Genomic DNA, 72,089 nt, shown 5'->3' on the forward strand with positions numbered 1-72,089 from the left:
AACCAAGAAAGTGTTTTAACCTTTTTTTGAAGTTGATTAGTTAAATAAATTATCCAGTAAATATTCATTCCGAAAATCCAGTTCTTATATCCAACATATGTCTTTGAAAACAGAGACTAGTTTGCTTTTGTATCCAGCAAAGCAAAATGCTTCTGCAACACTATTGCATATAGCATAAGGTCAGCAGGGGAGGGGGAGCAAGGTTTATCTTTGTAGTTGGGCACTGTGGATCTCAAGGTTCATAGGCAATAGCTATTACTGTTGACTGACTGAATGCCATCAAAGCTGAATTCATCTCAACTCATCCTTCCTTACAAATCTGTTGCTCTGTTCCGTGTTTTAACCCCAGCCCTGTCTACCCAGCTGCTCAATCCCCAAACTAGAAGTTGTAAGGGACTTATTTCTCCCTTACCCATCTCATCCAGTCATTAATTCTACTTCTTTACTCTCTCTCTCTCTACACACACACACACACACACACACACACATACACATATATATACACACATATATATACACACACACATATATATACACTTTTTTTTTTTTTTGAAACGGAGTCTTGCTCTGTCACCCAGGCTGGAGTGCAGTGGCACGATCTCAGCTCACTGCAAGCTCCGCCTCTTGGGTTCATGCCATTCTCCTGCCTCAGCCTCCCACATAGCTGGGACTACAAGCGCCTGCCACCATGCTTGGCTAATTTTTTTTTCTTTTTTTTCTTTTTTTTGTATTTTTAGTGAAGTCGGGGTTTCATCGTGTTAGCCAGGATGGTGTCGATCTCCTGATCTCGTGATCCACCTGCCTCGGCCTCCCAAAGTGCTGGGATTACAGGCGTGAGCCACTGCGCCCGCCTCTTTACTATATTTTTAAATGGTTTTTCCTATCGTGATTCCAGCTGCCTCCAGAAAATGGAATTTTCGGGTATCTCATCATTCTTTTATTTTTTAATTTTTTTTTTCTTTTTTTTTTTCTTTGAGATGGAGTCTCACTCTGTCACTCAGAGGGCTGGAGTGCAGTGGCGTGATCTCGGCCTACAGCAACCTCTGCCTCCTGGGTTCAAGCGATTCTGCTGCCTCAATCTCCTGAATAGCTGGGATTACAGGCATCTGCCACCACGCCTGGCTAATTTTTGTATTTTTAGTAGAGATGCGGTTTCACCATGTTGGCCAGGCTGGTCTTGAACTGCTGACCTCAAGTGATCCTCCCATCTCAGCCTCCCAAAGTGCTGAGATTACAGGCGTGAGCCACTCACCTGGCCCATTATTTATTTTAAGCCTCCTAACTTAAGCTTTATCTTTACCTCACCTTATCTTTGTCCAATCTGTCTTATCTGGGCTCTTTATCTAACAACTTCTACCAGAAAATTCTTAATTATCTCTTCTTGTTTTTCTATCTTCTTCCTCTCCCTTTCCATTAGCTTCATCCCCAGCCCACAAACATACTTAATTCTCCTCAACCCTAAAACAAAGTCCTTCCCTCTCTACCTATCACCACATTTCTCACTTCCCTTCACATCCAGTTTGCTTAATATATTGTATTCATTTGATTTCTACACTTTCTAACTTCGCAATCATTCTTTACCAGATTTTCTGCAATGAGGCTTTTAATCCTATTGCTTAATTTAACTAAAGGTATCCTCTGAGAGGTCCTGGTGAATTTCATGTCAGGCATAGGTAGGCAATGCCAGATCAGTTGCCCCTAGTTTCTTTCCCCCCAACAAAGGAATTCAGATCTGAGAAAAAAACAACAACAACAAAAAACTTGTGGTATCAAGGTCACCACATTGCACTGCACTTAACTGCCATTTAACCTATATCAATAGCACCTTACCCACTGAAGCCTGCACAACTATATACAATGGCCTTGAGCGGTAGGACTAAACTCTTGGGTTCATGTGGTTTATCCAAATGCAGGCTGAAAAGGAATCCCCATTATTTGACTCTAGACTGATAAATTACCTAGCTTTGATTATGGCCTTAGATTTTAGAGATTCAGACTTTGGTTTTGCCCATAGACACGTGGTAGATTTTATCTAATACACAAATTAAAAGGAATGGGGCTCCATAACTTATAGAGAGTACGCCATCTTTTGTAGTTGTGACAGATAAACAGTTCAGTGAAGTTACTGCTAACCCATAGCATTCATTACTGCTGTGAAGTACTGAGACCTCCAACTCCAGGCAACATGGAGTAGTATGTATCAAACTAAACCTCCACTTCAGGGGGAAAGTGGGATAAAATATATATAAATATTTACATATTTGTATATATGTATATGTGTGTGTGTGTATATGTATATAGTCATGCACTTCATAACAAAGTTTTGATCAACGACAGACTGCATATGCAACTGGTGGTCCCATAAGATTATAATATCATATTTTTGCTATACCTTTTCCATGTTTAGATGTACAAATACCTACCATGGGGTTAAAATTGCCTGCAATATTTGGTACAGTACCATGCGGTACAGGTTTGCAGCCAAGGAGCAATAGGCTAGGAGTGTAGTAGGCTATACCATCTAGGTTTGTGTAAATATATTCTGAATGTTCATACAACAATAAAATTGTCTAATGATGCATTTCTCAGAATGTACCCCTGTCATTAAGTAATGCATTTATACATATACAGATGGTCCCCAACTTACAATAGTTTGACTTAAATTTTTTTGACTTTACAATGGTGTGAAAGTGATAAACATTCAGTAGGAACTGTACTTTGAATACCCATACAACCACTCTATTTTTCATTTTCAGTACAGTATTCAACAAATTACATAATCAATACTTTATTATAAAATAGGCTTTGCATTAGAAATTTTTGCCCAACTGTAGGCTGACATAAGTGTTCTGAGCACATTTAAGGTAGGGTAAGTTAAGCTATGATGTTTGGTAGGTTAGATGTATTTAGTGCATTTTCGACTTACAGTATTTTCAACTTCCTTTTATTGGGATATAACCCCATCATAAGCATAGGAGTATCTGTATATCTATGTCTATAATTCTTTGGAGGCATTGAAGAGTAACTAAAGCAGGCAGAGCTTAAAGCTATGATCCTGGAGAAAAGGCACATGAGGTGAACTCAGTGTTTACTCTGGAATATTTCTCTTGAGGGAATGCTCAAAACTAAATGCAAGATAATAAAAGCCCAAAAAAACCAAAGCAGAACAAACACACACACACGCACACGCGCACACACACACACACACACACACACAGCAGTTTTTCTGGGCTGAGGAATAAAAGGCTATATTAATATTAGTCTGTTCTCACACTGCCATAAAGAACTACCTGAGATTGGATACTTTAGGAAGAAAAGAGATTTAATTGACTCACAGTTCTTCAGGTTTAACAGGAAGCATGACTGGGAGGCCTCAGGAAACTTACATGCATGGTGGAAGGTGAACAGGAAGCAAGCATGTTTTACTATGGTGGAGCAGGAAAGAGAGAGGGGGGAACTGCCACATACTTTTAAGCCATCAGGTCTCATGAGAACTCAGTCTCACAACCATGAGAACAGCCTGGGGAAATCTGCCCCCATGATCCAATCACCTAATACCAGGTCTCTCCCCCAGCAGTGGGAATTACAGTTCAGCATGAGATTTGGGTGGGAACACAGAGCCAAATCATATCAAAGGCCAAAGTTGAGGGTTACCAAAGTGCCTCTGATTGAGGGCAAACTCTGAGAGGGGAGAATTGCAGAGGAGCTCAACAATCTGTGCAAATTGCCATCATGATAGTGATCTAAGTTCCTACACTCAGCATGCACAAAGAAAGACGCCAAAAAAAAAAAAAAAAAAAAAAAAAAAAAAAAAAAAAAAAAAAAATCAGAAAACAGCAGTTTAGGGTCTAATGAGGTAAGTGAAGATTTCAGCATCCAACAGAAGTTGGGACTTCAAGCCTTGATAAAGTACCTAGATACCCAGGGTTTTCAGTTGAGATCTCAGCACATCCTTGGAGTAAGAGCAATATAATACTGAAGTAAAATAGATCTAACAAAGCTTAAAACCAAGCCTTTTCAGGATCAAAGTTATCTGCCACTATTCTTTCTTCTTTCCAGGAGTAGAAAGTAGAAACTCCTTAGAGGTAGATAATATTATCCAGAGTCTATAATTTTTTCTTATACAGTATCTGGGATCCAATATAAAATAATTATGAGCTATGCAAAAGATCAAATCCAAATGACTAAACACTAAGAGAAAAATGTTAATAGAAACAGAACTAGATATTAGAATTGGCCAGGACTTTAAATTAATAGTTTTAAGAAAATAGAAGAAAAGATGGACAAAGATGAAAGATGGGTAATTTACTTCAGTATAGAATTGGAATCTGTAAAAAAAATCATTGAACAAATATTCTAAAACTAAAAATTACAGGCTGGGCACAGTGGCTCACACCTGTAATCCCAGCACTTTGAGAGGCCAAGGCAGGCGGATCACGAGGTCAGGAGTTCGAGACCAGCCTGACCAACATGGTGAAACCCCATCTCTACTAAAAATACAAAAATTAGCTGGGCATGGTAGCAAGTGCTTGTAATCCCAGCTACTCAGGAGGCTAAAGCAGGAGAATTGCTTGAATCTGGGAGGCAGAGGTTGCAGTGAGCCGAGATCACACCACTGCATTCCAGCCTCTCAAAAAAAAAAAAAAAAAAAAAAAAAATTACAATAACTGGAAATAAGAACTCTTTGGGTGTGCTTAACATACTTTTAAACCATCAGGTGTCTGAGTACAGCAGAAGTCAGGATGCATGAACTGGAAGACAGGCCTATAGAAAATATCCAAACTGAAGGACAGAGAAAAAGGAAAAGAACATAACAGACCTCAAAAACACAGTAAAAATGTCTAATAAATGATTAATTGCAGTCCCTGAAAGAGAGAGGAAAGAGAGGAGCAGTATTTATTTGAGGAGACAAAGCTCAAGAATTTTCTAAAACTGATAAAAGGCATTGACCTCTCAGATGCCAGAAGTTCAGCCAACCCCAAGAAGAACAAAAGACTATTGTCGCTCAGAAACATTAGAAGCAGTTTCAATTTAGATATTTGCTGAAGACAATTCTTAAGTTGAAACAAAGGAAGAAATCTTGACTGACAGGCAGGTTTGATAGGCCTAAGCAGTTTCACAGCACTAGACAGTGGCATGAGTCACGGTGGTATGGGCTTGAAACGTCCACATAGAAGACAGTGTGAAAATTATATAATAAACAGAACCCACACTCAAATCAGCCCTTTAGTGCCAGAAAAAAAAGAGGGATTCAAAAGAGAAATGGAAATTAACAGATTTTGATTATCCTGGTGGGAAATCAAAACCAGTAAGTTCACTAAATCATAGTAACTGGAAACTGAACCTGCCAACCTGTAACTTTCTAAATTTAGTAATGAAGTACCAAGATTTCAAGTGTCGCTCTCTGAGAGGGGAGACTTGTATAGGTGATTTCCAACACCTATCTGCCACATGTTAAACACAGTATAATTAACCTCTTCACAATAACATTTATCTCAATTAACATTATGGTAACAGGTCACAGGTTCAGATAATTGGCATACAATGGTTGTCAAACCAGAGAGGCTAACACTAAAAGGTTCCCTCTTCTTTGTCTACCTGTGACACTGAGTTTCTGCTGTGAGTTTGGAAGCAACTATGAATCTGAATTGTTCCAAATATTGCACTGGGTTCTGATAATATTTTGTTTGGTTAGCTCTAAGACCTTGAAATTGACATTTTAAAAAGTAGACTTTATTTTTTAAAGCAGTTTTAGGTTCAGGACAAAATTGAACAGATGATAGAGGTTTCCTACATACGTCTTGCCCCCAAGACACATTATAGCCTCCCCAGCGATCAAAATCCAGGGTGTACATTTACACAATCAATGAACCTACATTGACATACATTGTCATCCAAGGTCCATAGTTTACATTCGGGTTCACTGTTGGTGTTGTGCATTCTATGGATTTTGACAAATATAAAATGGTATGTATCCACAATTATAGTAACCAACAGAGTAGCTTCCTGGCCATGTAAATCCTCCATGCTCCACATATTCATCCCTCTTTCCAACCCCTGACCACCACTGATCCTTTTACTGTTTCCACTGTTTTGCCTGTTCCATAGTGTCGTATAGACAGAATCATACCATATGTAGCCTTTTCAGATGGGCTTCTTTCACTTAATAATATGCATTTAAGGTACCTCCATGTTTTTGCATGGCTTGATAGCTCATTTCTTATTAGCACTTTATAATATTCTATTGTGTAAATGTGTCACAGTTTGTTTTTCCATTTACCTACTGAAAGACATTTTGGTTGCTTCCAAATTTTGGTCATCATGAAAAAAGCTTGCATAAGCATTCATGTGTAGGGTTTTGTGTGAATGTGAAATTTCAACTCTGGGAAAATACCAAGAAGCCCAATTGCTGCATGGTAAAGTAAGAATATGTTTAGTTTTGTAAGAAATAACCTGTCTTCCAATGTGGCTACCATTTTTGCATTCCCACCAATAATGAGTAAGAGTTTCAACTGCTCTGCATTCTTGCCAGCATTTGGTGTTGGTGTTGGCCTAATAGGTATGTGGTAGTACCTCGTTATCATTTTTATTTGCAATTCCCCAATTATGTAAGATGTTGAGTATTTCTTCATATGTTTATTTGCCATTTGTATATATATATATATATTTTTTTTTTTTGCAAAATGTCTTTTGGCTATATTTATGTGGGTCTCTTTCTGCACTCTCTACTCTGTTCCATTGATCTGTATTTCTATTACTTTGCCAATATCATGCTGTCTTGTTTACTCACATAGTGTTAGTCCTCCAACTTTGTTCTTCTACTTCAATATTGTGTTGGCTATTCTATTTGCTTCTCCATATAAACTTTAGAATCAGTTTATAAAAATCCACAAAATAATTTGCTGGGATTTTTATTAGAATTGCATTGAATATATGGGTCAAGTTGGGAAGAACTGACATCTTGACAATACTGTCTTCTTATCCATGAATATGGAATAGCTCTCCATTTATTTTATTTGTTTATGTATTTATTTATTTTGAGGCAGGGTCTCACTCTGTTGCCCAGGGTGGAGTGCAGTGGCACGATCTCGGCTCATTGCAAACCTCCACTCCCAGGTTCAAGCGATTCTCGTGCCTCAGCTTCCTGAGTAGCTTGGATTATAGGCACCCGCTACCACCCCCAGCTAAATTTTGTATTTTTAGTAAGAACAGAGTTTCATCATGTTGGCCAGGCTGGTCTCAAACTCCTGACCTCACGTGATCTGCCTACCTTGGCCTCCCAAAATGCTGGGATTACAGGTGTGAGTCACCGCACCCGGCCAGTTCTCCAAGTATTTAGCTTGTTTTTTATTTTTTCATCTGTTTTTTTTTTTTTAGTATAGTCACAGAATTGTGCAATCATTATCACTCTCTAATTTCAGAACATTTTTATCACCCTCAAAACAAACTCCATACTCATTATCAGCCACTTACCCTTTCCATTTCTGCCACCTGCTGTTCCTCTCCCCAGTCCCTGGCAACCACTAATCTTCTTTTTATATTTATAAATTTACCTATTCTGGATACTTCATATAGATGGAATCATCTAACTGTAGCACATTATGTCTGGCTTCTTTCAATTAGTATAGTGTTTTGAGGTTCGTCCACTTTACAGCGAATGCCAATATTTCACTTATTTTTTTATTGATGAAAATATATTGTAAGGAAATATCACATTTAATGTACCTATTTGTCAGTCGATAGACATTTAGGTGGTTTTTGTTTGTTTGTTTTTTGCTATAGTGAATAATGCTGCTGTGAACGCTCATGTACATGTTTTCCTTTGGACATACAGTTTCAATTACTTTGGGTACATACCTAGGAGTGGAGTTGCTGGGTTTTGTGGCAACTCTGTTTAACTTTTTGTAAACTGCCAAAGTGTTTTTACAAATGGCCTCATAATGTTTACATTCCCACCAGCAACTCAATGTTTTTCTACATTGTAACCATTTGTTAGTATGTGTCTTCTTTATTATAGCCATACTAGTGGGTGTGAAGTGACATTTCATTGTGGTTTTGGCTTGTATTTCCCTAGCTAATAATGTTGAGCACCTTGTCATATATTTAGTATTTATTTGTACATCTTCATTGGAGAAACATCTTTTCAAATTCATTGCCTGTTTTTCAATTGGATTGTTTGTTCTTATTTTATTACTGAGTTGTAAGGGTGTGTGTGTGTGTGTGTGTGTGTGTGTGTGTGTTCTGAAAGGAATTCCTTTACCTGATACGATTTGCAAGTATTTTGTTCCATTTTGAGTGTTGTCTTCTTTCTTGTGTTTTTTAAAAAAAATAAGTTTTAAATTTTGACGAAGTCTTTTCATCTATTTTTTTCTTTTGCAGTTTGTGCTTTTGGTGTCATAGCCAAGAAACTATGCTGGATCAAAGGTCACAAAGATTTATTCCTGTGTTTCATTCAAAGAGATACATAGTTTTAGCTCATAGGTTGACGATCCATTTTGAGATGATTTTTATATATAGTGTGATATAAGAGCCCATCATTATTTTGCATGTGAATATCCAGTTGTCACACATCATTTGTTGAAAATGCTCTCTTTTCCTTATTTTTTTTTAATTAGACCATATATGCATGTGTTTATTTCTGGGGCTCTAAGTTATATTCCATTGACCTGTATGTCTATTCTGATTTCAATACCACACTGTCTTAATTATGTTGCTTGTTATTAAGTTTTGAAATCAGAAGTATGAGTCCTTCTCATACCTTTTTCCTTCTTTTAAAGATGGTGTTAATTATTCTGGGTCCTTTGCATTTCTATCTGAATTTTAAGAGCAGCTTGTCAATTTCTGCTGAGAGAGAGAGGGAGAGAGAGAGAGAGAGAGCGCACTAGCTGGGATTTTGATAAAGACTGCAACAAATCTGTAGAACAATTTGGGATTATTGCCATCTTAACTCTCTTAAGTCTTCCAGTCCATGAACATGAACATGAACATGAACATGGAATTCCTTTCTATTTATTTAGGTCTTTTAATATTTCCTTCAACAATGTTTTGTGGGTTTTAGTGTACACTTTTTTGTTAGATTTATTCCTAAATATTTTATTTGTTTACTTATTTTAAATTTCAACTTTTAGATACAGAGGTACATGTACAGCTTTGTTACATACTCATGGAAGTTTTTCTACCCATGCCCCCTCCCTCTGTCGCCTCTCTAGTAGTGCACAATGTCTATTGTTCCTGTGTTTATGTTCATGTGTGCTCAGTGGTTAGCTCCCACTTACAAATGAGAACATGTGGTATTTGGTTTTCTGTTTCTGCATTAATTTGCTAAGGATTTTGGCCTCCAACTCTGTCCATGTTGCTAAAAGGACATTATTTCACTTTTTATGGCTGTATAGTATTCTACAGCATATATGAACCACATTTTCTTTATCCAATCCACCCTTGATGTGCACCTAGGTTGATTGCTATTGTAAATTGCACAGTGATGAACATATAAATACATGTGTTTTTTGGTATAATGATTTATTTTCCTTTGGGTATATACCCAGTCATGGGATTGCTGCATCAAATGGTTGCTTTAAGTTATTTGAGAAATCTCCAAACTACTTTTTACAGTGGCTGAACAAATTTACATTCCCAACAACAGTGTGTAAGTGTTCCCTATTCCCTGCAGCCACACCAGCATCTGTTGTTTTTTGACTTTTTAATGATAGCCATTTTTGACTTTTTAATAATAGCCATTCTAACTGGTGTGGGGTGGTACCTCATTGTGGTTTTGATTTGTATTTCTCCGATAACTAGTGATGTGGAGCATTTTTTCATATGTTGGTTGGTCACTTGTATGTCTTCTTTTGAAAAGTGTCTGTACATACCCCTTGACCATTTTTAAGGGGATTATTTGTTTTTGTTTATTGATTGAAGTTCCTTATAAATTCTAGATATTAGATCTTTGTTGGATGCATAGTTAGTGAATATTTTCTTCCGTCCTGTAGGTTATCTATTTACCCTGTTGATTGTTTATTTTGTTGTGCAGAAGGTCTTTAGTTTAATTAGGTCCCATTTGTCAATTTTTGGTTTTGTTGCAATTGCTTTTGGGCACTTATCCAAAATCTTTTTGCCAAGGCTGACGTTGATAGAAGTATTTCCTAGATTTTCTTCTAATATTTTTATATTTTGAGATCTTACATTTAAATTTTACTTATCTTGAGTTAATTTTCTATACAGTAAATGTAAGGGTCTAGTTTCATTCTTCTGCATATGGCTAGCCAGTTATCCCAGCACAATTTATTGAATAGGGAGTCCCTTCCCCATTGCTTGTTTTTGTCAGCTTTGTTGAAGATCAGATGGTGTAGATGTGCAGCTTTATTTTGATGCCTTGTAAATGGAATTGTGCTCTCAGTTTCATTTTTGGATTGTTCATTTCTGGTGCATAGAAATGCAAATGTTTTTGTATATTGATCTTGTATCCTACAATTTGGTGAGTTCATTTATTAATTCTTAAATTTCTGTGTGGATTCCTTGGAATTTTCTAAGTACAAGATAAAGTTATCTACAAATAGAAATGGTGTTACTTATTCCTTTCCAGCTGGGGTGGCTTTATTTCTTTTTCTTGCCTAATCGCCCTCATTAGAATATCAAGTACTATGTTGACTAGAAGTGGTGAGAGTGGACATATTTGTTTTATTCCTGATCTTACAGGAAATGTTTTCAAGTCTTTCCTCTTTAAGTATGGAGTTAGCTGTGGGTTTTTTCATAGATACCCTTTATCAGGTTGAAGAAGTTCTCTTCTTTCCTAGTTTGTTCATTGTTTTTAACAAGATAAGATGCTAGATTTTCTCAAATGCTTTTTCTGCATTTATTGAGATGATCACATGGAGTTTGTCCTTTATCCTATTAATATGGTGCATTACATTTATTGTTTCATATGTTGAATCAACCTTGCATTCCTAGGATAAATTTCACTTTGTCATGATGTATAGTCTTTTCCATATGTTGCCAAATAAAGTTTGTTGAGAACTTTTACATCTCTATTTATAAAGGTATACTGGCTTGTCATTTTCCTTTCTTGAAGTCTTGGTTTTGGTGCCAAGGTAATACTGGCCTCATAGAATGAGATGGGAAGTGTTCTTCTTCTCCTTTCTTTTGAGGGGGTGAAGAATTTGTGTCCTATAAACGTATTTGGCAGAAGTCACAGAATAAGCTATCCGAACCTGGGCTCCTCTTTGTGGAACATTAAAAAAAAATATTATGTGGCCGGGCGCGGTGGCTCAAGCCTGTAATCCCAGCACTTTGGGAGGCCGAGACGGGCGGATCACGAGGTCAGGAGATGGAGACCATCCTGGCTAACACAGTGAAACCCCGTCTCTACTAAAAATACAAAAAACTAGCCGGGCGAGGTGGCGGCGCCTGTAGTCCCAGCTACCCGGGAGGCTGAGACAGGAGAATGGCGTGAACCCGGGAGGCGGAGCTTGCAGTGACCTGAGATCTGGCCACAGCACTCCAGCCTGGGTGACAGAGCGAGACTCCATCTCAAAAAAAAAAAAAAAAAAAAAAAAAAAAAAAAAAAATTATCACTACTAATTGAATTGCTTTACTTGTTACAGGGTATTCAGATTTTCTATTTTTCTTGAATCAGTTTGGGTAGCTTGTTTCTTTCTTGAAATTTGTTCATTTCATCTAGTTTATCTAATTTGTTGGCATATAACTTCTCATAATATTCCTCTATAATACTTTGTATTCCACAGGTTGGTAATAATGTCCCCTCTTTCATTTGTGATTTGATCCATGTGTTTCAAGGAAAAGTTTGTGTCCCCAGGAGTATTCCTCCATAAAAACAACACCTCCAGAAAATTCCATCTGAGACAAATTTCAACAGTTACAACGTTACAACAGTTACAAAGACAAATTTAAAGCCAAAATGTCTCTGGTGTAATTTGTGGTAAATGATAGCTTGTATTCAGACTAGACTTGATCATCACTGCTCAAAAAATGTCCTTTAAAAATTATGCAAATTTTGATACATCACCCATCATCCATTATACCTGTCCTCCAAAGTCTTAAAGTATTTTAGAAGTTCAATTAAGGCTTATCTTTTATTAGTATTTTCAAGTTTTCTCAGCAGCAGTTCATAGAGCGTACTAAACAAAATTAAGCAGCCACACAAAACTTGTCCAAAATCCAAACACAAATGCAGTAATTTTAGATAAGGTTTTGTCATTTGTGGCAAATAAAATGATAAATACCAATAAAATGCACATCCTATCCCATAAGTAACATAAAATCTAGTATTTCTTTTGGTGTGGCAACTGCAATAAACTGGAATACAAACACAGAATAAGGAAATTCATAAGAAAGGCACTGTGTCACATGAAATTCACATAAGTGAAGTCCTCCACAAAAAGCGTATTACAGAGACAAACCCTTTTCCCAGCTAAAGGTTGGGAGAGAGAGAACAGCTGGGAGTCTCTGAGATCACCACCGCCACTGGAGCTAGCAAAGGGAGACAAAGGTACTAAGATGATTTCTGCTCTCTGGTAGGAGAGCAGAAGGTCCTCCTCTGTGTTGGGCTGCACTCTGCTTCCTTCTGCCTTGAGAATCTGAGAAGTCTTCTGGGATAGCCGAGCATTTAAGATGCCAGCCTCAGAGTAGGTCATTCTGGTTTGCCCTATGCCATGTGGTAAGGAGCCAGTCAGCCTGCCCATTTGAGAAAGGCCTGCTGTTTCTGGAGTGAAGTCTGCCTAATTCTGGAGTGAAATATTAGCAGGACCTTTGCAGCACCACAGATCTAAATTCACGTTCTCCACTTGGATCAGTAATAAAAGTACTATAGTATTATTAATTCTCTGTTTGACTCCTCTATTTCCCAATTTGATCTGAACTTAAAAGAAGAAGAAAGGATTGTTATGTCTTGAGCTCCTAAAACTCCAACTCAAAGCTTTCATTGCAGTATTCTCAAGAAGTGACAGGCTGCATAAATAGCAGATTTTTAAAAGGAAATTCCTTCTAGAACTTTCAAATTTTGGTTATTATCTGCCTGAGAGCTTGGAGGTAGACCTCCCTAGAGAAATGGCACACAGAGTTTGGGGCCTGACTTCAGATTTCCAGAACCAGATGATCATGCTCCCTAATAAAAAAAAAAAAAAAAAAAGAAAAAGGTCCCATGTCAGGTAGTGATGGACTGAGAGGATGGGCCGGGGATTAGGGGAGGAACCAAGAGGGACTGATTAACAAAAATTACATCTTTGGAAGCTGGAGAATTCACCACAAGCAAGCACTAACAGCAAGTTAGACTTTGACCCACTGTGTCGCCTTTAATGTCGTATTAGATTTAATTCTTCGGCAGGTGTAGCTGAATGAATTTGCTTAATACTTTCTTCCCAGGAAGGATAGCAAAGACTAGTAATAACTGAAAGATCTGGCCAGATATGGTGGGTCATGCCTGTAATCCCAGCAATTTGGGAGGCCAAGGTGGGTGGATCACTTAATCTCAGGAGTTCAAGATCAGCCTGGGCAACACGGTGAGACCTCATCTCTACAAAAAAAAAAAAAAAAAAAAATACAAAAATTAGCCAGATGTGGTGATGTGTGCCTGTATTGCCAGCTACTGGGGCGACTGAGGTGGGAGGATTGCTTGAGCCCAGGAAGTCGAGGCTGCAGTGGGCCCAAGATTGTGCCACTGTACTCCAGCCTGGGTGACAGGGAGACCCCATCATAAAAAATTGAAAATAAAATAAAATACTACTACTATTAATAATAATAATACCTGAAAGATCCAAACCTTAAGATTGTAAAGAAAAGTCAGTCTGAGAGGGAAATTTTCTCTAATTTCTGAAACACTGAACCACCACTATGAGTAGAGGACAGATGGTCCAATAAAAGGAGCAGGAGCTGGAGGACTATTAGAGGAGGCAGCCAAGCTACAGCAAAGCTGTTGAGACAGCAGGTAAGATGAGGAAACTGTAATGGCCACTAGGAACAAAACAAATCCATTTAGACTCCACAGAAAGATAATAAAGCTGCAGGTCTGAAGGACAATCCGGTTGTATATTCAGAGTTAAAAAAATCACCATCCAGGCCAGGCGCGGTGGCTCACACTTGTAATCCCAGCACTTTGGGAGGCCGAGGAAGGCAGATCACGAGGTCAGGAGATCGAGACCATCCTGGCTAACACGGTGAAACCCCGTCTCTACTAAAAATACAAAAAATTAGCCAGGTATGGTGGCGGTTGCCTGTCGTCCCAGCTACTTGGGAGGCTGAGGCAGGAGAATGGCGTGAACCTGGGAGGCAGAGCTTGCAGTGAGTGGAGATCTCGCCACTGCACTCCACCTGGGGCAACAGAGCAAGACTCCATCTCAAAAAAAAAAAAAAAAAAATCACCATCCAAAGCTTTTATTGTTGCAGACCGAGAGGTGGGAACACCATGCAGGTAGAGGTGGGTTGAGGATAATGGAAGAGAAACAGAGCCAGCTAGAATGTAACTGTCAGAGGCATTCAAATCAGAATGACTCCATCTTGAATAGGGGCTGGGTAAAATGAGGCTGAGACCTATGGGGCTATATTCCCAGGAGGTTAGGCATTCTCAGTCACAGGATGAGATGAGAGGTTGGCAGGACTGGTATCACAAGCTATAGGTCATAAAGACCCTGCTGAATGTGGTAAAGAAGCCGGCCAAAACCAATATGGTGATGAATATGACCTCAGGCTGTCCTCACTGCTCACTATATGCTAATTACAATACATTAGCATGCTAAAAGACACTCCCACCAGCACCATGACAGTTTACAAATGCCATGGCAATGTCAGGAAGTTACCCTGTATGGTCTAAAAGAGGGAAATCCCTGCCTCTTTCCCAGAAAACTCATGAATAATCCACTGCTTATTTGGTATATAATCAAGAAATAATCATAAAAATAGCCAACCATCAACCCTTGGTGCTGCTTTGTGTATGGAGTAGGCATTCTTTTGTTCCTTTACTTCTTTAATAAAGTTGCTTTCACTTTACTCTACGGACTTGCCCCCAGTTCTTTCTTGCAGATCCAAGAACCCTCTCTTGGGGTCTGGATAGGGACCCATTTCTGCTAACATATATCATGTTCCTTTTGTTAACCTCTGTATAATTCAGTGCCTGATATTCCTAGCCCATAGTAGTTAAACAATAAATATTTGTTGAATAACTAATTGGAAGAATGAAACACATGGGGGTTGGATATGTTTTCACTTAGTACAATACCAACTGTGAATCGTGCTGTATACAACCAATGAGTATCATCTCAACCCATGAGACATGCCATTCATTCAGTCATTTAGTCCATAAACAGTAACTGAGCATTTGCTAGGTTCCAGGTACAGGATACTAGACCCTTGGGAAAAAGTGACTAGTTTTTCTGTCCTGAAAGAGTTTGGAGACTAGTAGTAGAAGAAATATATATATATATATATTTCTTTTTTTTTTTTTTGAGACGGAGTCTGGCTCTGTCGCCCAGGCTGGAGTGCAGTGGCCGGATCTCAGCTCACTGCAAGCTCCACCTCCCAGGTTTACGCCATTCTCCTGCCTCAGCCTCCGGAGTAGCTGGGACTACAGGCACCCGCCACCTTGCCCGGCTAGTTTTTTGTATTTTTTAGTAGAGATGGGGTTTCACCGTGTTAGCCAGGATGGTCTCAATCTCCTGACCTCATGATCCACCCATCTCGGCCTCCCAAAGTGCTGGGACTACAGGCTTGAGCCACCGTGCCCGGCCAGAAATATGTTTTTTTAAAAAAATTAAGTTTCATACAATATTTTAGGTGCTATCAGAACTACACCAATTTTATATGTAAAATGTTTATTTACAAACAGAATGCTTGTTCCTCACTACCACAAGGAAAAATTAGCATTCAGACAAAAAATTTTCTCAGCAAGGTAATTTTACTTTCTGCAGAAAGGGTGCTCCTTGCAGATGGAACAATGGTGAGAGCACACCTGAACAATGGAGGGAAGCAATTTTTATCCCTTACGCAGCTTGTTCTTGCTACTGTGTCCTGTCTCTGTTGGCTGGAGCCAGACAGCACAGTCTAAAGTAAAACCTGACTGGCTAATAATTTAAAACTTTTCTAAATAGGTAAAAGCAATGGAAAGACAAAGGAAAAGAGGAAGTTGCTTCCAAAAGGACTTAGAAAAGTAATAATATTCCTAAATAAGAAAGGGGCATAGGCTGTGAGCTGAGACATGTCTGTGAGCATGTCCAGCACAAATATTTTGGTTAAAGTACAAGGACATATAATGTACTTATTCCTTTATGTCTAATAACTACATAGGATAGGGCTTAACAGAGAGTTAATAGCACAAAGCAAGGAGAATTGAAGGACGTTAGTCTTTAAAAGAAACTATTATTTCTAACACTTATGATTTATTCTTTAACCAGAAGGGAAACTCTGAAGAAGAAACTTTCTACTTTCTACACCCAGTTATCCTACTCACCCCACACATCCCAAGCTCCAAGGTGTGAACCAGCTGGGCCTGCTCTCTGCTAGGCTTTCCTGACAAAGTAGGGAAACCAGACAGACATGATGGAAGAAGTATTACAGTTTCATGAAATAGCTTCTTCTAGAAGGCAAGAGACAGCTTTGCTGTGGCCCCATGTTTGAAATAGGCTATATAAAGTTATATATATATATATATATGTTTTTTTTTTTTTTTAGACTGAGTCTTGCTCTGTCACCCAGGTTAGGGTGCAGTGGCCCACGATCTTAGCTCACTGCAACCTCCACCTCCTGGGTTCCAGCAATTCTACTGCCTCAGCCTCCCTAGTATCTGGGATTACAGGCGCCCGCCACCACACCCGGTTAATTTTTGTATTTTTAGTAGAGACGGGGTTTTGTCATTTTGGCCAGGCTAGTCTTGAACTCCTGACCTCAAGTGATCCGCCTGCCTCGGCCTCCCAAAGTGCAGGGATTACAGGCATGATCCACTGCGCCCTGCCAAAGTCATAATTATTTTAAACAGAGGCTTTCACGGGATTTATAAAGCGCACCTTGTTCTTTTTGGCTCATTCCCCCTTCCCCCTAACCCTTCACTTTCACTTCACTGACTGGATGAACTGTGAGGAGGACACAGTTAAGGGCTTTGAAAATTCAAGAATAAAGAAAAGTCCTGCCTTCACGCAGCTCGCACTGTAAGGAGGTTTAATCAGGGATGATAATTCAAAATAACTCGCTTTTAATCACCAGTACAGATAGTGTCAGTAAGCCCGCCTGGGGCGCTGCTCTCCAATCCCCGCCGGGGCCTGCGCCCAGCAGCCTACCGGAGGCGTGGCCGGAGGGCAGGCGCCAGGGCGGAAGGCGGGGCCGTTCTAATTCCCTGGGGGTAGCTAATGGCCATGCCTGGAGGCGAAGCTTTTCAAAATGACTAACATGGAAAACCGCCAATGACAATGGAATCTGGCTGAACTGTGGGGAGCAGGAGTCTTAAGCGTTCGCGTGTTGTCGGGGCAGAAGGGGCTCAAGAAGGGGATGCTCAGGGCAATAGCTTTTTAACGAATCTGTAAGAAAATGTTCCAATATTTTAATAGCTAGTACAGCCATACCGGTGCATACAGTCCAGATCGATAGATACTGGTTCAGATACAGTGGCTATCTGTTCTTTTGCCTGCCAGGAGCAGTTTCTCTGAAGAAATGTTTTTTCCATGTATATAATCATGTAATTCAAACAGGAGCTGCCGTTTACTTGCAGACCTCTTAAGTGACAGTGTTTGGTCTGGCCAGGGTAGGTACGGGTCACAAGTTGCTGGGACTATTCTTTATTCGTCCTCATTACTAAGCTCAGTGTCTGGAATAGAATTAGGCACTCGATAGAATTGTTTAAGAATGAACGGACACAAACCTTTAACTACTGCTTCTTTTGATCTCACTTGTAAAATTTCTGCAACTGTGTGACTGCTGTGATGGAAAGTCTTATCCTATTTAGGCAGCTTAATATAAGTTGATTTAGATATGTGCATTTCACGATTTCTTTGATAAGTTTCAAGAATTTGCTGGCAGCTGTAACGATGACATTCAACGCTTATGTTTACCTTTTTTTTTTCCTAGTACAGCGTTTACAAACTCCAAGAATTTTATCCATTTCACAGGTGGTTGTCAGATTTAGGGCAAAGGACATACGAGGGCTTTATACATTTTAAAGTTCGGTACAAATGTTTGCCGATACTCTTGTTTAATTAAATGTAAAATAATTGAGAACCTTCCATGTACTTACCGATCACAGTGTTAGCCATTATTACACAGTACTATATTGCTCCAAGAATCAAAGGGCAGCAGCTTAAAGGCAACACTTGGATGTGAATGAGATGAAGCTGATCAAGTCAGAAGGAAAAGGAGCTCAGATGCCAGAGTTCCCAAGGTCTGAATAGTGGGCAGTTTCAGAGACAACTCTAGTTTTCTCCTGATGGCTGAAATTATTAGCGGCCTAAGATCACTATCCTTTTCCTGGAATCAATTGTGTTTGAAGGGTGCCAGAGTCATCTAGTGTGTTTAGAAAGGATCAAAGTAAGAGGTGTGAGTATGAATGTTGTTGTTCCAAGAAATAATTGCTCCAGGGTGACTCCATGCTTTTATTAGTTTTTTTTTTTTTTGGGTGTGTGTGTGTTTTGGTTGTAAGTAACAAACTAACTCAAAAGTAGCCTAAGCAGGAAAAAGAGGGAATTTGTTATAAGGAAGCAATAATGTTTGAATGGCAAGAATGTATATGGGCCTTGGGAAAAGCCTAGAGTCAGAAACTGAAAAAAGATTTGGATTCTTACTCCGAATTTGCTTCTCGGCACACACCTACTACATTCTTCTCTCTCTGCTTCTCTAATCAACATGGCAGTCTGTATCTTTAGTTAAAATATTTGTATCATTAATTCTTCATTACTCAAATGACCATGATTTGAGGCTGTGAAGAAGGCATGTCCTTGTTGAGTGGGAGAAAGGGAAATTAGAACAACTTATATCTATGGGCTATTTTAAATGTAAGGTACTATGATTCTACTAACTTAAACTCCCATATACACAAGGATTCACTTCCATTCCACTTTCTGTCTCTGTTAATAGCACAATTGTATTTTTTTTGTCTTATTTATTCTAGTCCTTCATCTTTAATGTGGAGTCAATCACTAGGTCTTACTGGGTTTTGGTCTCAAAAGTCTATCGTTAAATAATATTAGTTTTCTTAGTAGCATAATTCACAATTGCAAAGATGTGGAACCAACCTAAGTGCCCGTCAACTAATGAATGGATAAAGGAAATGTGATACAGACACACACACACACACACACACCATGGAATACTACCCAGCCATAAAAAGGAATGAAATAATGTCTTTGCAGTAACTTGGATGGAGCTGGAGGCCATTACTCTAAGTGAAGTAACTCAGGAGTGGAAAACCAAAAATCGTATGTTCTCACTTAAGTGAGAGCTAAGCTTTGAGTACACAAAGGTATACAGAGTGATATAATGGACTTTAGAGACTTAGAAGGTGGAGGATGTGAAGGGACCTAGGGATAAAAAACTACTTTTTAAGTATAATGTACGCAACTTGGGTGATGGGTGCACTAAAATCTCAGCATTCAACACTATATAATTCATCCATGTAACAAAAACCCACTTGTAACCCAAAAGCTCTTGAAATAAAAATCTTTTTAATAAAGAAAATGCCACACAAAAAGAATATTAATTTTCTTCTAATGCTGAAGGCCAATATAAGAGGTAACAAAAGCCTGAGCTCTTTAGTTAATGGGTACAAGTTAAGACAGAATCACATCAGGATTTGAAGTTGAATCTGAGCTCAAATCCTGTTCCCATCACTGTGAGCTCTCTGAGGCTTTCCTCTCAACTACAAACTGGAGATACAATACTAAACAGGCTTACTGGGTTGCTTAACTAATATCTAGAATATACTTAACAGTGTTTCCATTAATGCGAGAACTAACTGTAAGCACTTAGTAAAGAGTAGTCATTATTAAGTAATGATAAATAAAAGCATTTGTATGATTCTTTTTTTAGCATATGAAACCCTTGCACCTAGATTTTCTCGTCTAATATTCATTAAAACCCTGAAAGGCCGATAATATCCCCACTTTAGAGATGGGGACACCAAAGAACAAAGAGATGGGAACACCTAGATATATCAGAGATCCTAGCTTTTTTTTGCTCTGTCTCCCCGGCTGGAGTGCAGTGGGGCAACCTCGGCTCACTGCAAGCTCCGCTTCCCGGATTTACGCCATTCAACTGCCTCAGCCTCCCGAGTAGCTGGGACCACAGGCGCCCGCCACCGCGCCCGGCTAATTTTTTGTATTTTTAGTAGAGACGGGGTTTCACCCTGTTAGCCAGGATGGTCTCGATCTCCTGACCTCGTGATCTGCCCGCCTCGGCCTCCCAAAGTGCTGGGATTACAGGCATGAGCCACCGCGCCCGGCCTGATCCTAGCTTTTTGTAGGCTGACTGACCTAGGTGGTAAAAGATGTCCTGTACTTGTTCATTTATTCACACATACAACAAATATTTATTGACTTCTCACCATAAACTATTTAAGGAGCCTGGTGGGGATGCCGCATAAACAAACAAGCAAAAATAGACAAAAATCTTTGTTCAGAAATATATAAATATAGAAAATTTTATAGAATATATAACATAGAAAATAGAAAAAAATATGAAAATAGCCTACTTTTCAGGGTTTTCCTTTTTTTACATACCCTTCATGGTTAACGGTTAATGGTCAATGGGTAGTACCCATTAACTCCCACCCTCCTTCCCAGCTATCTCCCAAGACTTAGTTTCAGGAACTAGAAAATTCTGATTCAGCTTGGGTGCAATGCCCCTAAAAGGGCGAGGCTTATTCGAAGCCCCAAATTCAGAAAAGCCAGCCAGACCTTGGAAGTTTAAGAAGGTGGAGGGCAGATCGCGGAACCAGTGTTCTGATAGTTGTGGTTCTCTGAGGGAAGCCAATTCTAGGGACCGGTAGTGGAAAGCTCTTGCGCTGTTTCCGGCCACCTCAGCGGGAAGCGGAGACGCAAGCAGCTGGATCTCCGGTAACTGAGACATAGGGAATAACTGTTGTCGCGGCGGAAGAAGTGAGGACGACGCCAACGGCCTTCCGGGCCAGTGTTGGATCCCTGTAATTTGTGAAGATGGTGTTGCTAACAATGATCGCCCGAGTGGCGGACGGGCTCCCGCTGGCCGCCTCGATGCAGGAGGACGAACAGGTGAGCTGCTTACTAGATCCCCGCGACCCCAAGGCTGTGCCAGCGCGCTTTGCCCTCAGCATCGGATTCCTTCCTAGGGCCGAGAGACCTTTGTGACTTCCCGGGCACTCCCGACCTCTCTGAAGTGCTGTTTTATCTTTTGGTGTGGGAGAGACTACCGGTGAGAGGAATCTTTCCTGAAGGAGGAGTTCAGATTTTTGTGTTACCTGTTTCTCTTTAGAAAAACGCTCTGGAGAAGTGATAGCTTTGGTTGATTGTGATCACCCAGTGTTCTTTGACTCTTTAGGGACTTTGTTAAAAATCAGGATTTCTAATTTTCTGCTGCTAATAGGACTGCTGACGGATAAATCCTGGGACAAATCAGCCAAGTTCTTCAACTCTATAACGTGGCACCTGATCCTTGACCTAGCTTGCTGACATCTTTTGAAAGTGGGTGAGGTAATACTGCCACATAAAAGCACTTGTTAAAAGTTCAGTACAGCACATTCTTTCAGGATTATTCCCAGTTCCCACCTTCTCCAATACGCCGTACCACATTCCTGCAATACATTGTAACTTATTTTTTTGTCTTTCAATAACTTGAGTTTCCTAGCGGGCAAACGACGGATCTGAATCATCTCTGTGTTATTCATACCTTTTACAATGGCTGCTTTATGCTAGTAGGTGCTCAAAAATATATTGAATTGATTGAAAACAGCAATAACTCCAGGTGTCTTAAAAAAAGCTGTTTTGTGTTTTAGAATCACAGTGGAAATTTCTGAAGACAAGTTTCTGGAGCAAGCTTGGGAGGTTCTGAAGACAAAACTGACAATGGAATTTATATAATTTGTTTAAAGTGATCAATTTTATTTTACTTTTTCATACAGTCTAAGTAGTGTTTTAAAACCTTGAGCCTTAAAAAAAGATGAGATATAGAAAAAAATAGGTTGCACATTTCTTCTATTGGACTTTTCATTCATATATTAATGCAAAAAAATTTTTATTGAGCACATCAAATGTGCCAGGCATAGTGTTAATGCAGGGGGTTAGAGTACACAGTCTCTACCTTTGTGGAGCTTACAGTCTAGTGGAAAAATCAGATAACCAACATACTATTAAAATGTAGTTTAACTGCTAAGGAGAAGGAAGAAGGTTTTGTCGAACATGGAAAATGTATCTAAGTTGGTTTTAGGAAATCAGGAAAGTCTACCCAGAAGGTATGACATTAAGGTAACAGTAGGATCCAGTAGTAAGGAACTATTCTCTTTAGTTATATGCCTTTTTAGGTTTGATTTGGAAATACATTTACTTTCACTTTTAGGAGAGTGGTGATACAGATAATAAAGTGGCAGGTCATGCTAAGTGAAATAAATTCTATTCATTACATAAAAACAAAGTCTAATCTTTGAAATAAACTGTGAACAATTTAACATACCCTGATTTGCTAATGTGAAATGTTTTTCAGGAATGTTCTAGGACCATCCTGCAGAAGGAATGTAATTGTTCCAGTGAACCTAGGAATATGATTTGAACAAAGTAGATAGTGTAGGGAAATATCCTTGAAGGATGTGTAGTTTGACTAAAAAATAGTTTTCCTATAGTGTGGGTGGGTGTGTGTTGGGGGTAGCAGGGATGGAATCTGGTCAATTTTTAAACTATGGCATTGAATTCCAGTGTGGGCAAAGAATACAAAGTGAACTCGAAAGTCTACTTCATATTAGTGGCCCTTACTCTCTGACGTGATACTTTTTGAAAAATTAATTGATTTACTGTTAATTCTAAATTTGGTATTGATTTCATATTGGTTTATCAAGATGGATTGCTTTGTTTAATTGACAAGGAAAGAAATTTTACACACAAATATTTTTGTGATTGTAGTGCCATAATATTTTCCCTTAGGAGTTTTGACTTTGAATAATAAAGTTTGCCTAAACTTTTAATGTCTGTAAAAATCTGAATCTTAGACTTAATTTACTATTTTAATAGTATACATAACATTTATAGAAGTGCCTACTACATACCAAACACTGTGCTAAGCCTATAAAGTACATTTTTAAATTTAATCCTCATACTACCATATTAGAATAGGTACTATTAAAATCTCCAATTATAGATAAGGAAGCTCTGAGGTTTAGAGAATATAGATCGCTTGCCTAAATTCACTCAGCTAATAAGTGGCATAATGAAATTTTTCATCAGGGTTTGTCACCTTGGCACTGTTGACATTTGGGGATGGATAATTCTTTGTTCTTGGGAACTGTCCTGTATATTGTGTGGGAGGTCCAGCAATAATCCCTGGCCTCTACCCTCTAGATGCCAGTAGTACCACCACCCTTCCCCACTTCGTTTGTTTGTGTGGCAACAAAAATATTTCTAGACATTGCTAAATGTCCCATGGGGGCAAAATCATCCCGACTGAGTCCCAGTGATTTTTATTAAGTATTGTCTGAGTCGACTAGAGCTTTAGTGCCTAACCACTGTACTTTACTGCCTTGTTCTAAGGCCTTTTCATGATGCCTTAACCTCTTAGGAGTCCAGGAATAACTTTTTAATAAACAGGTATCTCAACCTAACAGTTTTATATTTAAGCACCTTAATTGTCCAGACCAAATAATTCAATGTATCTTCATTTTTGTTTGTTTTTGTTTTCTTATCAGTGTACTTTCAATATTTATACTGATAATAGATATCATATTTTAGGTATTTACTGGGTGCCTGTACAACCTGCCGTATTACCGAAGATGGATATTCAGATAATACAATAGAGAGTAAAATTCACAAAATAATGTAGACAGAGTATTTTATACAGGGTGTTTCCTCTGGGTTTAACTGAAAATTTAGACTTAGGGCAGGAAGAGAGATGAGCTTTTCTTCTCAAATGTGGACTCCCTAACTGATATCCTGTTTATCTTTTTTCTTCATTCCTTTTATGGTACGTTTCTCCTTTTAGGATTTTTGCAATTTCTTTATCTACCTTTCTGTTCTGCCTCAAAATTATTGTATTTTCTTTCATTTTCCTCTGGCATCGTGAAGGGCAGTCCAGACTTGAAGAAAGTATTAGATCTAACCAAATAGGCAGCAAGAAGCTCCAGGAAAGCAGATAACATGTTGTACAGTTAAATAGTCTCACGCTCCCAATCACTGAGGGTTGATTAATCCACTTAACTGTAATTGCTTTTAGAGGAAAGTAGTTGATTCTTGGTGCTGCTGGTCTTTGACCAGCTGAGTTCAGTGGGTATTTAAAAATGGTAAGAGCTATGAAGGCAAAAGTTATTATTTGATACAACTAGTTGTTCAGCAGTCCCAGGTGACAGCACCAAAAAGTATTGTGGTTGTGTGTCAAGTTACTACCTTCTACCTTTTGTAATATATAGATCCATATCCTAAATTTGCTATTGGATAACCTCAAATTTGTTTCACAGTTTTTCCAATTATTCCAATCCGCTGCATTATTGGATTACTAATAGATATCTTATAATTATATCATATACAAATTTCATTAATCTTTTCTAGATGAAGTAGAAAACAGAATGAGGACATCTAAATATTTTTAGGTGGACTGGCTAACTGTTGGCCCTTTGTGACTTTGATCTTGAAAGCAAACTAAAGGTCAGTATGTAAAACAGTGGTTATGTTGTTTTGTGAGATCCAGAGCAGAGCTGCCCCATGGTTTCTTGAGCATTTCCAATGAATTAGAATTACATAGTAAGACTTCACCTAAAAGTTGGATCTACTATTGAAACAATTTCAATTATAGAGTTCGGATAGCATAATGCTTAGGAGTAGGGGGTCCAGGGCCAGATTGCCTGCTTTCAGATCCTAGTTCCTCCCTTTTTAGCTTAGAGTCTAAAAAGTTTGACTTCTCAAGTAAAAAATTGGCCTAATAATTCTAATCACCTCATGAAGTTTAAACGAGTTAAATAATGTAAAATGTTCAGAACAGTGCCTGGCAGAAAGTGAACACTTAATAATTTCATATGGTCATTTCTGAAGAATCTTTTCTAATTCCATCTTGCCTTTCTTTTTTTTTTTTTTTTTTTGAGATGGAGTCTCACTCTGTTTCCCAGGCTGGAGTACAGTGGTGTAATATCGGCTTACTGCAACCTCTGCTCCCCAGGTTTAAATGATTCTCCTGCCTCAGCATCCTGAGTAGCTGGGATTATAGGCGCCTGCCACTACACCTGGCTAATTTTTGTATTTTTGGTTGAGATGGCATTTCAGCATCTTGGCCAGGCTGGTATTGAACTCCTGACCTCGTGATCCACCTGCCTTGGCCTCCCAAAGTACTGGGATTACAGGCGTGATCCCCCATGTCCAGCCTCATCTTGCCTTTCTTAAAAGTTCACAGATCAGAATTGCATCTAATCAATACACTGGATGCAAATACATAATGAATGAATGATTTTTCACATTACAAAATTAATTTGTGCATATTAGAGAAAGGTCAGTAAATACATAAAAGCAAAATGACCAAAATGTTAACAGTGTGTATTAGCTATAATCTGTACTCGAATTATATCCATTTTGGTGGATGACCTTAAACATATGTATGTGTGTATAACATTAAATAATAGGTAATATCGTAAGACTGTTTCACCTAATTCTTTCCACTTAACAGTATTTAATGAATATTTTCTCATATCATTAAACTCTATACAGCATTGTTTTAATGGCTGCATAGTATTCCATTATATGAATATGCCAGAAAGAGTATTGCTTAACCAAGAAGATTGTGCTAGCATTGTGTTCTAATGCTAACTGAACCAGCATGGTAAGATGTTGGTTGGCATACCATAATCCCTATAAGTACATCCCCAGTGTTGTATATTGGCAGTCTTTACATTGCTGTTTGCAAATTCCTGAAATTGCAGAATGCTTTTGGCCAGTTTCTCATTAGGTGATACAGTTGTTAGTCTTTCTCTCAGGTTACAGTAATGTTTACAGTGCCTCTTGTAAAGTCAAAGGATTTGTACCAATCTGAGTGACAATTTTTTCCATGTTTCTTCAACTAGTCCTTTTAAGCAAAAAACTTATATTTAACACTGGTGGTTGCAGTTATGTAAAAAATACTGATGTCACAGCCCCACCTCCAAGATGCTGACTTAGTTGGTTTGGTGGTGGAGACTGGGCATAAATAGTTTTATTTTTGAGATTCCCCAAGTGATTCTATTGTGAAGCCAAGGTTGAAAATCACAGATCTATGTTGATATTCTTTCTTGGCACTTTAGTAGCATTCCCAACATTATTTGCATCCCTTTTATCTACTCTTGTGGGTTCAGATCTCTTCAGAATGGCTTTGGGGAAACAAAAAGATTGGTAAGTACCATTCAAATTTAGGAAAATAGAATATTGTGCACTAGTTCTTATTGGCTAAAAGTATATGACAGTATTCACTGTTATTGGCTGACCATATAAGTAGTACTGTTTAATATGATAATTTCAATATAATTATTATAAAGTACTGTTTAATATATAAAACTGTACATATATACGTACAGACATACATATGTTAATATAGAACTATTTCTCAAATATGTAACAAATATATGTCAATAAAACAAATTATTGCCATAACAGTGGTATTAAACAAGATAAATCTACAAACTAGTACCTCAGCTGGACTCTGCCTATCTCCCCTGGTTCACCTCATGCTTATTCACCTTCTTACTCATATTGAAATTTCCGGCTGGGTGCGGTGGCTCACGCCTGTAATCCCAGCACTCTGGGAGGCCAAGGCGGGCGGATCACGAGGTCAGGAGATCGAGACCATCCTGGCTAGCACAGTGAAACCCTGTCTCTACTAAAAAATACAAAAAATTAGCTGGGCATGGTGGCGGGCACCTGTAGTCCCAGCTAATCAGGAGGCTGAGGCAGGAGAATGGCGTGAATCCAGGAGGCAGAGGTTGCAGTGAGCCGAGATCACGCCGCTGCACTCCAGCCTGGGCGACAGAGTGAGACTCCACCTCAAAAAAAAAAAAATTTCCAGTTCACCATTTTTATATATAGCTTAGAATCTTATTATCCTGTAATTGTACGTTTGCTGATCTGCCACTTTATCATTTTATTATTGCTTCCTTGTTTTTACTATCAACTTAGCAGTACAATATCTACAATTTTAAGATATCACTTTGTACTTTATCAAAGTTAGACCTCAGATCCTGGGAGACCCTAGCATAAATACTTTTCTACTTAAATATTTAGTTATTAAATATCTGCCAAAGGGAGGCTATTCTTTCTATGTAAAATAAATAATTCCAAAATAGAATTATGTCTTTGCATCATATGGCAGTGTCTTAGTCTGGGTTACTATAACAAAATACCATAAACTGGGTGGCTTGTAAACAACAGAAATTGATTTTTCTAGTTCTGCAAGGTGAAGATCAAGCACCAGCAGATTACTGAGGGCCTATTCCTGGTTCATAGATGTCACCTTCTGGCTGTTTCCTCACATGGTAGATGGAGCAAGCTAGCCCTCTGGGGTCTCTTTTATAAAGGTACTAATCGCATTCTGGAGGGCTCTATCTTCCTGACTTAATCACCTCCCAAAGGTCCCACTTCTTCATACCATCACTTTGGGGGGTTAGGATTTCAACATGAATTTTGTGGGGGATACCAGCAAACATTCAGACTATAACTGGATAGCTGGCAGAAAGCTCCCCTTCCCCACATGTGGATGGATAAACAATGTCTATTTGCTTCCCATTCTTTAGGCACTTCCTTTCCCTGTTGGATCTAGTAGATTGGTGATGCATGGTTGTCTTCTTTTGAAATGACACTGCTATTTTTCCAATAGATTTGCCCCCTCTTTTTTAAAAGAATAATTGTAAAATCAGTTAGAAATTGTTCAGGAAAATATTGCCAGTAATTATAACATCTGAATGCTGTTATTTTCATTTTTGTCTGCATATATCCCTCGATATTCAAACTTTTGCTGTCCAAACTTGGGAACCAAATAGATTTATTCAGTAAAGGGTATCTGACATCCTAATCTTTGTGTCTACTCTTGGTCATTTTTGCCTAATTGCAGTCAAAGTGTTCATAATAATTTGCAGTTATGAGTACACACATTTAGTTTTGTTTAAATGCTCAAAACTGTAACACTTGTGGAAGGTTCTCCTGAATATCCAACATAAAAATGAAATTCATCAATCTTGTTTCTAGGATTTTCCCTGAGTATAGCATATGCTGTATAGTTCTGTGCCAGTAACTGCAAATGAAATGGGTTAGGAGGAGAGTACTGTCCTAACAGTGGAAAGAACACTGGATTGAAAGTTAAGAGTGCTCTAAGTGTATTTGAGGTATATGCTTTTGCTTCTTAGCAAATAACAAATGCAGTCATCTTGAAGAAGTAGGGGTTAGGTCTTCCTCTGTACTCTGAAAGTAGGTTGTCTTTCTTTCATTAAAATGAATCTTACTTACCTGTAAATGAAGGACCTCATTCAGAGTGTCCTCATAATATGATGCTTCTCACTAATTGATACAGCTTTTTGTGGAAAATTCTTAAATGAAGATGTCTTCTTTCAGTCTGGCCGGGACCTTCAACAGTATCAGAGTCAGGCTAAGCAACTCTTTCGGAAGTTGAATGAACAGTCCCCTACCAGATGTACCTTGGAAGCAGGAGCCATGACTTTTCAGTGAGTATAATCTTGATTTCTTTATGATCATTTAAGTGTGAAATACAGTAACAGAATGCCTGATAAAAATAATAATTTTTTAAAAGTAAAGATTACTTAAAAATGTAGTCTTTTGGGAGAAGCAACTTCTCTGGCTCTAATTCTACAAAACGGACATCTTGTTTGTTTTTTTCAACATGTTTACAGTAATTTAACCTGTTAACATGTGTCTAATGAATGCTGTGCCCATCATGCAATAATAGATAACTTCTTGCTTCAGGACTGTCTTGGAGCTAGATATGTGTAGGTTAGTCCCCTTGCTCAAACATTTCCTAACAGTGTAACTTTGAGCAGCTCACATAACTTCTCTAAGCCTCAGTTTCCTCTGTAAAGTAGTGAAAATAAACATAGGAGGTTTGAGAGGATTGTGGGGGAATCCACGTGTATTATTTAGCATCTTGTCTGACAGACATGGGAAGAGTCAATAAATATTAGTTACTATTATTTTGAAAAAAGAAAATTATAGAAGAGAAGAGCATTTTAATCAGTGGTTAGACAATGATATAGCTGATAGAGGACTCAAAGGAACATTATTGGATTTTAAATTATCTACAAATAATTGGTATTTAATGTTTAATACATGCCAAGTTTGAAGCTGACAAAATAAGAAGGATTAAAAAGGAACAGAGTACAAGAGCATCAGAGGAAAATAAAAACGGATTAGCTAAATAATCTTTGCTATTTTAGGGACTTAGATAGTAAGGTAACTTGGGCCAGGGAGGAGGCTGCTGTTTACTTTTAAAAAACAAAACAAAATTCTCTACCTACAAAAGACAAGTAAAAGTACATCAAAACAAAATAAAACCCTAGGCAATTGGCTAAGAAAATGTTGGACATTATGTTTTATAAAGTATTAATTTTATATCTGAAATATTTTCTAGAACTCTAGAATTTTTAACACCAAAAATATAGTCACTTAATATCTAGTATCCTCATTTTCACCATGGTTTAGGGAACAAAGACCTAAGAAAGTTCTCATGGAATTGAGAAGAGATTTTCTTCTGCCTGATTCCTTTAGACATTCATAATCTCATAACATCCTTTATTTCCATGCAAGAGCTATTAGGGGTTTATTCTTTGTCAGACCTTATATTGAGTCCTGCATTTAATGTCCCTACCTTTTTGTTTGTTTGTTTGTTTGTTTGTTTGAGACGGAGTCTCGCTCTGTCGCCCAGGCTGGAGTGCAGTAGTGCGATCTCGGCTCACTGCAAGCTCCGCCTCCCGGGTTCACGCCCTTCTCCTGCCTCAGCCTCCCGAGTAGCTGGGACTACAGGCGCCCACCCCTGCGCCCACCTGGTTTTTTGTATTTTTAATAGAGACGGGGTTTCACCGTGGTCTTGATCTCCTGACCTCGTGATGCGCCCGCCTCGGCCTCCCAAAGTGCTGGGATTACAGGCGTGAGGCACCGCGCCCGGCATGTCACTATCTTTTAAAGCTGTTCTCTTAGTACAGAGAGAGACATATACTCAAACAAGTATACTATAATATCTTAAATGAAAAGGTGCTGTAAATTAGATTTAAATGAAATGTTTTGGGAACAGAGAGAAGGAAGGAACAAATTCCCATTTGTCGGGGGTAAGTTTGAAGAAACGGGACAGAGGAGGGGAGTATATATAAAGAAGTTTCACAGAAAAAATAATGGTAGAATTGAACATATAAAAATGAACAGGATTTCTCCAGGTACATAAAAGAGCATTAATGGTTAGAAAAAACAATATAAGCACAAGTCCACAAATATCTAAAGAACCTAGCATGTTGGAAAACAATCCGCCATTTGGATTACTAAAATATATAATAGAATGTTGCTTACACTTGTTTTGAAAGGCTGTAAATATAATACCATGGAGTATGATTTTATTTTGTAGGTATTAGGGAGCCCTTAGATTTTGTAAGCAGGGTAATATGGTCATCTGTAGTCTCTGGGAATAAAACTGATGGTATAGAAGATGGTGTAGACTAAAAGCAAAGAGACCAGTTACTTCAGGTGCCCAAGCAAGGAATAAGACAGCTGTATTATTAACATTATTTTAAGGGGCCTGATGGATCATATAATAGTCTTTATACTTTATGGAGCCCTAGGATGCTTCAGGAGCCACATAGAAAGGGCAAGGATGGGAGTATATATAATGCTTTGGGCCCCTAAACTCCTCCTTATGTTTTAAAATTTTTCCTTTTTCAGTGGACATGTAATAATTACACATATTTATAGGATATGGAGTGTATTTCAATACACATATACAATGTGTAATCAAATCAGAGTAATTAGCATATTCATCACCTCAAACATTTATTATTTCTTTGTGTTGTGAACATTCAAAATCCCCTCTTGTAGCTTTTTGAAAATATGCAGTAAGATATAGCTAGCCATATTCACCCTACAGTTCTGCAGAACACCAGAACTCATTCTTCCTATCCAGTTGTGTTTTTTATCCATTAACTTGCCTCTGCCCATCCTCCCCTTCTCTCTACCTTTCCCCACTTCTAATACCCACAGTTCTACTCTCTACTTCCATGAGCTCAAAAGTTTTTTTTGGCTCCTACATATGAATGAGAACATGCCATATTTATCTTTCCGTGCATGACTGATTTTACTTAGCGTATTGTCCTCTAGATTTATCCATGTTGCTGCTAATGATAGAAATTCGTTCTGTTTTATGGCTGAATAGTATTCCATGGTGTGTGTGTGTGTATGTGTGTAAAAAACACTTTTTAAATCCATTATTCTGATGATGGACATTTCTTTTGATTATCTATCCATAGATATTATGAATGGTGCTGCAGTAAACATGGGGGTACAGATACGTTTTTAACATAATGAGTTTCTTTCCTTTGGAGAAGTACCCAGCAGTGGGATTGCTAGATTGTATGGTAGTTCTGTTTTTAGTTTTTTGAGAAACCTCCACACTGTTTTCCATAGTGTGTAAAAGTTCTCTTTTCTCTTCATCCCCATCAGCATTTATTGACTTTTGTCTTTTTAACAGACATTTTAACTGGGGTGAAATAATATGTCATTGTGGTTTGTGGTTTTTATTTATATTTACCTGAAGATGAGTGATGTTGAGCATTTTTTCATATACTTGGCCATTCATTCGCATGTCTTCTTTTGAGAAATGCCGGTTCTGTTCCTTGCCTACTTTTTAATTGAATTATTTTTGGTTTTCCTGTTGAGTTGTTTGAGTTCCTTGTATATTCTGGATATTAGTTCCTCATCAGATGAATGAAACTAGATCCCTATCTCATCATATACAGAAATCAACTTAAAGTAGACTAAAGACTTAAACATAAGACCCTAAACTATAAAACTACTAGGAGAAAACAGGGGAAATGCTTCAGGGCATGAGCCTGGGCAAAGACTATGGCAAAGACTTCAAAGCACAGGCAACAGAAAAGAAAGTAGACAAATGTGACTGTATTAAACTAAAAGCTTCTGCACAGCAAAGGAAACAACACAGTGAAGAGACAGCCTGCACAATGGGAGAAAATATTTGCAAACTCCTACTTAAACTAAAGAACTTCTGATTTTATCTGATACATACATTGGCCTTCTGAATATAAGTTTTGCTTTTTATATATACATATTACATATATAAATATATATATTTGTGTGTGTGTATGTATACTATGGCTAAAAAGAAGTTGGAAAACCACTTAGTAGCCTAACATTTTTCTAAGAGTTTCTCAGACGTATAATCATATAGCACCTTCCAGAGTGCATGGAAACTCATTATCACAAAAGAAAGTCAGTTTCATTGTTGAAAAGTTTCAGTTGATTACAGAGTTCTCCTGGACTGGAAATTAAGGAGTGTTATTAGTCTTGTACCCAGTAAACATTGTCATTAACCTAACATTTCTATCCACAGAAATTTCCAGATCTACTGTTTTTCTTTGTGGCTGGAGTTTGAATATTTGTATGCTAGTTTACCATGTAGAATCAAAGGGTGGATGGAGTCACAACTGTGAATTTTTCAAGAAAAAGTCTTAAGTATTAAGCAAAAAATAAATAACCCCATTTAAAAAATGAACAAAAGACATGAGCAGACATTTCTCAAAACATACTAGAGGCAACAAACTAATGAAAAAGTGCACATCACTAATTATTGGAGAAATGAAAATCAAAACCACAATAAGATACCATCTCACAACAGTCACAGGGCTGTCATTAAAAAGTCATAAAACAACAGATGCTGGTGAGGCTGTGGAGAAAAGGGGATTGCTTATTCACTGTTCATGGGAATGTAAATTCAGCCACTGAGGAAAGCAGTTTAGAGATTTCTCAAAGAACTTAAAACAGAACTACCATTAGATCCAGCAAACCCATTAATGGGTTTATATCCAGAAGGAAACAGATCTTTCTACCAAAAATCATGCACTTGCATGTTCATTGCAGCACTATTCACAATAGCAAAGATATCAACCTAGGTACATATTAGTGGTGGATTGGATAAAGAAAATGTAGTAACGTGTACAGCGTGGAATACTATGCAGTCATAAAAAGGAATGAAATCATGTCCTTTGCAGCAACATGGATGGAGCTGGAAGTCATTACCTAAGTGAATTAATGCAGGAGCAGAAAACTAAATACTGTATGTTCTCATAAGTTTATAAGCTAAACATTGGGCACTCATGGACATAAATATACTGAGGACTTACTAGAAGAGGAGGGAAGTAGGGGGCAGGGGTTGAAAAACTGCTGGGTACTATGCTTAGTACTTGGGTGACAGGATTGTTCATACCCCAAACCTCGGCATTATGCAATATAACCGGGTAACAAACCCGCACGTATACATCCTCAAGCTAAAATAAAAGTTTAAAATGTTAGTTGAAGGATTGTGTAATGGGCTGGGTGCAGTGGCTCACACCTGTAATCCCAGCACTTTGGGAGACTGAGGCAGGTGGATCGCTTGAGGTCAGGAGTTTCAGACCAGCCTTGCCAAAATGGTGAAACCTCATCTCTACTAAAAATACAAAAATTAGCTGGGTGTGGTGGTGGGTGCCTGTAATCCTAGCCATTTGTGAAGCTGAGGCACGAGAATCACCTGAACCGGGGAGGCGGAGGTTGCTGTAACTGAGATCATTGCCACTGCACTCCAACCTGGGTAATCTGGGTGATGGAAAGAGACCCTGTCTCAAAAAACAAACAAACAAACAAAATTATCTAATGGATGAAAAAATATAATAAATATGTCTAAATACTCCTTTTAGAATATATGTCTAATAGGCCGGGCGCAGTGGCTCACGCCTGTAATCCCAGCACTTTGGGAGGCTGAGGCGAGCAGATCACGAGGTCAAGAGATCAAGACCATCCTGGCTAACACAGTGAAACCCCGTCTCCTAAAAATACAAAAAATTAGCCAGGCATGGTGATGGCGGGCACCTGTAGTCCCAGCAGTAGCTGAGAAAGGAGAATGGCGTGAACCCGGGAGGCGGAGCTTGCAGTGAGCTGAGATCATGCCACTACACTCCAGCCTGGGCATAGTGGCGCATACCTGTAGTCCCAGCTGCTCGGGAGGCTGAGGCAGGAGAATGGCTTGAACCCGGGAGGCGGAGGTTGCAGTGAGCTGAGATCAGGCCACTGCACTCCAGCCGGGGTGACAGAGCGAGACTCTGTCTCAAAAAAAACACAAAAAAAAACAAAAACAAAAAAAGAATATACGTCTAATAATGGGAAGATGTTTGCTTTCTGATTCCAGGGATTTGTGATTTTAAATTGACTTTCTCATTTAGCCAGCCTTAGAGTGTTTAGGCTAGATTTTTAAAAAGTTTGCATGGTACAGAGATTCTACTTTAACCTGTTGTCAGTACTGTTACTTTACAGACAACTTCGTCTTGCTTTTTATGTCTCACCAGCTACATTATTGAGCAGGGGGTGTGTTATTTGGTTTTATGTGAAGCTGCCTTCCCTAAGAAGTTGGCTTTTGCCTACTTAGAAGATTTGCACTCAGAATTTGATGAACAGCATGGGAAGAAGGTGCCCACTGTGTCCCGACCCTATTCCTTTATTGAATTTGGTAAGTTTTTGCCCCTCACTTCTCTCTATCAAGGGAGCAAACAGTATGGAGAAGCTGTTTGTTACACTGCTATAATATTGATACATTTTTTTCTGATGTTTACTTGTTGAAGTTTTAGCTTCTGCTTCCTTTTCCATTCCACTTCTTTTGTCTTTTGAGTGACTAAGGCTTCCTTCTGAAAAGCAATTTTCTCTTGTCTTTTGATCTTTCCCCCATAGAAGTTGTTGCCTTTTGCCCTTTTCTGTTATTTGGTTTGATTCTTCATTAGAGTCACATGTGACAGGAACTGTGCCTAAAGATCTACTTGATTGGCATATAATGGCTGAGTTCTTCTTTACCCCAGTCCGCAGACTCACAGTCATAATAAGGCTCATTTTTGGAGATCAGAATTGGGAAATCAGAAAGAATGGTGTTTTGTTTCTTTTAGTAGAATAAGATCCTCTAATTAAAAAACAAAACAAGACAAAGACATAGAAGATACATGGTACGCAATGGTATTGGAGTATAGTATAATATTTACTACATTCAGGAATAGTGAGCATAGGTGTCTGTATTTGTACAAGAATTATAGAAAGACTAGTCACCTCAGACCTGGTAAAGTATCTGATGGTAAGGGATCAAAGGAAATGTCCTAAGTACAATAAGTACAGGAAGTGAGAACAAGTAGGATCAGGCTATATTGCTGTAATTTTGAGTTAAAAGAAATTAGTTTTACTGTCTCAGAATTTCTGAAGTGTTTCACGTTTGCTAGATAAATGGGTCATCTTGCTTTGGAAAAACACTCTAGTGTTTCATAACTGTACACTGTCCAAGTGCTGCTTTATATAATGTCCAGTTTTTCAAATTTTATTTTTGTAGGCAGTAATAGTCCCGTAAACCTCCCTCAAAAATAAGACAAATGTATCAGAGTCATACAGGAAATAGATGGCACACCCAAATTAGCTTAAGGGATTATATACAAAGATATGAATAGGCTGTAGGAGAATTTTAAGGTACAATAACCTCGGACCAGTAGCATACTGGTTGTTACCATCTCTAGGCCTGAATATATAAGGGGAAGGAGCAGTTTCTGAAACTGAAAAGGAGAAAATTTCTAGAGAAGCCCAACTTGAGAGGAGCAGTAACTTTTGGTAGAGGGATACTTCCAGAAGAAGGATACTTGCTTCTCTGAAAGAAGCCAGGGGAATAAATACCCTGACATCACTGTCTGTCCTTCTTCCCTACTGTTGGGGCTTCTTCATTGCCTGAACCTAACTGGCACAGGGCAAGGAGTCTATTGAGGCACTTCATCCCAGTCAGCTTCCCAGTGCAGAAAGCAATGTGCAGGAGGGCAGAGAGGAGATCTAAAGAGGCAAATGAAAGGGGTACAGCACACTTAAATTAAGATTTTTGCCAAAAGTTGAAAATATCTTTAATAGTAAGTCATTCTTCTTATAGTTTTGAGAAATACTGATATGAGCAAAAGATGGATGAGACTTCAGTTTTTATTTATTTATTTAGAGACAGAGTCTCACTCTGTCGCCCAGGCTGGAGTGCAGTGGCATGATCTCGGCTCACTGCAACCTCTGCCTCCTAGGTTCAAGTGATTCTTGTGCCTCAGCCTCCTGAATAGCTGGGACTAGAGGTGCATGCCGCCATGTCCAGCTAGCTAATTTCGGTATTTTTGGTAGAGACGGGAGTTTTGCCTTGTTGGCCAGGCTGGTCTCGAATTCCTGGCCTCAAGTGATCCACCCACCTTGGCCTCCCAAAATGCTGGGATTACAGGTATGAGGCATCGTGCCTGGCCGAGACTTCAGTTCAGTTTTATATTGGTATTTTGGAAAGCTCCCTATTACATATTTGCTTTACCTGAGGTTTTAGAATGGAATGAAACTGGGAATGTATATTAGGGAAAATACTTTAAGGTAATGTTTCTCAGCTTTTTAATGATCATGAACCCTTTTTGCCATGTTAGGCTGTAACAATGCTAGAGTGTTACCAGCATCCTTTTAAGGAATATATAGAGTTAAGTAACCCTAAGGATCCTCAGAATACTGTTTGAAAATTTCTGTTTTCAGGAAAGGCTTACTATAGTGGGTCTTAATTTCTCTAAGGCTTCTGATAGCAGCCTTAGATAGCAAATACTTCTAATTCAAAGGAAATTCAAAGGACATTTCTCCTGAATGGTCATCTAGTTGTACCTTTACATCTTACAAATGAAGAAATCAAAAGCCTAGGTTTTGATATTCAACCAAGAGTTTGGTTAACCATGGACAGTGGCAAATCCAGGAATAAACTCTGAACTTTTTTGGTTTTTTTTTTTTTTTTGGAGGCAGAGTCTCACTCTGTCACCCAGGCTAAAGTGCGGGGCGTGATCTCGGCTCACTGCAACCTCTGCCTCCCAAGTTCAAGTGATTCTCCTGGCTCCGCCTCCCGAGTAGCTGAGATTACAGGCGTGTGCCACCACACCCGGCTAACTTTTTGTGTTTTTAGCAGAGACGGGGTTTCACTGTGTTAGCCAGGATGGTCTTGATCTCCTGACCTCATGATCCTCCTGCCTTGGCCTCCCAAAGTGCTGGGATTACAGGCGTGAGCCACCGCGCCTGGCCAACTCAGAACTTTTGATTTCCTACCTCAGTACTTCGATGGCTGTGAAAGAAATTGTTCATGGTCACTTTTCTTCATCATTCTAGATACCTTCATTCAAAAAACCAAGAAGCTCTACATTGACAGTCGTGCTCGAAGAAACCTAGGCTCCATCAACACTGAATTGCAAGATGTGCAGAGGATCATGGTGGCCAATATTGAAGAAGTGTTACAACGAGGAGAAGCACTCTCAGGTATCTAAAAGCAATGAGTCTTATGAAGAAATGGTTCTCATTCCATAGACAAGGATAGCTCATTTTGCAGTGCCTTTTATGCTGTTAGATTCTACCTAGGACTGTTAAGAATTTATCTCCCAGAAGTACATTACATTACAATGCTTCCAATATGATGTGTTTTTTTTCTAGCGTGATTAGTTTTTGTTGAGTTGGAACAGTGTAAAGGACTCATCCATATTAGAAGCAATGATTATTTCTAAGATATTCACAAAATTCAGTAAATTATATACAGAAACACTGTATAAGTTAAGGGAAATGAAAAGAATGAGAGAAAATTGTCAACAATTTATTGCAGTGGTTTTTAGAGTAGCCTCTTTGGGAGACTTTACTGCTGCCAGATCAATCTTTATAAAATGCCATTTTCATCAAGGCATTCCTCTCTGAAAAACTTTTAAATCTGGAACTACAAGATAAGATCCAGTCTGACTTATTTTTCCATCAGTCAGCCATTGTTATTGAGAGCTTGTTATTTGTAGGGTATTGTGCTCTATATATGGAAAATAAGGATGCAAATGTCTATCATTCTCTAGTTCACAAACATTCTGCTGCAGCCACGCCAGCTTCTTCACTATCCTTAGTGGTCTATTCTGCCTTAATGCTGGACCTGTTCTACAAGACGTGCATAAGAACTGCCTCTTTAAAGAAGCCTTCTCTGATCCTTATAGCCTGTATCACATTAATCTCTTCTGTACTTTAAACTCCTAAAGCACTTAGCAACATAGTGTTTTTAAAACATATTACATGTATGTGTGTTTACTTAATTTACCTTAAATATACATATTTATTAAATACCTAACTTACATATTAAATATATATTAAATATATTTCCATATAACATAAATATATATTTCATATATTTAAATATTTATATTAAAGCAGGTAAACATATTTGGATAATTAAATATTTTTATATAATTTCATATATTTATTTTTTTGAGACAGAATCTTGTTCTGTTGCCCAGGCTGGAGTACAGTGGCACGATCTTGGCTCACTGCAACCTCCACCTCCTGGGTTCAAGCGATCCTCTCACCTTATCCTCCTGAGCAGCTGGGGCTATAGGCGTGTACCACCACGCCTGGCTAATTGTTGTATTTTTTTAGTAGAGATGGGGTTTTGCCATGTTGTCCAGGCTGATCTCAAACTCCAGGGCTCAATCCAACCACTTCAGCTTCCCAAAGTGCTGGGATTACAGGCATGAGCCACCACACCCACCCCTTTATATAATTTTAAAAGTGTAGGTAATTAGGCAAAATTAGGTTAAAAGTATATGTATATTTACCTGATATTTAAATATTACCTAAGTGTTTAATGTGGACATGTAAGCTCTTTAAATACAGTGTTTACATATTTTATATCTGTTTCACATACTTCTTATATATCGCCCATAGTAATGGTCACAAATAGGTTCCTTAGTAAGTATTTTTGAATTCAGCCATGCTATATATTCATTAGTAAATGAGTTTTCTTTTATTATGAACTACAAACTTTAACTTTTTTGTGAGTAGTGAGCAGTTATTCATTTACCTTCGCACTCTTTAAATATCAAATTTCGAGTGAGTGAGTGTGTAAGTTTTTGTCATACAGACTTGCAATTCCTATATAGGATAAAGTAGACTAGCACAGGAATTTTTCTTGTATCACTCATGCAAGACTCTAAATTCCTTAAAGGCAGGGATCATGTACATTTTGATCATTGTTGTATCCTCAGCACTTCACAGGGTGCCTGTAACATAAATATTTGTTAAATGACTTCTCTAAGCAATAGCTTTGTCTTTATGTTATCCTGTATTTCAAAATGTTCATGTATAAATTCTCTCAACTATGACTTGTTTCACATGGTCTAATAATTGTTCCTCTGCTGAGTTATTCTCAGCAGATTTAGATTTATTGAGCACTAACTATATACCAGGCCCTGTTCTAGGCATTCAGGATATAGCAGCAAACACAGTAATTTAAAATCCCTGTCCAGCGGAGTGTATATTCTTGTAGACTCTGTAAAAAGATGCCCTATGCATTGTCATGGTTATTTCTCAGTCCCTGACTCTTTTTTCCTGGCTGGATGTTTTTCTTACTCATGTGATCAGTTGCTAATTCAGACGTGGCTGTCATGCCTGTGTTATTAAGTAACGCCATGTTTCCCAATCAAAACCAGTCTCTATTAAGCAACTCCAAATATTCCAAAAGCATTCTTTAAGGAAGAAACAATCAGATTGCAAAATAGTTTTTCTGAAATTTAAAGAAGTGAAAAGTTTGATCAGAATTTATTATGTCAGATGGAGAGTTTGTGTTTATTATTCAAATATGCCCTATATTTTAATCTGGTCTAGCTTGTGTCTATCTGGCTATTTCTCTAAGTGCTTAGTTAACTGTTATAAGAAGATAACATTACAAATGTCCTTGGGGGTGAAAAAACTTGCCAGAAAATGCTAAAAAGCTTAATTTACTTGGGTTTTTTTTTTGGTAGTACTTCTTATTGTATTTTAGTTACAACTTTCCTGTGTCTATTGAAATATAAATCCTGATAGCTACTTCATAGTAGTCTTTACTTTGTGGTTTAGCAGTCATCATTGAAGTATAGCTTAAGACTGTGTTTGGTTAGTTGAATTGTCTGATTATCTGAGTTTGTTTTACATAGATTATCATTATCATTTTTCAAAATATAAGAGAATATGATTTAGACCATTAGAAGATTATGAAGATAGTAATTATTAACATGTAACAATTATTATAATTTATCATGTGCAGGCATTGTTGCTCACTTTACAGGCAATCTCATGTACATACAACCTTATGACATAGTTACTATTATTATCCCCATTTTATAGATGAAGAAACTAGGTTTTAAATCGGTTACATGTCTTGACCAATGTCACATAACTGGTACAGGTGATATCTGCACCAAAGAGTCTAAGGCCAGAACCTGCACTTCTAACCACCTTACTATATAGCCTCAAAAATTCAGACATAATCTGATCTGATGATTTTAAACTGTATTATAGATTTTACAGTGTTTCAGGATCATCAATTAGTATATGCAATGTTAGCCTTAAAATAAAAATGGTGATTTAAGATTCATGGTTGTTGCAGTGCTGCTCATTTTGGTTATGTTTAATGCCTTAATACTTTTGGCAAAATACTTCCAAGGACTAATTAATGTTTTCCTTTTTTCCTCTTTGACAGCATTGGATTCAAAGGCTAACAATTTGTCCAGTCTGTCCAAGAAATACCGCCAGGATGCGAAGTACTTGAACATGCGTTCCACTTATGCCAAACTTGCAGCAGTAGCTGTATTTTTCATCATGTTAATAGTGTATGTCCGATTCTGGTGGCTGTGAAATAATGAATACAGTCACTGGTAAGGGAGAACCTAGAACCCAGTAGGTGTATATTTTCAGGAAACTGAGCTCACAGAGATGTGTATTAGAATCCAAGTGGAACTTCTGCCTCTAAAGACCTTGAAAGAAAACAGATGTCCTGAAAATGAAAGGTTACACCTCATTTAATGAAGCTTAACCCTATGTAGAAAGTCTGTTTCGGGGGCAGAGGCTTTCTCTGGGTGCTAAGCCATATATGTTAGGGAACAGTAGATTGTTATTTCGTTTTTTTCCCTTCCAGTGCATTTTAAAAACAGCACTGACTGGGGCATTCTTATTCTCTAATGGAGCCATCAATGAGATTTAGTCAACCTGTGCTAGCAACATTCTGAAATTCCTTCAAAGAAGGCAGTCCTTTGGGAAGGTTTTTTGTTTTTTTTTTGACTCTAATCAACATTCCTTTTGTTGGTGACATTTGTGATTTTCAATAATCTGAGTTTTTGATGGCCTTTTAAACAAGACTCCAGTATGTGAAGGTTAATTGCTGTGCTCCACAGATCTTGTCTATTGGCCCCTGTCGAAAGTTAACCTTTGTTGTTTTCCTTTTATAATTTGCTTATTGCACAATTGCTTTAGGGTTAAGTGAATTATATTAAGATACCTTGAAATTATAGCACTCTTCAATTAAGAAGCTACAATGTTTCTCTCATTTACTCCTTAAACAAAATACTTAAATTAGTCTGGGTCATTATTACTTTTATTTTGCAGCATTTGGTTTGTACTAGTGTAAGACCAAGTATAGGATATGGATGAGGCCCCTGGCTTCATGAGAAGAAAGGAAGGCCCAGGTTATAATTACAGCTTTCTCCTGCCCCTTCTTTACTTTCTCTACCACAATTTTCTCCACTGTTTGTTTTCCTCCTGCCACAATTTGCTAACATTTAAACAATTTTCCTGCACCCAGTAGTTTCATGTCCTATAGACATCCTCTTAGGACATTCTCAAATTTCAAAATAAAAAATATTCATTTATGTAGTTAAGTAAATTTAAAGTCTTTGCAGATCAACTACTCAAACTACTAAATACATTTACGTGAGAAAAAGTCTCCGAGAGCACTTCATTCCTGTTTTGGTTCATGTAAATTCAATGAGAATGTTCTAGAGATAGATAACTCATTTACAGTGGTTTCTATTAACTAATTAAAGTACCCATGATTTTTTCCTTTTCTGCTCAGGGATGATGGGGATTTCCTTTTACCTTCTGAGGTAGAATTTTTTAATGGGGAAAATAGGCCTTTTAAATATTATCGCAAGGGTCTACAATATAACGTAAAACTCCTGTACATACTGCAGATATTTCTTTAAATTGTACAGGAAAATGAGCGAACTTTTTATTTCTTAATATCTTTGGCGAAAACTTTAACCAGTAAGCAATTTTATAACCCTGAGGGATCCTCAAAGATACTATCCTGATTCCTGGTAAGGAAAAAAATATTATTTCCTTATAACAAGGCAAGGAGGAATGCTATTTTATTCCTGATAATTTATAGAACTAGAATTTTTTTTTCTTTTATGGACCTGAATCTGCCAATTGGGAATTTTGTGCATGCAATATGAAGTTACTTTTTATAGATAATAAGTGCTTTTAAGTCCCTAAAAGGCTCCTGCCTAAGTAATGATGATGTTGATAATAAAAGCCTTTGAAAGGCTGAAAGCCTAAATAATGGTACCCTAGTATTTGGAGCTTCTATAGGAGTGGAGAGGGGCAGCTCATTGTTGAGAGTTGCATGCTGCAACCTAATGGTCAGCAATGAAATAAATACTTCTAGAATATTCACTTAAGTGTGAAGTTTTATTATCTAGTTAATTTATATACATACATCCTTTGTAGATACATTTCTCTCTAATTTTGTTGGGCTAATTAAGAAAGGGATGGGGTAAATGTCAACAAAGGAAGAAGAAAGTGGTTTAAGATCAGGGTGGCAGAAAAATTAGAGAACAAGAATATCGTAATATGGCTCCTGGTTTTCTTTATAAGAGGCAGTGGGAAGATCTGACTAGATGAAATGTATCAGCAACCAAAGTGGCATCTAAAATAGAGTGGGATAAATAGTGTATGGGGTTATTGGACGCACATTAAGAAAGGACACCTAATTTATTTTGGGAAGAAGTATGGTAAGAGAAAGACTTTCTAGAGAAGGAGAATGGGGCATTCTAGGGAGAGTCAGTGGCATGCGCAAAGGCATGAATAAAGACAGCGAGGCATATTTTGGAAATGTAACAGCTCGGTTCAGCTTAGCCCATAGGGTAAGCACAGACAACAGAGGAGACTTGAGGAATGAGAACTAGATTGGTACACTATCATAAAGGGACTTGTCTACCATGCAGAGGATTTTAGACTATCTTAACAGCAGTGGCAAAGGATGGCATCAGATTTATAGTTTCAAGTGATCATGTAGGCCTTGGCATAAAAGATATATTAGGGAGGAAGCCTGGAAGTAGGGAGAGGAAAATAAGGAGCCATCAAAGGCAGAATGAAACTTAGGCAGATTTCAAGTGATTTTCAAGAAAGATGTGATCAGAGGCACCAGATAATAACTATTACATAACACTTTCTTTGTTAGGAGCTTATTTCTCACACTGACCAAACCTTTTGAAGTAAGTACTCTTCACACCACTATATAAATAAACTTTACAAAGGATTCTGCTTTAAGACATGAGAGAGTTAAGTAATTTGCCCAAAGTCACAGAGTTAGAAAGTAATAGAGCTAAGATTAGAACCTAGGCAGTTTGGCTCCAGAGTCTGTGCTCTTACCCTGTATTAACACCAAGAGGTCAAATAAATACCAAAAAATGTATTTTCGAATTTAACAACAAAGAACTTAATCATACAGGCAGAAGTAATTCCAGAGCACTGGGGACAGAAGCCAGATTGTCATATGGGTTAAAGAGTGTGTAAACTACTAGGAAGTAAAGACATAGAACTACTCTCACAAGAGAAATAACTTTTCTGGTTATTATGACACTGAACTTCATGGCTTGTTTTAATTAAGACATCTTACAAGTGTCAAAATTTGGAAATATTTGGACACTTTATACACTCTGTTTTTTTAAATGTCTGACAATTGTTCTTGAGCATTTCAAGAAACCTTTGAAAATCTGATGAAAGGTATGTGCCATTACTCTAGAAAAAATGTTCCTGTGTACATGCACATTAAGTATCGACATACTATTTCAGGCTGTTCAAAGACTACAAGTCTGTTCATGACCTAATGGTCCATGTTCCCTCAGTTAAGAGCTCCAGAGATACAGGATGTGAAACTCAAAGGTAAGTACCCAGAGCCATGAAAACTCCATTTGTGACTTGGAAGAATTCTACAATTTGAATTAACTTTGTGGAGAGAGAGATATTTTCGAAAAATTGTGTGTAGCAAAAAAAAAATTCATATCAAATAATATTTTCCTGTAGTACATTCAAGGATCTGGTTTCACAGCAAAAAATTGTTTTGGTCTCAGTTCCTCAAAATCACATTTAAGGAGCTTGAGATTTATATTTTCTACTTAGTAAGTCTTACAAAAACAAGAAGGAAAATGGATAATCATTTCTGCACACATAGGATTTAATAAAACATGTATAATAAAATATCTCATTTTAAATTTCCACCCTATTGGTAGCTTTCATGACAAAGGGCTCGGGTGCTGGTGGCCATACAATTAAGGTTTTTGGTTAGTTTTGTTAGCAGAACTAGCTGACTCCTACCCTGGTGGGTTTTTCTTTTGTTTGTTTGTATCTTTGTTTTCCCAGATGGCTCAGGAGAAGGGTAAATAGCAGTCATTGTATGTGTGACAGAATTTGAGATAGAATGAGCATATTGAGTCTCACATCCTATTCTTGTTACTGTCAGGCAGGGTTGACCTAGCAGTGTAAAACTATCACAAGCAATTCAGTCACTCAGTTCTCGTAAGGTTTATTTCAAGTACTGTAATAATTCATGTTTAGATTAGAAAAGTCACTAGAAATTTGACTTCCATATAGTAATCTATATTTTTTTCTCTCATTTCCTTCATTTTTTGAGCCATAAGTATAAGGCAATTTACAGGTATTTTTACAATTGTTATAAGCATTTTTCTTTGCTTGCCCAAGGTCACATAGCTAGCAAGTTAAAGTAGATTCAAATCCAGGCCTGCTAGATACCAAATTATTATTTAAGAGTACTTTTCACTACTCCTAAATAATGACACAGATATGTTTGTCTTACATATTTCACTTTATTGTCAAGTTATTAGTATGTTTATTTTCAAAAGATATTGTTTGCAATTTCTTTTTATTATTCCGTACTTTTAAATTTACTTCATTATCACCTCTTCCTTTATTCTTTTAAAATAATTTTTGCTTTTGTTATTTCGTTTTCCCTTTTTTACTCTTGGTTTGTAATACATCTTTCCTTATTTGCTCCTTTCTCATTTGATCTCAGTGTTAATCCGTTTTCCACATCTGATTCACTAAAATTTTAGGCCTTAAAAAAAAAAATTCCTGATTCTCCTATGTCCTTTTGCCCATTCTCTTCTCCTTGCCTCACTTCTTTTATCTTTTTCCATTTTACTTTGATTTTTTGTTTCCCTAGATGTTTTTACATATAAGTAAATACATATAAGTATTGCTGCAATTTTGCGTCTGTAAATTAGAGCTTCAGATTCAACTGAGTGTATTTATTCTTTATTTTTAGGCCTAAATTTATCTTACCTTTTACTGATTTTATAATATACTATGCTCTTTCATTTTAGTCTGCACATATTAGCCAAAGAAAATAGGCCCCTGTTTTAAGAAGTCTCTGTAAAAAATGTCAAGCATGATAAGAATTCTTCAAGAAACAAGCTCCTCTAGTTTGTCTTCTATATTTAGAGCTTCAGCAGTTACCTGCATTACTGGTAACTCCCAAATATACCTTCAACCTTGTTTTTTGGGCCCAAGTTTTTTTGCTTCTTATATATCTGTTTTGAATATCCCATAAATACTTAAAAACCACATGATCATCTCAATAGATGCAGAAAAGGCTTTCAATAAAATTCAACATCCCTTCATGTTAAAAACCCTCAGCAAACTAGGCATCAGAGGAACATACTTCAAAATAAGAGCCATCTATGATAAGCCCACAGCCAACATCATACTGAATGGGCCCAGTGCTAGAAGTATTCCCCTTGAGAACCAGAATAAGACAAAGATGCCCACTCTCACCAATCCTATTCAACATAGTACTGGGAGTCCTAGCCAGAGATAACAAGGAAGAGAAAGAAATATAAGACATACATACAAGGAAAAGAGGAAGTCAGACTATCTCTGTAGACAATATGATTCTGTAGAAAACCCCATAGTCTTTGCCTAAAAGCTCTTTGATAAGCAATTAGCAAAGTTTCAGGATACAAAATTAATGTACAAAAATTAGTGGCATTTCTATACACCAACAGCATTCAATCTGAGGGTCAAAATCAAGAACACAATCTCATTCACAATAGCCATATACACATAAAAATACCTAGAAATACAGATAACAAGGGAGGTGAAAGATCTCTACAACAAGAATTACAAAACTGCTCAAATCAGAGATGACACAAATGGAAAAAGATTCCATGCTTATGGATTGGAAGAATTAGTATGATTAAAATGGCTGTGCTTCCCAATGCAGTTTATGGATTCAATGCTATTCCTGTCAAACTACCAGTGACATACTTCACAGAATTAGAAAAAAAAACCCTTAAAATTCACAGGGAACTTAAAAAAGAGCCTGAATAGCCATAACAATGTTAAGCAAAATGAGCAAAGCTGAAGGCATTACACTACCCAATTTCAGCTATACTACAAGGCTTCAGTAACCAAAACAGCATGGTACTGGTACAAAAACAGACACATAGACTAATGGAACAGAAAAGAGAGCCCAGAAATAATGCTGCACGCCTATGATCTGATATTTGAAGAAAGTTGACAAAAACAAGCAATGAGAAAAGGACTCCCTATTCAATAAATGGTGCTGAAATAACTGGCTAGCAATATGCATAAGATTGAAACTGGACCCCTTCCTTATGCCATATGCAAAAATCAACTCAAGATGAAGTAAAGACTTAGATATAAAACCTAAAACTATAAAAGCCCTGGAAGATAGCCTGGGAAATACTATTCTGGAATAGGACCTGGTAAAGATTTCATAACAAAGATGCCAAAAACAATTGCAACAAAACAAAATTGACAAGTGGAATCTAACTAAAGAGCTTTAGCATAGCCAAAACCAAAACAGTGAACAGAGTAAACATAACCTACATCATGAGAGAAAATATTTGCAAACTATGCATACTACAGAATTCTAATATCCAGAATTTATAAGGAACTTTATAAGCAAAATACAACCCCATTAAAAAGTGGGCAAAGGACAGGAACAGACATTTTTCAAAAAAAGACACATGTGGCCAAGAAGCATATGAAAACATGCTCCATATCACTAATTAGATAAATGCAAATCAAAACCAGAATGATACCATCTCATACCAATCAGAATGGCTATTACTAAAAGTCAAAAAGTAGTAGATGCTGGTGTGGTTGCAGAGAAAATGGAACACTTAGATACTGCTAATGGGAATGTAAATTAGTTCAGCCATTGTGCAAAACAGTTCGGTGATTTCTCAAAGAACCTGAAACAGAATTACCACTCGGCTCAGCAATCCCATTATTGGATATATACCCAAAGGAACATAAATTGTTCTGCCGTAAAGACACATGCACGCGTATGTTCATTGCAGCACTATTAACAATAGCAAAGACATGGAATCAACCTAAATGCCCATCAATGGTAATCTGGATAAAGAAAACGTGGTACATGTACACCATGAAATATACAAAGCCATAAAAAAATGAGATTATGTCCTTCGCAGCAACATGGATGGAGCTGGAGGCCATTATCCCAAGCTAAATTATGTAGGAACAGAAAACCAAATACCGCATGTTCTCACTTATAAGTGGGAGCTAAACATTGAGTACACATGTACACAAAGAAGGGAACAACAGACACCAAGGCTTACTTGACAGTAGAGGGTGGGAGGAGGGAGAGGATAGAAAAACTACCTATTGGGTTATATGCTTATTACCGGGTAACAAAATAATCTGTACACCAAAACCTTAAATAAAAGTTTTTTAAAAATGTAAAATAAAGCATACAGCAAAACAAGACACCTGGTAAAGTTCTGCTCTTCTTTCAAAGACCCAGCTCAAATGTCTGTTTTATAAAGCCTTTCTGACATTCTCATACCCTCCTCCTCTCTGACCTGGAAGAAGTTATGTTTTCATTCTCCCACAATAACTTGTTCATATTTATGTTATAAAACCTACAAATTTAAACTAGCAGTCAGTGCGTACTTATTTGTCTCCTTGGCTACGTGCCTTATGAGATGCCTGAGATAGAGATCAATTATTATTCAATTTGAATCCTTGGCATTGGGTACAGTGGCTGACACATTGGAGGTGTGCAACAAATATTCGTGGGGTAAGTTCATTGAATTACAGAGATGTATGCATAAGTTTTTTGGAACTGGGTTTCATGAATCATAGGTACACACAATTTGAATAAAAGAAGAAAACAAAGTGGGGAAAGATGGTATAGGTCTAGTAACGAAATGGGAAAAGAAAGGCACATTGAAAAGTCACAAGAAAAGAGAACCAGCACAATTATATCAACATACAGTAAACACATTGGAGAAGGGAAGAAAATACAGCAAGTGAAATTGATTCTTTGGTGGCAGAAACAATGGAAAGTTACGGGGGCAAAGAAGGAGAAGAAATTAAGGCATAGAGATAAATTAGAATTGGGGAGAAAGCACAGAAGTCAAATACAGCAACAGATCTTGAACTGGGACTATTTCCAATTGACCATTATGCTTACGATTACTTTTATGTTGTGGAGACAATATTTAATGAGCATTTCAGATCAGTTTACTTAATTATTTGAAAAAGTGACTGCAATTCAGTGATAAATACTTTGACCAATATGCCGTAAAAAGTAAGAAATATTGGCCAGGCGCGGTGGCTCACGCCTGTAATCCCAGCACTTTGGGAAACCGAGGCGGGCACATCACGAGGTCAGGAGATCGAGACCATCCTGGCTAACACGGTGAAACCCTGTCTCTACTAAAAATACAAAAAATTAGCCGGGTCTGGTGGCGGGCGCCTGTAGTCCCAGCTACTCGGGAGGCTGTGCCAGGAGAATGGTGTGAACCTGGGAGGCGGAGCTTGCAGTGAGCCGAGATAGCACCACTGCACTCCAGCCTGGGCGACAGAGCAAGACTCCATCTCAAAAAAAATAAAAAATAAAAAAAAGTAAGAAATATTTTACCATACTGGTTTTACGGCTTAGTTTTGACCAACTGATGGCAATTCGTACCTGCTAAACTCCCAGGTTTTTACTTGCTGGTTGTGTAGGTAGGCAGTGAGGTTTGTTGGACTGGACATGCAGGGACAAGCAGTTAGGCCAATACACGGACTGAAGATAATATCTATCTGCCTTTTGTTTAGTTATTTGCATAAATATGCAGAGTGGGCTTATTTACACACTTAGAGCTTTAGAATAAAATAACTTTGACTTTCAAATTGGTTTTTCTTGATTTTAAAATTTTATACTCCACTTTTCTTCCGTCTTTCTAAAACTCATTTTTCCCTAGTAGCAGAGTCGAGACTTAATGTTACAAAACTCTGCTTGCTTTAAAGAATCTTCTAAGAAGAAGAAGCAGAAAAAGACGCTAAAGAACTTCCAAGCAAAAGTTTAAGAAGTTCTGCTATAGCCCATCCACTTGTTTGTGGAATTTAAATATATCCATTTTTGCCACAATAACAGCGTAGCCTTGCTAGAATCATGTACAAAGCAGCAGATTTCATTCTATAAATTATTGGACACTATGGTGTAAAATAGACATTGCTGAGGAGGGATGTAACTGCAACAGAAACAAATTACTTACATTGCATGCAGTAGGTAAGTGGGTGAAAAGAGCATTGAACTGTGAGTCTGGAGATGACCTCAAGGCCCAGCTCAGCACTCCTCTAGCAGAACTTTAGGGAAGGTTTTTAGGCACTATGTACTTCAGGTTCCCCATGTGAAAATGAGAATAATGTCTGTTCTGCCTACTTCATGTGGACTATTTGAGAATAAAAGAAGGTAAAATGCAATAATGGTCATGAAGATTTTATAAACCTTGACGTGATGTACAAGTATACCATACTCTACCACTTTTATTACTATTATAACTGTTTAGAAAAGCATTTGTGACCAGTAAAATCCAGCCTTTTCTCTGGAGACTAACATCCAGTTTCATAGTTATTTTACTTTTGATAGGGAAAAGGGAATTAATTCCTGTTACATACTGCAATATTTAGGATCCTCTAGCAGTCATTTTTTCAGGCTATGACTTCATGTTCCCAGAAGAGGGCAGCAAAACTCCAAAGGCGCTGCCTTTTCCTCAATTAGAGTGACTAAAGCAGCTTTTCCATGAGAGGAAAAGAACTATACTGTAAAGAATAGCCCTTTTAAAATGATGGTATTTAGGTGACAAAGCTAATCCTATTACAATAAAGATCATATCATTCATTCCAAATAACATTTTTCCTTTTCTCTGTCCTGTGAACAAAATAATTGACTGCTTCTTTAATCTCATGTTAATAATTTGACTTATACTTCCAGAAACTCCTACCCATGTTTTTCCATTTAACCCTAGATTCGTAGATCTTACTTAGTACCAGTTTTTAAATAAATTGTTTTGTATATGTAAGAGAAAAGCTTTTCAGTCCTGATTTATAGTTTAGGATGCCTACCTAAGTCCAAAGAATGGTACTCAGCAGTGTCTAAATATGTTCCTATCATAGACTATATGTTTGTCATTCAGATAAAATGTTATCTACATCTAATCTTTCTCATTCTTTCATTATTCAAATATCCCCGTGCTTTTCTATCTTTAATCAGTGAACTAGCTTGTAATGACAAGAGCAACTAACATTTGAACTGTTCTTACTTAGGCTGGAGGTTGCAATTTTTTTTTTTTTTTTTAGTCAAAAAATCAGACCTTGGTGATGACTTGAGCAGTAGGATATAAATAACTCCCACAAGCTTAGCGTTCCAGTAATGGAACACTAGGCATATTAATAGCATATAAGGTGCCATCACAGACATGTTTTCCCTTTGATACTCACCATAGCCCTGTGAAGTGGATAGCTACTATCCCCCATTTTACAGATAAATTTTCTAATCTGTAATCAAAATAGCTGATCTTTGCTTGAAGAAAAAGTCTAGAGGGACACCATATCTGTCAAGAGAGCTCCAAGGGGTGGGTAATTTCTTTCATAATTGCTAGAAGAGCCAATTCTGAATGTGAGGCTTTTTCCATCTGCTTTATTTCAACCAGAGATGGAATAGGAAGGCTTTCAGTTACAGTTTATCAATTCCTTCTGCTTTTGCCAATCTCTAGCTTTGCTCTTTTGAAAAAACTACCATTTCCCACTTCACTTCTGCTACCACCACCACCAAGTCAGAGTCCTCTTTCTATTCCAGCCAAACCTCTTCCTGTTCTTGAGAATTGCATCACATTCTTGGCTTAACGTAACCAACACCCCCACATTGGCACCAGGGAGTGTGTAGCCCTTCTTTATTGGCTGAAAGTTCTTGTCTGGTGAGCATGGAATAAGTCACTCACTTCCTGAATTTCAGCCCTGGCTAAATTTGCTTCTGGAAAAACATATATCTATTCCTCAGATTTTTGTTTGTTTGTTTGCAAATCTCCTTCACTCCAGCCCTGTACTGGAGTGAGCAAGATTTACCAAATAGGGACAGCGTGAAAGGGAATTTAGAGGGTAGAGGTAGAGGGAAAAGGAATAGTATGTGTAGCTTGCTGAATGAGACGTCTGCTCTTGCTGTTTCCATTTCTTCACTTCTCACACAATTTTTAACCCAATCTAATCTGGCATTGGCTCCCATTGTATTGAAAGGTCTTTCACTCAGGACACTAATGCCCTCTCACCTCCCATATTACTAAATCCAGTAGATACATCAGTCTTTATCTTACTTCACATCAGAGTGGCATCTGATGCTTTTGATCACATCCTCTTTGATAGACTCACTCTTCCTTTGCACTGTTATTTTTTCCCTATCTCAGTCATGGGTCTTCAACATCCTTTGCCAGCTGCTCTTTATCTACTCCTAAAGTGCTGGTGTTCCTCAGAACCCTGTTCTACATCAGTCTCTTTTCTCTCTGAACACTTTCTGTGAGAAATATTATCCCTTTCCATGGCATTATTGGGATCTATCTGCCAATTATTTCCAAATCTCTATCTTCCCTAAACTCTGGATTCATATATTCGACTGCTTTCCAGAACTTCTTCAGTTGGAAATTCCTGAAAACATATTAACCAACTCCCTCCCTCAAATCTATTCCTCTAATAATGCTCCTTATCCAAACATATGCCACACCACCTACCCAGTTTTTCTAGGCAGAAATGTAGGATTCATCCTTAATGACTCTTTTGCTCACCTTCCAAATTCAGTCAATAACCAAGTTCAGTATAATCTGCATATTTGAATCCACCCAATTCTCCCTGTCCCCACTGGCCTAAGTGATCACCATCTATGTGGCATTTTGCACATCGCTTTACTAGTTTCCTGCCCCCAGGTTTCTCCCTTTGGATCATTTTCCACAAACCAGATGGTTCTTTATGTAAATGCAGTTCTGTAAATTCACGACTTGTGTTTAAAATCCTTTAGTTGCTTCTCACTGTCCTTAGGATGCGGTCCGAACTTCTTATCACGGTTCATAAGCCTCTCATGATCAGTAACCTGCCATCAATCTGAACTCCACTCACACTGACCTCCAGTGTTTCAGACACACCCTGCTTCCTTTTGCCTCTAGGCCTTCATAGATGCAGTTTCCTCTGCTCGGAGCATTCTACTGTAGGGCCTCTAACATCTGTAGACTAAATTCTAGCCTCAAATTATCATTTATCTTATTCCTGAATCAAAACTGAACTTGGATACTTAATTTTTTATTCTTGAATTAAAACCAGGATTTATATTATTATCCAATGTATTTCTTTGAAAACTGCAGACAAGGGTATTTTCCAGTGAAACTGTATTTGAACTAATTAACTTAGGGTTCAGTTTTCAAAAATCATAGCTGAATGTAAACTGGAACATTTTTTTTTCATGGTACTGGAATGTTTTCTTGGTTGTTATTCATCATGACATTCTAGCTTTGGAATTTTTCATTTCCAGCTGACTTCTTGCAGACTCCTTTCTTACCTCTCAACCCCTTACCCTCTGGTTGCCCTACACTTGCCCCTAGATGGATCCAGTTTGCATGCAGTGGTAGCTGTTGTGAGGCTGCGGTTAAATAGAGCTGCTCAGACTGCAACAGGAAAGCATTGAATCGAAAGCAAAGGGGAGGAAGCACAAACCGATACCCACCACAAAGCTGCTGAGTGCCCAGCATGACCCAAGCCGCACCCTCTGATGAGGAGTCTTGTGGAGGAGTAAGAAGCCACAGACTTTAATAAACCATCAGCACAGCCTGTCCTCCACTTCCCTGATCCAGCCTTCCTGGGTCACCATGAGTATCACCAGGTACTGACCTAAAGAAGCTGGGTGATGACAGAAAAGTGACCAGAAATGTAGAGGCCGGAGGAAGGTGCCCAAAATGAATGACTGTAGACCATTTTATCTCAAACTCCCTACACAGTTCAGCGTGGTGAGCACGAAGGTCCGGGGCATGAGAATGTTTCTGAGGAGCTCACTGCTTGGAGTGACTCCCAGATGAAGACTCCTAAAATGTTCCCTAAAAATGCCTTTGCTACCTGCCTGAAAGGCTGCTTCTAGTAGTGGCCAAAACAACTTATACAAATTTTATAACTAAAAATAAAGCCCTTGTGAGATACAGTTAAGAGAACTTTAAATTTACCTTACACTAAGGTATGATGACTATTTTTAGATTATTTCCTGACTTCAATGGAGGGAGGAGAAAGGAAGGAGATGGAGCAGCAAAGACATATGTTACCTACTTAATGATTTCGCCCATGGCCTACCCTGTTTACATTTGTCCCCTTTGCTATCAAAGGAGATATTAAGGAATTATAGGAAAGGGAATGAAAATCTGGAAAATATATAGGAACTAAGTGTAGATTTTAAACACCGGTAAGGCGGAGAACTCCTTGGAACTCTAGAGCTTCACAGTGGCTCTATAATTCACCTGTTCAGGTTCACTATCTCAGAATTTCAGAAGGTGAGATCTGGGCCCTACTTTTGCAGCTGGAAGGTCAGAACCCAAAGAACGGAGGTGACTGACTCAGTCTGGAGGAAAGGTTGCTTGGCTTGGCTGGAAGTGGGTGCTTGTGTCATCATAGAGTGCCAACCTCATACTTCAGATAACAGAACAGGAAATACTGTTAGTGCAGCTGGGAGAGCAGAGGACTGACTGTGTATCCAAGACCATTAAGTTATTTAGTCACCTCTTTGTGTTGTACTTTCTGTCCTACAAGGGACCAGAACTGGCTGTGGGGAGCTTGGGCAATAGATGAAGCAGGCCATCAGGCCAGTTCCTGTTCCTTGCAGCTTTCTTGCCCTTCCTATCATGTTCAGCTTCTTCAATCTGCTCAACCCAGAAAGTCTTCCAAGACTGACATCATTACCACAGTTTAAATGGAAGAATCTTAGGCATTGTGACAGGAGACGGAGTAACAATTCTGGAGTAGAGGAACCGTCTCTCACAAGGCCTCTCTACTACAAGTAGTAAAAATTTGTGCTTTATTTTAGCAAACACAACAACAGTGAATTGGAAAGGATCTAATAAAGGAAACAGAACAGAATTCGTAGCCAGATGACTTTGTTTTGAAACTATTCTTCCTTTCTTCCCTTCCTCTCTCCGTCCCTTCCTTCTTTCCTTCCGTCCTTCCCTTCAGAAATGAAAGGACAGGGAGGATACCATAGAATGGGAAGCTCCTTAGACCTCAGAGGAGTGCTGCAAGCTTCCTAAGTCTGAGTGCCTGCTCAGAGTTTGCCTACTTTCTTCAGTAGTCAAGGACATTCCTCAAGTTGTGTTTAATACCTATGCATGATCCAAACTGCAGTAGGTGGGTGACTGCATTCCCCAGGTGCAATCTTTCAGCATGTGACCTGATGTAGTACATTACATTCCTTAGACAAGGAAAAATTAGCAATATGAATGCAAAGAGGGGAGGCAGAGAGTGTAAGCTACTCTAAAACACTTAGTTATGAAAGAAGAAAGATTGGCTAGAGAGCATGTGTAATAAGGAATGAATTTCATTTTTTTAATTGAGAGAGGTTCAGGAATGTTTATATATTTGAGGAAAAAGCATAGTGAGAGATCTTAACAAGTCACTTCATTCCTAAGCTTTGATACCCCCATCTGAGGTGAGGAGGAGAGGAGAGGAGTTTCTATAAAGATTAAAATTAAATTAAAATCATATGCACAGTAGTGGCTTATATGCCGCAAAGCCCTTTACACATGTTAATTATTATAACTACTATAATCTAGTGACTGTACAGATGAGTAAGCCCTGGTCACAGCTATTCTATTTTTTCTACCCTATATGACAGGACTGTCAAGAGGAGACAGGCTCTTGAGTAGGCAGGGCTAAGACACATAAATAAGAGGCTAATATTGATGTGATTTGTATCTTGACATGCTTTGAGCTTCTGGAGGATGGTGTGTATATGTGTGTGACTTACTAGATGCAATGATTTACCACTGTATTATTTATTTTAACTTGCCCTGTATTCTTATTTTAAAAATCTTACTTAAAACATGGACACATGTCAAATCCAACATGTCTCTAAAAAGATCTAATGTTTGGAGAAAATTTTGGAAATATTCACAAACTATGCATGTGGTAAAGGTCTATTCAGAATCTATAAGGAACTTAAACAATTCAACAAGCAAAAAATAACCCATTAACAAGTAGGCAGGCCAGGAGCAGTGGCTCACACCTGTAATCCCAGCACTTTAGAAGGCTGAGGCAGGCAGATCACTTGAGGTCTGGAGTTCAAGACCAGCCTGGCCAATATGGTGAAACCTCCCCTCCTAAAAATACAAAAATTAGCCAGTTGTGGTGGTGCACACTTGTTATCCCAGCTACTCGGGAGGTTGAGGCAGGAGAATCGCTTGAACTCGGGAGGAGGAGGCTGCAGTGAGCCAAGATGGCGCCACTGTATTCCAGCCTAGGTGACAAAGTAAGACTCCGTCTCATAAACAAATAAATAAATAGAATACATTTAAAAAGTTGGAAAAAGACATGAACAGATACTTTTCAAAAGAAGTCATACAAGCAGACAACCAACATGGAAAAATACTCAACATCACTGATCATTAGAGAAATGCAAATCAAAACCATATTGAGATACCATCTCACACCAATCAGAATGGCTATTATTAAAAAGCCAGGCCAGGCTCGGTGCCTCATGCCTGTAATCCCAGCACTTTGGGAGCCGAGGAGGATGGATCACCTAAGGTCAGGAGTCTGAGACCAACTTGGGCAACATGGTGGAACCTTGTCTCTACTAAAAATACAAAAATTAGCCGGGTGTGGGGGCACATGCCTGTAATCCCAGCTACTCAGGAGGCTGAGGCAGGAGAATTACTTGAACCCAGGTGACAGAGGTTACATTGAGCCAAGATCGCACCACTGCACTCCAATCTGGGCAACAGAGCAAGACTGTCTCAAAGAAAAAAAAAAAAAAAGTCAAAAAGCTACAGTTGGTGGCGAGGCTACCAAGAAAAGGAAATACTTACATACTGTTGGTGTGAATGTAAATTAGTTCAGCTACTGTGGAAAGTAGTTTGGTGATTTCTCAAAGAACTTAAAACAAAATTACCATTTAACCCAGCAATCTTCATTACTGAGTATATATCCAAAGGAAAATAAACCATTCTACCAAAAAGACACATGCACTCACGTGTTCATCACAGCACTATTCACAATAGCAAAGACATGGACTCAATCTAGGTGTCCATCAACAGTGGATTGGATTTTTAAAAATGTGATATATACATAGTATGGTATAATACACAGCCATAAAAAAGAATGAAATCATATCCTCTGAGCAACATGGATGGAGCTAGAGGTCATTATCCTAAGTGAATTAAGGCAGAAACAGAAAACCAAATGTGTTAGTATGTTTTCACAAGTGGGAGTTAAGCATTGGGTGCTCATGGACATAAAGATGACAACATTTGTGCACAAGTTTTTGTACGGAAATATGTTTTCATGGCTCTTGGGTAGATTCCCAAGATGAAGAATTGCTGGGTCATATGGGAAGTCTAATTTTAGCATTTCGAGGGACTGTCAAACTTTTCCAAAGTGGTTGCACCATTTTACTTTCCCACTAGTAGTGTATGAGCTTTCCAATTTCCACACATCCTTACCAACAATTGTTATTTTCTGCCTATATTATTATAGCCATTCTAGTGGGTGAGAAGTGATATCTCATTGTGCTTTTGATTTATATTTTCCTAGTGACTTTTCATGTGGTCATTTGTATATTTTTCTCTTGAAAAATATCTTGTAATCATTTGCCCATTCCTAACTTAGATCATTTGTCATTTTTTTATTGATTTGTGTTTTTTACATTCTAGTCCCTTATCAGATAGTACAATTTGCAAATACGTTCTCCTATTCTGTGGGGCTGTTCTTTCACTTGTTGGTGTCCTTTAAAGCACAAAAGTTTTTTATTTTGATTAAGTTCAACTTATCAACTTTTTTTTTCTCTTTTATTATTTGTGCTCTTGATGTTGCATCTAAGAAAGTACTGCCTAACTCAAAGTCACAAAGATTTACTGCTTAACTCAGGTCAAAAGAGTTAGTTTTCTTCTAAAAGTTTTATATTTTAGCTTCTACATTTAGGCCTACGATTCACTTTGAGTTAATTATTGTGTACAGTCTTAGGGGTCCAAATTAATTCTTTTGCATATGGATATCTAGTTGCCCAGCACCACTTGTTGAAAAGACCATTTTTTCCCCATTGAATTATCTTGGCTCTTTTGTTGAAAATCAATTGATTGTAACTGTTAGGGTTTATTTGTGATTCTCAATTCTGTTCCATTGATCTGTATGTTTATCCTTAGTAACACACTGTCTTGATTACTGTAGTTTTGTTGTAAGTTTTGAAATTGGGAAGTGTGAATCCACCAACTTTGTTCATCGTTTTGGCTTTTATGAGTCCCATGCATTTCCGTATACATTTTAAGAGCAGCAGAAATTGACAAGTTGTTTCTAAAATTCATTAAAAACCCTCACTTCTAAGAAACAATTAAAATATTTTCTTTCCAACCCAGGGTGAAATTGGATAAGGAGGACTGGGCAGGTACATTTTGAGTTGTGGAGATGGGGATGGGTCATTTGAAAGGGGACCAACCTAATGGAGGAGGGGAATAAGGGAACCACAAAGTTTGGTAAACTTCCCACCCTGGTGAGAGGAATGTTTGTTCAGAGGAGGCAGTTTGTTCTAACACCAGGGAATATTATGAAAGATAATTGAAATTGTAAAGTCCATTGATCTCCCCAGAAGACAAAAAGGTCTCTAAGTAAGCAGTATTGTTAGCTTGTTGGTTCTTATAGAAGAAGATTTTCATCCAACTAAAGGAAGCAGCTGGGCCTTTCTCAGGGCTGTAAGACAGGAAAAAAATGAAGAAATTCCCCTCTGTCTTTTCTTACCTCTCTCTGTGGCCAGCCCTAACTTTTGTCCATCTTTGTTACCCTTCCCTTTTATAAGCTCCCCAAAAAGAGAGAGAGGAGAAAGAGAAAAAGAAGAAAACCATAGTGGGAGAGAGGGTTACAGATGCTGGGGATAGAGGAGAAATTCTGAAGCATTTCAAATTAAAGATCCCTAAGGTACTATGGGTGGAACCTACTAAGTAATATGATGACTTGTAGCAAGAGCCATAAGGATGATCACATCTTCAACTCAGTAATCCAACTCCTGGGAATTTATGTAAGGAAATAAGACATGCAAAAACTATGAGTGGGAATGTTAATGAAAATATTATCTATAATGGTGCAAACGGGAACAACCTAAATCTCCAGAATAGAAGCATGTTTTATGACATCATGGCATGTAAAGATGGCAGATTATAATACTAGCTTCACTGTCAAAATATACTCTGAATTGCATCACTTTTCACTGCATTCTGTATTATTGTGGATCAAGTCACCATTATCCCTCACCTGAATTAGTGCAATGGCCTCCCAACTGGCATTTCTGCTTTCAGCCTTGTTCTCCACCCCCAGTCTACTCTCAATACAGCACTCTTAGCAGTCCTTTAAAAACTTAATTGCAAAATTCATATGGAATCATAAAAGAGCCTAAATAGCCAAAGCAATCCTAAGCAAAAAGAACAAATCTGGAGGCATCACATTACCCAACTTCAAATTATACTACAAGGCTATAGTAACCGAAACAGCATGGTATTGATATAAAAGTAGATACATAGACCGGTGGAACAGACTAGAGAACCTGGACATAAAGCCAGATACTTAGAACCAACTGATCTTCAACAAAGCATACAAAAACATAAATTGGGGAAAGGACACCCTATTTAATAAATGGTTCTGTGAAAACTGGATGGCCACTGGATAGAAGAACGAAACTGGATCCATCTCTCTCACCACATACAAAAATCAACCTAAGATGGAATAAAGACTTAAATATAAGACCTGAAACCATAAAAATTCTGGAAGAAAACATAGAAAAAATTCTTCTGGACATTGGTTTAGGCAAAAAAATTATGACTAAGACTCCAAAAGCAAGTGCAACAAAAATTAAAATAAATAAATAAATGGAACCTGATTAAACTAAAAGGCTTTTGTGCAGTAAAATATATAATCATCAGAGTAAATAGAAAACCCACAGAATCAGAGAAGATATTTGCAAGCTATCCATCCAAGAAAGGACTAATATCCAGGATCTACAAGGAGCTCAAACAAATCAGCAGGAGAAAAAAAAAAAAAAAAGAAAAAAATAATTCTATTAAAAAGTGGGCAATTTACATAAATAAATGCTTCTCAAAAGAAGATACACAAATGACCAACAAACATGAAAAAAGTTCAACATCACTGATCATCAGGGAAATGCAAATCAAAACCACAATGAGATACCACTTTACCCCAACCAGAATGGCCGTTATTAAAAATACAAAAAGCAATAGATGTTGTCACAGATGTGGTGAAAAGGGAACACTTACACACTGTTAGTGGGAATGTAAATTAATATAACATCTATGGAAAACAGTATGACGATATCTCAAGGAACTAAAGGTCGCAATCCCACTATTGGATATCTACCCAAAGGAAAATAAGTAATTATATCAAAAAGACATCTGCACGTGTATGTTTATCGCAGCACAACTGACAACTGCAAAGGTATAGAACTAACCTAAGAGCCCATCAACCAATGAGTGGATAAAGAAAATGAGGTATATATATGCCATGGAATACTACTCAGCCATAAAAAAGAATGAAATAATGTCTTTTGCACAACTTGGATGGAGCTGGAGGCCATTATTTTAAGTGAAATAACTCAGGAATGGAAAACCAAATACCATATGTTCTCACTTATTAGTGGCAGTTAAGTTATGGGTACACTAAGGCTTACAAAGTGGTATAATGGTCATTCGAGATTCAGACAGGGGAAGGTTGGGAGGAAGGTGAGGGATAAAAAACTGCATATTGGGTACAATGTATACTACTTGGGTGACAGGTGTACTAAAATATCAGACTTCACCACTATACAATTCATCCATGTAACCAAGCACCACTTATACCCCAAAAGTTATTGAAATAAAAATATATTTAAAATTTAAAAAAGAAAACCTAAATGTGTCATCCACTACTCAAAAGTTTCCATGGCTCCTTCTCATTTAGTATAAAAGCCAATGTCTTTGATTAGTCCTGGGCCCTACCTCATCTGGCCTCCACCTGTGACTTCATCTGATATTTTTCTTCCTGTACACTCCATTCTGAACATATAGCCTCCTAACTGTTTCTTGAATATACCAGGCCTCCTCCTGCCCCAGTGACTTTTGACCTTCTGTCTGCCTCAGAGTATCTTCTCCCAGATATCCATTAGTTTGTTCCTTCATTGCCTTCAGATCTTTGTTCAAATGCAACCAATGATACTTTCTTTTCCTGACCATCCTATTTAAACTCACTATCTTCCTCGCATCCCTCAGCCTCTAGCATATCCTGTTCTTCTTCCTTGCTTTATTCTTCCAACGCTTATCATTTTACTTGACTTATTTATCTGAGCTGTTGTCTATTCCTCCCCCTGCCACCTGTGCTCTATGAGAGGAAGGATTTATGTATTTTCCTTGCTACTGTATCTTCAGTGTCTTGACTATTCCTGGCACAGAGTAGCTGCTTAATAAATATTTACTGAATGAGTGAATACATCCACAAAAGTAGTGATTATGAACATTAGGTCACAACTTGAAAAGTGGAAATATGTAACTGTAAGCTGTCATGTGCACAGTGGCTGTGGCAATGTGGTGTAGCACAGTCTGGGAACTGCAGATGAGAGAGATCTGGATTTGAATCCTGAGTTCACTCCTTCCTAGTTATGTGAACTTTGGCAAGTGTACCTAACTTCTCCGTTTTATCATCTGTGGAACAGGTAGAATAATGCCTCCTTCACAGAATGGTGAAAATTAAGTGAGAAGATGTAGGAAAAACCTGACACCTAATAGAGGTTCTATGCACATTATCATTCTCCTCAAGAATATATATCCAGTGGGTAAGAACTGCAAAATAATTGGGTGTTTCAAAGACAGGGATTTTATGAAAAAATTTTAATACACAGGTCCTCTCTAAGCATGGATATATATATATAAAAAGAGTGCCAGACTAGGAGTATGGAGACCTGAGTTCTGGGTTCACCTCTGATACAAGCTGTGTGACATTAAGCAAATCCTAACCTCTTGGGACTGTTTTTTCATCTGCAAAATGAAGAAGCAGAATTTAGTAAGTCTGAGTCCCATCAATGCTTAAAATTCTGTAATTCAGAAAGGCAGGTCATTCCACCTAGTTTCATCCCGCTTCAGCCCAGCCTTACTCAGATGTGCTGGCCAGATGTTTCTAATCTTACGCATAAAAGACTGTATTTGGTATTCAGAGGCCAAAAGAAACTGGACAATTTAGGAAAAGCACTAAGCAGATGAGTTTTCCTTCTGTCTGATTCTTAAACAGCTACATGACTATTATTCAAACTTAAGAAAACAGGAAAAGAAAAGCAAGTATGCGTATTTAGGTTTGAATCAACTACGTGAATATTTAGCCATGAAGAAAACTGCTCTTTTGTGTGTGTTTTATTAATTATTATTTGTACAACAACCAAAAAGTAGATGTCAGCAGTTTTCAACTGTAACTATAACCTTGTACCATGGGGCTGTGAGCCGAAGCACAGGAGGGAGTGGCTGGAAGGGAATCTGGCTAGAGCCTTCCCCTGCTCTGGAAAGCTCGTGGCTTTGTTTTTTTCACATTGCTACACCAAGGCGGAGGAGAGGAGGATGTTTGGGTTTACAGGCCACCAGCCCACCAGCCACTGTCAGCAAGTTTGTAGCCCTGGCTTCACTTCCCTGAAAGGGCGGGGGAGTTTCAGCTGCCCTGGCCTCCCTCCAGCAACTGAGCCACAGAGGATTCAAATACCCCATCAGTTGCAAGGCCCTGACTTTACCCAGCTGAAAACTGACTATCTCATCTGGGAAGGGTCAGTTAAAAAATGACAGAACTGCCTAAAGTAAACAAAGGGAACAACCACAACAGAAACTTTCTCTGCGACGTTTCTTTATAATTACCGGCCCATCCCACCAGGGCTCTGGCTTGAGTCCCCTTCCACTCTCCCTGCCCCCACAGGACCTTGTTTGAGTAAGTCCTAGCTGACCTGAGGATCGCCTCCCTATCTACGTGCCTCTGTCCCGCCCTCTCCATGGAGGGGAGGGAGACTCCAGATTGCAGGAAGTTTTGAGAATGGAGTTTGAGGATTGTCAGGCAAGAAACCCTCTAGAGCTCATTCATTAGGACCCCTAATAGATGAGTAAACAGCTTAAATGAAGTGCCTAAAGTTGAGAGCAAGTGTGGGACAGAACTGGTTTTCTTCTTGCTAACCGAGTGCTCTTTCCAGGTAATCATATACTGTTGTAAGGGACTAAAGATAAGGAAACTAACATTGAAGTTCTCTTTCTCCACCTTTTCATTCTAAACAAATCCTACTTTGTTGAACTTTACAACTTTATAGATAGGCCATGCATGGTCGCTCATGCCTGTAATCCTAGCACTTTGGGAGGTCGAGGCAGGTGGATCATGAGGTCAGGAGTTCAAGACCAGCCTGGGCAAGATGGTGAAATCCTGTCTCTACTAAAAATACAAAAAAAAAAAAAAAAAAATTAGCTGGGTGTGGTGGCAGGTGCTTGTAATCCCAGCTACTCAGGAGACTGAGGCAGAGAACTGCTTGAACCCTGGAGGCAGAGGTTGCAGTGAGCTGAGATCATACCACTGCACTCCAGCCTGGGCGACAGAGCAAGACTCCATCTCAAAAAAACAAAAACAAAAAACAAAACAACCAAAAAACAAAACAAAAAAAAATGCTGTATAGATAAACATATTTTGAATTTAGACTTGAGGACAAGGACTAAATATTACACTCTGTGTACCTTGTTCGTATTTCAGAGTTCATGAAGTGTATTCATGGCCAGCAGCCAAGTAGAGTGGGTAGGACATTGGCTTCAGAGTTCAGCAAGTCTCAGAATCCCATCTCTGCACATTCTAGCTGCGTAAACTTGTAAGCAGATTATCTACTCTAAAACTTAGTTTCCACATTTGCAGAAGGGGAGCAATAATAGCTCCACCTTATTATTTTGCCATGAGGGTTTCATGAGATGATACACGTAATGCACATTGAAAAACTCAATAAATGTTAGAAATTGTAAATAGTCCTGGAAGGCATTTATCATTCCCGTTTTACAGATGAGAAAATTAAAGCTCAGAGAGTTTAAGGGCTAGAGCCATATAATTAGTTAGTAAGGTAGCTAGGATTTAGCTCAGACTCCCAGCTCCATATCCACAGTACTTGCTGCCCCACCACTGAGTGTAGACAACTGAGGTGGCTCTAAGCTATGGGTCAAATATGTCTGTCCATATCATCACGGAATGACATGTTATTTATTAAGTCCACACATGCTTGAGGTGCCAGGAAATGGATGCTTCCGGGGTGAGGTAGGCTCTTCATGTGCAGCCTTCATGTACAGATTCCAGCCAAGGAAATCAAGCCTGGCACTAGTCCTTTGCCCAAGCCCAGGGACGTCCCAGGGACGGAGTAGGTCGGAAGTCCTTGAATATCCTCAGCCTTCCTTTCCTCTAGCAATGCTTCCTTGATGCCCTAAGAATATTTTGCTTACCCTGATATTAGAGCCCTCTTTACACTCTCAAGCGTTCTAGTATTTTGGGTGTCCATCTGATTCTCCTGTTGAAACAGTGGACTCCAAAGTGAAGTGCTCAAAATGGTACATAGGGGTATGAGAAAAACATATGTGAATACTTGCTTCTATTTATTTTTAAATCTAAAATATTAAGAAAATTAGGTTTTACCAATATTAAAATATCACAGTAGAGCATATATAATTTATAGTAAACATGCAATTAGTAGGCATGTATGCTGGTTTTCTTTTCTTTATATTTTTTTTTTTTTTTTTTTTTTTTTTTATGGAGTGGTATGAAGAAAAGAGACTAGAGGTAACTGTTCTGGAAAGTAAGCTCCTACAGGCAGAAGCTGTGTCTTTTTCTAATGTGTATTCCACCCCTCCCTCATTACCTAGCACTAAATGACTCTTCCCTGATTAAATGAATTTGGCATCTATGTAAACTTGATTGTCTTTCTTGTTTTTCCTCTCCTTTTGTCATCCATCTGATATAATATTATGTCTTATTCAATATTCTCCCAAGACCTGAACAAATAATAAAGCTGTGTTAGTAAAGAGTGCAAATTGCCATAAAAGACTGAAAATACAAGATTCATAGTCCCCAAGGAGATGGTTAATGGTAGTCAATAAGGCATATAGTGGGCGAAAGAAAAGCTAAATGTAAAACTTCATGGAAGAACTCATGGACACAAAGTCAGGCTGGGAGCGCCAGCACTACAGTCTGAGAAATCAAATGTAATCTGAGCATATGTGTATTTTCAAACTAACAATTGCCCTCCCTCTCCTCTGAAACTTGCAGAAAGCAATGCAACACAATGCAATGAGCCAGGGTCTTGGAGAAAGAAAGAAGTCCCAACTCTGTCACTGTCCTGGTTGGGTGATCTTGGGCAAGGTCTCTAATCACTCCCACTCCCAGGAAAATAGTTCCTCACCTACAAACAAGGTTGAGCTAGATGATTTTGGAGGTTGCTTCATGCTTTGAAGCAACCCATGTTTTCTTCCTGAGGCAATTTATACTTCAAGTGACACCATGAAGCTCACTGGACCAAAAATATCACCTTACCACCAAGCCTTTCATGGTTTGTGACATCCTCTCCTCAGGCACCGTGTCTCTATGTGGTGCTTCCCAACCTAGCAATAACTTACTGGCATGAATCCACTTCAAGTATCAGTTATATCCATAATGCATGTAGAGTGGGAAAGCAAGATATGAAAGATTATATATGTGGTATGCATATGTCTATAAATACATACAAATGTATGTGCATACACATAGAAAAAGAACTGAAAGATACTCAGCATACCTTCAATGGTGATTATTCCTAGGGAATAGGAAAGCAAGATGAAGGTATGAATTTTACCATTTACTTTAAATTCTCCTATATTTTGTTGTTTTAAAAAATAAACTATTTTACTATTTAAAATAAAATTTTTAAAAATAAGTGTTAAAGTCCTATACAAATGCTTGATAATATTTGTAATAAGTAGCACCAGTTTCTTCAAGAGGCCCTACCAGAAGCAAATCTGCATCTTGATACTGCATTAGAGCCTTGGCTGAAGTACTAATAATACCCGAACATTCTATGGAGGATAGGGCCCTGGACTGGGAGACCCTAATCACATAATCAGAAACTCTTATTGAGTAATCTTGGGCAACCTGAGTTTTCCCAAACTTTACTCGAGTTTGGTTTTCTCGACTAGAAAACAATGCTTTTGAACTAAATCCTCTATTGGGAACTTTCTACTCTGAAGTCCTGTGATTCTTAACAACAGGACATGCAAAAGACACAGGAAAGTGAGTATGTCCTATGGCAGCCAGGATACTTTCCCCCAAAGCAAAGTGAAAACTGATGTAAAACTCCTTCTTCCTTCCTTATTTTCCTCTCTCTCTCTCTCTCCACCTCTGTTATCTAAATGCTCTATATTTGAAGCATTCATCACTTTATAGGCCCTGATGGGATACAGAGGACAACCTTTTACTTTAGAAGCGGAAAATATCAGATACTTATTTTCCAGCTTCCCTTACAGGTATGCATAAGCATAAGGATCTGTATTGCTTTTTGACTCAGGAGCTAGTGACCTCAAATAGCAAAGACTGCTGAATCTGTTCTGCAGCAGGAAGTGGCATTAGTTGTAATAACAACATTCATTTTCCAGATGCTACAGCGGTGGTTGTTCTGGTGGTTCTAGCAGCAGGGACCAGCATCCAGGCTTGGGGCATTCACTGAGCAGTGGTTTCCATGCAGTGGGGGCATTGATGACTTCATGATATTGTTCTGCGGTACAATTTTAGGTGTTGCTTCTGGCTATGTAGCCTCTAAACCTGGGTTTCTAGTCCTCCTGGAGAGCCTGTGAACTACCTAATATTTTTTTAATAAATTCATTTACTGCTTAGATTAACTACAAATTGTTTCTATTGCTTGTGACCAAAAACGTTTACTAATACACCTGTTATTTTTTTAAAATCATGCACTTGGAGATTATATATATACACACACACACATGTTTTTAAGGGAAAAAAACTCTCCTTCCCTTCCCTTTGTTGATCCCTTATTTTCCCAGTTTCTTCTCTAGAGGCAGTCATAATGATTTGTTTCTTATGTATTCCTCCAGAGATATCTTGTGTGTACACAAGCACATCTATGTATTGAAGAAAAGTTACTAAAAATCACTCAAATAGGATCACTCCATATACACTGTTTCATACTTTGCTTGTAATCTTAAGACTACATGTTAGAGATAATTCCATAAATACAAAGCTGCCTCATTCTTTTTATTATTTTTATTTTTAGAGACAGGGTCTTGCTCTGTCTCCCAGGCTGGAGTGCTGTGGTGTGATTGTAGCTCACTACAACCTCTAACTCTTGAGCTCAGAGGATCCTCCTGCTTCAGTCTCCCAAGTAGCTGGGACAACAGGTACGTGCCACCACTCCCCACTAATTTTTTATTTTTTGTAGAGTCAGGCCTTGCCATGTTGCCCAGGCTGGTCTCAAACTCCTGGCCTCAATTGATCCTCCCATCTCAGTCTCCCAAAGTGCTGGGATTATAAGTGTGAGTGACTGTGCCTGGCCTGCCTCATTCTTTTTATTGGCTGCTTAGTATCCCTCTGAATGAATATACAATAATTTATGTAGCCAGTTTCCTCCTATAAGCAGTTGAATTGCTTACAGTTTTTGTGGCTACAAATAATGCTGCAATGAATATCGTTGTAAATATGTATTTTTAAAAATATATGGAATGCTTCATGCATGTCATCCTTGTGCAGGGGCCATGACAATCTTCTCTGTATCCTTCCAATTTTAGCATATGTGTAGCTGAAGTCAGCAAGTAAATATATCTTAATGTCCAGTGCAAGCAGATACATGTCTGATAATGAAGTTGCAGCGTCAAAAGGTAAATGTAACTTTAAAACTTTGACAGATAGCACCAAAATGCACTGCAAATTTAGTAACAAGTTTTAATCCAGCTAAAAATATTTTAGACTCCTCGTCTCACCAAATCTTTATCTCACCAATGTATATTATCAGATTTTATAATTTTGCTGTTCTAATAGGTAAAAACTGATTTTCTCATTGTTCTGATTTTCATTCTTTAATTTATGAGTGAGGTTGAACATTTTTCATATATTTAAAAGCCATTTGTATGTATTCACCTGTGTTGTCTATTCATGTCCTTTGCCTGTTGTTTTCTATTGGATTTTTACCTGTGTTCAATTCCTTTGTAAAAACTTCGTCTTTTTTTTTTTTTTTTTTCTAAAATAGGTTCTTGCTTTGTCACCCAGACTGGAGTTGCAGTCTGGTATCCTCCTGCCTCGGCCTTGTTTTTTTGAGACAAAGTCTCACTCTGTCACCTGGGCTGGAGTGCAGTAGCGCTATCTCGGCTCACTGCAACCTCCGTCTTCCAGGCTCAAGCGATTCTCCTGCCTCAGTCTCCCGAGTAGCTGGGATTACAGGCACATGTTACCACTTCCGGCTAATTGTTTTGTATTTTTCGTAGAGACGGGGTTTCACCATGTTGGCCAGACTGGTCTTGAACTCCTGACCTCAAGTGATCTGCCTGCCTCAGCCCTCCAAAAGTGCTGGGATTACAGGCATGAGCCACAGCACCCAGCCCTGCCTCAGCCTTTTAAAGTGCTAGGATTACAAGTGTAAGCCACCACACCTGGTCAAAATTCCATATTTTAAAGTGAATTAGCATTTTGTCATACTTGTTGCAAATTTTTTTCCCAATTTGTTTTTGGTTTTCTGACCTTTTAAACTTTGATTTGATTTTTGGTTTTTGCTTTGCATAAATCTTTAATTTTCACAAAGCCAAATTTGTCTATATTTTTGCTTATGGCTCTGGATTTGTTTGGAATGGCTTTTGGCTGGGTAGCTTCTCATGGTTTCAACATTGAAGCTGCTAATTTAGAAAAACAACACTTGAGACTTCTGGTTAAAGACAGCAGATTAAACACATGCTTCACTCCCTCCTAGAACTCAACCAAAATTTAATGTTTTGATTAAGTGATACATTCACATGGTTTTAAAACCAGAAAAATACAAAGAGGCACAGTCTGAAACGTTTCCCTCATCTATGTCTCCCATCAGCTCAGTTCCCACTTTCTCCTGGTCCAGAAATAAGGACTGTTATACTTTCTTATGCGTGTTTCCAGAGTTTCTTTATGCGTATGTAAGCAAGTAAGAATTTTGGTAAACTTTTTTTTAAGGGGAAACCTACAAGGACAAAAGACTATAAAAAGGACAAGAGTAAGAAAGATAATTTTAAAAGCTGGAACATAAGGCCAGGCACAGTGGCTCACGCCTGTAATCCCAGCACTTTGGGAGGCTGAGGCAGGTGGATCACTTGAGGTCAGGAGTTCAAGACCAGCCTGGCCAACATGGTAAAACCCATCTCTACTAAAAATACAAAAATTAGCCAGGTATGGTGGCGGGTGCCTGTAGTCTCATCTACTTGGGAGGCTGAGGCAGGAGAATCACTTGAACTGGGAAGGTCGGGGGTGGGGGTTGCAGTTAGCCGAGACTTAGCCACTGTACTCCAGCCTGGGTGACAGAGTGAGACTGTGTCTCAAAAATAACATAACATAACAACATAACATAACATAACATAACATAACATAACATAACATAACAAAATAAAATCTAAACAAATAAAAGCTAGAACATAGATAAATGAATGGTAACTGAATCAAGGGACCTGAGAAAGCTGAATCCTAAGCCTGAAGATGAGAAAGGTAAAGCAACTCACTTTACATTTCAGAATCCCCCAAATGCTCAGCAATTGGTGGCACCAGGTACTTTTGGAAACAAGGATGAAGTTGTGGCTAAAAACAGTAAGTTGAATCGAAAATCAGTTCAGGAAACAATGAAAGCCCCAGGCCCCTCTTCTCTTGCTGTTAGATGGATTGCCCCTTCCCCACAATGTCCAAGAATGGAGGTTTTTCTGGTGGGAGAGTAAGACAGAGAAGGGACAAGGCACTATTGTGCGAAAGGACAACATGCTGGGGAAAAATAGGAGATTATACATATTGCCTTCTGCCGCCTTCTCTTACTTAGGGAACCCTGACAGCCAGCCTGAATATTAGGAAAGCCGTCTCCGAAACTCTGACACACTGGAGACAAATGCTCTAAAGATAATGCAGAAATGACAGCATCTGTGAAAGAAAAAGAAAACAAGAAGTATTAATAATATCTCCAGAGAAATAAGAGAACTAGTGCATATATGAAATAGGAACAGAATGCTATTTTTTAAAAGGAATATTTAGAGAACAAAAAAAAACTTAGAAATTCAAATACGATAGCAAAAATATAAAAAAGCTTACTAGGTTTGGAAAGTAGAAAGGAAAGCAGAAAGATAACAGATGGAAAATAAAAACTATAAGAGCAAAATTAATTTATCTGGGAGATGACCCCAGGAAACATCTGTAGGGGAGTAAAGTAATGAGAAAAAGATCGTACGGAAGTTAATATATCTAGCAAGTTACTGTGGACAAGTGGAACTTGACTCCATTGGGAAACTCTGGGAGGCCTGTGTAGAAAGCATGCTTCAGGGTTAAACCCCCTCATGGTTGAGCAAGCTGGGATATTTATCTACTAACTCTCATCAGTCATTGGTTAAGGGTCTCTCCCAGGGAAAAGGGGGTTAATTCCCCAACACTTCCTGAGCAAACTTTCAGTAGCTTTTTCTAAGCCCTCAGGCAAAGAGACATATGTGCTGGCAATTTTGAAGGCCTGGATGTTAACTGCCAAGAGAATTCCAGCAGGGCACTGATGGCAAGTGTTATATCTTCCCTGCACTCTCTCTTAGGAAACTACTGAAGAATGTGCGCCACCAAAACAGTGCTGTGAGTCAAGAAAGAGGAAGAGGTGGAATTCAGGAACCAGAGCACTCAACACAGAGGTGAAGAGAGTCCCCAGGATGTGGGTGAAGGGAAGTCCCAAGATGACAGATGTACAGCAGGCCTAGAGGTCAGTCAGCCCAGAGAGGAGCAGATCAGTAGGCTCTGGAAGAGCTCACTTCCAGATGAAATTGATGGAATACCAAGTTTGTTCGGACATAATGAGAGGAGACAAACAGCTAGAGAGGAGTATGGATTAAATTAGTGACATATGCACAGAAAAACTAGGCAGATGAAAAATGAGACCATTATTAACTCCAGAGAAAGCAAAACCGTTTTGAAGAAAGTGATCATAATTTATTACACAACACAGGTGTGAATAGTATTTATTTGATCATAGTAATATAAACACTGAGTGTCAGTTTAATAATGACATAGAAATATAAGCCCATGCAGTATAGGAAGAGGCGAAAACTGAATCCCCATCTTCCACAGTGGAAAGTCAATAGAGAAAACTAAGAAGTAGCTATTTAGAGATACAATGATTTCCCTCCTCCCCCTAAAAAAAGATTTAGTGAAAGCATTGAAAGTTATTTCCTCTGAGGAGTGGGAAACGAAGGGGTGGAGTGGGGGAATGCTATTTCTTGTAATTAGTAATTTAGAACTATTTGATTCTTTAAACTATGTGCATATTTAACTTTGATGTTTAAAAAAACTAAATAAAACTCAGTAATCATTTTTCCTTTGCTGTATGAAAAAGGGAGGAGGTGAGATGGAAAATGCGCATCATTCCTAGCTGATAAGGAAACTGGGCAGGCAAAATGAAACTTTCTTGTTCCATGAGTCCATCAACCCAGCAGGGTCAATGTCTTTTCAATCTTCTTGAGGCAGAAGAAAAGCTATGAGCAACTGGGAAATTAAAACTTAAATTCCTTTGAAAGAGCCATTGATGCCAAACTGACCTGAAATCTGGGGCTACCCTAAGAGGGTTTTGGCCCAAATAAACAGTCCAGGATAAGTACAAAGAAAGGGTTCTTTCAAATGCAAAAATGAAACCAGGATTATATTAAGGGAGCTAGTAACAGCACTTGAGTGTAAGTAGAATGCATTCTTAATTATATCTAATATGAATTTCTTTAAATTCTTTAAATGCCAGTTGTTTTAAAATACAGAAATTAAAAATGTTACCATTTTGATTTATAGTTTTAATTT

The 72,089-nt window shown here is 38.2% G+C and overlaps 1 protein-coding gene across 1 annotated transcript; it reads left to right on the top strand.

Annotated features, from left to right (window-relative positions):
- The first annotated feature begins 20,810 nt into the window (after window positions 1-20,810).
- On the top strand, window positions 20,811-42,884 carry SEC22B (SEC22 homolog B, vesicle trafficking protein). Its single transcript, XM_017864167.1, has 5 exons — window positions 20,811-21,212; window positions 28,716-28,825; window positions 34,712-34,872; window positions 37,545-37,691; window positions 40,915-42,884. The coding sequence occupies exons 1-5, from the start codon at window positions 21,138-21,140 to the stop codon at window positions 41,067-41,069; spliced, it is 648 nt and encodes a 215-aa protein (XP_017719656.1). The 5' UTR covers window positions 20,811-21,137; the 3' UTR covers window positions 41,070-42,884.
- The last annotated feature ends 29,205 nt before the right edge of the window (window positions 42,885-72,089 follow it).

Source organism: Rhinopithecus bieti, unplaced genomic scaffold, assembly GCF_001698545.2.
Source record: "Rhinopithecus bieti isolate Rb0 unplaced genomic scaffold, ASM169854v2 scaffold_74731, whole genome shotgun sequence".
Lineage (NCBI taxonomy): Eukaryota > Metazoa > Chordata > Mammalia > Primates > Cercopithecidae > Rhinopithecus > Rhinopithecus bieti.

Excerpts from the sequence above, each read along its gene's own strand:
- SEC22B (XM_017864167.1), top strand. The coding sequence starts at position 21,138 with ATGGTGTTGCTAACAATGATCGCCCGAGTGGCGGACGGGCTCCCGCTG. Across the intron at positions 21,213-28,715 it reads CGATGCAGGAGGACGAACAG|TCTGGCCGGGACCTTCAACA; the intron begins GTGAGCTGCTTA and ends GTCTTCTTTCAG. Across the intron at positions 37,692-40,914 it reads ACGAGGAGAAGCACTCTCAG|CATTGGATTCAAAGGCTAAC; the intron begins GTATCTAAAAGC and ends CCTCTTTGACAG.